General features: G+C 40.4%; 1 protein-coding gene across 1 annotated transcript; it reads left to right on the top strand.

The window, feature by feature from the left end:
- The first annotated feature begins 55838 nt into the window (after nucleotides 1–55838).
- Nucleotides 55839–68001, top strand: LOC147890345 (sodium-dependent phosphate transport protein 1, chloroplastic-like). The gene is made up of 6 exons (XM_087390265.1): nucleotides 55839–55979; nucleotides 56961–57116; nucleotides 57681–57866; nucleotides 63899–63983; nucleotides 67670–67772; nucleotides 67950–68001. The coding sequence occupies exons 1-5, from the start codon at nucleotides 55839–55841 to the stop codon at nucleotides 67765–67767; spliced, it is 666 nt and encodes a 221-aa protein (XP_087246391.1). The 3' UTR covers nucleotides 67768–67772; nucleotides 67950–68001.
- The last annotated feature ends 4088 nt before the right edge of the window (nucleotides 68002–72089 follow it).

The following is a 72089-nucleotide window of genomic DNA, read 5'->3' as shown; positions in this document are numbered from 1 at the left end:
CCTTTGTTTTTACTAGCCAACCTCTTAGCAAATCATACAGGCATTCTTCCTCTTCTATCTTGCAACCCTCCCTACTAACTCCATGTCCCTTACTTTTCCACCAACTCCATCTTAACTGCCACCTCATTGCCTACCATGTCACCTCTATGCCAATGCATGATTGGGTGCAACCATTTTTTGGTAAAGTTTAGGGAATATATTCATGCATATGATTAATTTGCTTGATTCGTAACTTGTGTGTTTCTCAAGGGAATTTGACAAACTTGGTATCTAAACTAATCTACACATTTTGAAATTGAATTTGAGATCAAAAAATTACACAATTGCATATTAAATGAAATCATTAAAGTGTTACAAATGCTATAATACCTATGAAGCATGCAAGAATAGGGTCATCCTCCAGTCATCTTAACTTTATCTTTTTGATACATGAAGATGCACGAAGACGCGTTGCCCTTTTTGGATTTTTCTATATGGCACATAAAGGCTTGCCTTACCAACCTTGTTTCTCTAGTACTTGAAGATGAGATGGCCTTTTTGGCACATGGTGTGGTTTCCTTCCTAACCTTTGGTATTTCCTCCTTAAAGACATGTTGGTATTCTCAATTTCTGGTGTCTTATAGTGCATGATCTTAAGCTTTTCTTCTTTACCTTTGTCATTTGGTGCTTGAAGACAAGACTTACAAGATCTCTAAAAATGGTGCTAGTACCAAACTTAGCTATTTATTCCGTGCTTTGGGTTCCATGTAGCCTTGTTATCATTCATTAATAAATCCCCTTCTCCCTCCTTTTCCCACTTCATTCCCTCTTGATGAAACCCTCTCCTTCCCCTATGATGATACCTCCCTTTTCCTTTGTTTTTACTAGCCACCCTTTTAGCAAATCATACAGGCATTCTTCCTCTTCTATCTTACAACCCTCCCTACTAACTCCATGTCCCTTACTTTTCCACCAACTCCATCTTAACTCCCACCTCATTGCCTACCATGTCACCTCTATGCCAATGCATGATTGGGTGCAACCATTTTTTGGTAAAGTTTAGGGAATATATTGCATATGATTAACTTGCTTGATTCGTAACTTGTGTGTTTCTCAATGAGGCTGCAGCTTGTTGGGAAGAGAGGGGGTTGCTTATCGGGGAGGGGAGAAATAGCAATGGTTGTAGCTACTATGTTGGTTCTTTGATGATATTATGCTAATTAACTTTCATTTGCATTTTATGAAATTTGGTAGGTGGAGATGGTTGATATTCATGCTGTGCCGATTGAGCACTTTTTAATCATGTTCAACAGTTTCACTTTTAAGCATAGCCACTTGTTTTTGTCACATTTCAAGCAATGTAATAGCGCTTCTTGAACACATATTAGCACTTTTTGAGCACATATTGGCACATTTTAAAGCCCTTGTCTTATGATATGTGTGTGGTGTGTGTGTGTGTGTGTTTGTGTGTGTGCATGCATGTGTGTGTGTGTGCGTGTGCGTGTGTGTGTGTGTGTGCACATGCACGAGAGAGAGAGAGAGAGAGAGAGAGAGAGAGAGAGAGAGAGAGAGAGAGAGAAAGAGAGAGAGAGGCAATATCTTTTAGAAAGTGAAAACCACCGTGCTAGTTGTATATATATATATATATATATATATATATATATATATATAGAGAGAGAGAGAGAGAGAGAGAGAGAGTACTATTTTAAAATAATAAAATCCACCATGTTGGTTGAAGCCAATATCATTCTAGTCGAAGATAGCATGTTGGTCGAAGCCAGCATGTTGGTTGAAGCTAGTGTGCTGGTTGAAGCCACAATGGTAGTCAAAACCATCGGTGTTGATTGCAACCTTCATCTGCATAGGCTTTTAGTCTACAGAGGCTTTATGAATATTCTATATAATTTGTTAGATGAGTAGACAGAACTATACGTGAGTTTTAAGGGTCAAAACCTTGACATAAGGATCGAGCAGAGGAGCTTCAAGCACTACAAGCCGTGGTATGTCAAGAGACTCAAAGATAGGAATGTGTGTTCCTACACAACACACATAGACTTTGACTAAGCACCACTACGTCTAATTCTGACGCTTACCTCTCGGCATTTTGTGAGCATTAGAACTTCTTTTGCACCATGGTTATGGGATCTGTCAGTAAGTTTTTGGGTTTGAAAACCATCGGTATTGCCATCATCAGGTGATACAAGATCCGCATCTTCTTCCCCAATGTCATAATCTCCAGCTTCCTCTATTATACGATGTCGTTATTTGCAACTTATTCTCGGTCCATATCGTGATCTTCATCTTCTTATGTGGATCCATTGGGATCAACTGGATCCATTGGCATCTCCATATCCACATCCCTATCTTCGAAAGTCGATTTATGTCGACGAGCAACTTGGACCGCAAACCACTATCTTGGATCTTACCGATCCAAATGAAAGACCATCTGTGTTCAAGATGAAAATGCCATTATTTATATTGATTTATGCTTAAGTATGAACATGTTTCAATTGTTTGAAAACAAAACATACCTATTTGAAGTTTTTGAGAAGAATAAAAACTTTCATTGATTTAGAGTTTGGTGGAGTCTATGGAAAAAGACCAATATTGTCTTTCCTAATTGTAGCATTGGGACTATTGTAGATAGTTCTAAACCATTTTAGATCAAGAATAAAAATACTAAATATTCTACGTCCAACTTCATAGATTTTGTGTACAGTCCCACAATAATCTAATTGTGAGCCATGACTCCACAATCAAACATGGATCTCTTCGAATCATAAAAAAATGTTGCCCATATGACCATAATGCACTATAACTTTTGTACTACCCAAAAAAATTTAGACAATGAGGTAGCGACCTTGTTCATGATTAACTAAGTAAATCAAGGACTACAAAACTTACACGTATATCACATCTTGTGGAAACTCTTACTCTCGCCTAGTTACTATCTCTCCATCAACTTCATCTTTACAAAGAGCTTAGTAGCCAATCACATGACATGTCTTTTGGAAGAAGAGCAAGGTCTTGTGGATATGGTTGTGTTTGCATGTGCAAGGCTTGAAATCTCATCCTCGCATTTTCTCTTTCTGTTTTGGCCTCTTCATATCTTTGAATCCACGTTTCCATGTCCTTGCTATTGAGGATACAAAACTTATTCAATTTCTCCCTCAGGTCTTCGCCCATCTTTCTTTGAATCCCATTGTCTAAAGTAATATTGTCAATGATACAATCATCATCCTTACTATGCCAAGCTTGTGGCATATTAGGATCCATGGATGCAAGAAACTCAGTGATATGTACCAATGACTCTTGCACAAGCCAACCCTCATCCATGCTTCCCTTGAGAAATTGCTTTTTCCTTACAAATCCCTTAAAGTTTTCATAAACCATTCGAGGAAAAACATCCAATGGCTATGAACTATTCCTGCTTATTGTCCTTTATAAATGCTCATTTCAAACAGCAATGCATCTATCTTATTGGTGTTTGAAAAGAGGAAACGCCCTTCTTGACCATTGCCTCCTCTCTCTTGGAAAATATCCATGGTGATTTTAGAAGAACTACTTTGCAACCACACCTTAGGGCCACAACTCGAGCACAATGAACCCCACTCCCTCTTTTTTTTTTCCTTCCTCACCTCCCCTCTCTTTGGCCCCCACCCCATGCATCTCTCTCTCTCTCTCTCTCTCTCTCTCTCTATGTCCCCCTCTCTCTCTCTCTCTCTCTCTCTCTCTCTTTCTCTCTCTCTCTCTCTCTCCAATAGTTGTCCCATCTCTTGCCTTCAAAGAAGGTGGTTTATGACCAAGTTGACCTTCACGCACAAGATGATCAAGTGGAAGGTATCGTATATGACCATTTTCCTTCAATATATGGAGTTTTGTGCATCCAAATGATCACCATAAATAGGGTGCACTTGTCTGAAGGCCTACATGCGTAAAAAGCTCATTATGCATGCTAGAAAGTCATGCATTATCCACATCAAAATTCCCCTAATCAAAATGCCATTGGTATACCTTGGAGATCTACAAATATCAAAGGCATGAATGCCTCTATGTAGGGTCTAGAGCTCCTCTATCAAAGGTATGGTCCATGTACATGTCCATCTTCTTTGCCTTGTACTTCCCTAGCATAAGGAGGAAAAGCATGAGGTGTCCCTCCTTTATTGTTAGCCATGGTGAGATGTTGTAATTCACCAAAACTATGGGCCATGTTAACGAGATGTTAACCAAGATGTTGGCGTAATCCAAAAGGACTCATGATGTCCATCACAAGCCCAAGATGTAAGTTACATGGCTCCACTACAAAATCTAGCCACATTTTACCTATGTGATTCCAACCAGCAGAGTCCCAAGGAATAAAAAAAGTATCTTCAGTGGATCGATGTGTAGCATGCCACATCATCAACTCTACTATGGACTTGCATTTGAACATATGTTGTATTCTCAAGACCTTTACTGGGATGATCTGACCTTGCAAGACCTACCTTATAATGTTGCGCCCTCACTCTGGACCATTAATTCAATATTCATGCTCATAATTAAAGAGAATAAAATCAGTAGAACAAGCATGGATAGTGTTATAATCCAACCCAACAACTTGTCAACGTCTTTTTCACCTCATTCCTTGATGCAAGCATGGTATTTGTTTTAGGCAACATATTTTGAAGCAACCTTTTGCAACTCACATATGCAAGGAACATTAAGGACATGATACCAATAATTATTAAAATAAGATCAAAACATTCGTGTGATATGAATGCACTAACCTTAAAAAGTCCAAGACACTCGTGTTTGACCAACCATTCGTTAATTGCACTATTGATAGGCAAGCTCGTAGTTTCGACATCTGAGCACCATCATCCAAGGGTGTTTATTGCAACTCTCCCATGATGCACTTGGACATCACGTGGGCATGTATTGTCATGCCTCTAAAAATTGCATTCATCATGTCGACCATACCCTCGTCATCATCATCTCGCACATCAGGGAGGGTGTCATCATCTCACACATATGGGAGACTATGCTCAGGCTCGAGCGTGCTCCATAATCTCTCCCACGCTCCTTGAAGATCTCCTAAATCTTATCAAGTGCATGGCCAAGTGGGGTACCACTAGGACATATAGGTGCCCCCTCTTAGCCTCCTCATCTTGTATAATGATTTCATATAAATAATGTTAGTATGTGCAATATACATGCAATCTTGACTTAAACGTCATAGACTCGACAATGATCTAGCATTATTAACATCTAGAATTTGAAAAGCCTCTCCTAGAAACTGCCCATATGCCTGCAAGTGGGTCATGGAAATCCTGTACTGATGTCGAATTTGTCACTTGCAACCCCAAGGGGTCACTCATAAACATGTAACATAGCACATTTGTGCATGGGGGGATGTTTTTTTAATAGGCATACTTACATGCCTCTTACATGCATAACGGAATTTATTAAATAGCAACTTAATGTAATTTATATATGCAGGTTTAAGGAGGGGTAACTATATTTAAAGCTTGAAAAATATATACATGTAAGAGGCGGTTAATCAATTATATGAGAAAATGTAAAAATGAAAGAATATGGGTATTTTTAATATACACTTGCTCTCACATGCTATATGGGATTGATGAAGAGTGAACAACCTAAGCTTGCAACATGTGCAATGACAAGGCAACCTCTAGTTAAGCCACTCTGGAGATCCTAGGGCATTGGCCCTTCATCTAAAGAGGTTCAACCCATCCTAACCGTCTACTCACATTCGAAATCAAAACCCAAAAAGAGAAAAAATTAGATCAAATATGGAATAACAATGTTTGCATTGGTATATCCATCAGTATCTCTATCAGTATTTACCGACAATAATACTGACGCCATGGATTTCACAATTTTCAACAAAAATATCGATGGTTTGGAAACCCAAAAATAACCCGAACCACGTTTCACCACCTCATTCCAAAAAAACTGGTTCTTTTTATAGTTCCTTTTCATCTTGCATTGCCTCCCCTATGCACCCTCCCTTGTCCTTGCTCCATCTACCCCAAGCTCGCCTCTCCATCTTGCTCCCTCTCCATCTAGTGTTTGCTCTACACCAAGCTTCTTCTCCAAGTTCTTTCAAGATAAGTGCTTCTTTCATCCTACTTTGTATTCTAACTGTTAGATTTTATTTTTTGTCTCTTTCTTATAACTATCCTCAGGCATGTTTGTCATTGAAGCCCCCTATATCTATCCTTAGGCATGAAAAGAGAGAGGAAAGAGAGAAGCGAAAAAGAGAAGGGAAAAGAGAGAGGCAAAAAAGAGAGAGGCAGAAAAGAGGGGGGAAAAGGGAGGGGGAGAGATAGACGGGATGAAGGAAAAAGAGAAAAAAAGGAGAAAAAGAGAAGGGAAAAGAGATCAAATGAGAGGACAAGAGTGAAACGAGAGAAAAAGAGAGAAAAGACAAGAAAGAGAGAAAGATGTAGGAAAGAGAGGGAGAGAGAGTGAAGGAGAGAAAATGAGGAAGGAAATCTAAAAAAGAGAGGGAAAGCCTACAAACAAGGAGAAAGCATAAGCCTACAAACAAGAGAAAGAGGAGGAAGAGAAATACCAAAAAGACTAGAAGAGGTGAGTCTTCTTTCTTTCACAAAATCTCGGTTTTTGTCTTTAACCCTTGAAAATCAAGCATGAAAACTAGCACATAGCCTTAGCAATACAAGGAGAAACATACTTCAACACTCACAAAATGAAATCTCATAAAAAACGAACCTACATTGCTTAAAGAGACTCGAGAGGGTTTGAAGGGGAAAAGAGGCAGAAAGAGAGCGAAAAAGACAAGGGATGAAGGAAAAAGAGAGGGGGTGAAGAGAAAAGAAAGAAAAAGAGAGGGGAAAAGAGAGCAAATGAGAGGGCAAGAGAGAAAACGAGAGAAAAGAGAGGGAAACATGCAGAAAGAAGGCAAAAAAGAGAGAAAATAGAGCGAGAGGAGAGGGGAATCCTATGTCCATCTCATTTGATAACACTTAAGGTATTGCAAATGGTCCAGATAAAATAGAGCTAGAGCTCAGATTGTGATGAAAAAGGAGAGATTAGAGTCCCGTGCAGGTGCCTATAAAGGGGGAAAAAACACACCATTTTTTGTAAGAACTAGTGAGAAGCAAAGGAGAAAGTAAAGGAGAAAAACAAAAGAGCAAGCAAACCAAGGAAAAGAAGCAAAGCAAAAGAGAAACAACAAAGGAGTAGGTATTCTTCTTGTTTCAAATTGCAAGAGGGGCATCATGTTTCTAAGAAATCTTGTTTTTCCTTTCACGATGCTAAAAACCAGAGGAAAACATGTTTAGAGGCTCCACACTTTAACGCTAGATCAAGAATGTTACTACTCGTATGAATATGAATACGAAGTCACAATCATACTTGTGATTACAATTGCGTTCTTGATATTCTCTATATTTTTTAATGCGAGTATGATTATATGCGGTGAGTGGTTTATTTTTTGCATTCTTGGTTCATTGAAGTGCCATGACTTGTTTATGTGCACATAAGAAAAACCCTTTCCAAAGTTTCAAGTTCATGATTGGCTCCCTTTAGAGTTTTGAAAACACTAAATTCTTTCTCATGTTAAATTAAAAGAGGTTTGTAATGTGTCGTATGTGCCCCCTACTTGCATGTTTTCCACCAAATTAATGGATCGCCCAAACCCTCGGTAGTCTTTACTGAACCCGACCTCTCTCCTCCATGTTGCCACCATATGGCATGGGCACCCCTTTGTCCCATTAAAATTAAACACGATGTTAAGTGCATTAAGTTTAATATGGAAGTGTGTGTGCATGGTTGGAATCGAGAGAACTTCCGCCTCCAAAACGGGCCCCGAAATGACCTCGAATCAGAAAAATAAAGTCACCTCGCATATAATGCCCTCTCGCCACACCGCAAAGGGCGTCTCAATCTGAGACAGTGCACTCTTGCACTTCCGGCTGTGCTACCTGCAGAGATTTGCTCCCAAACTAGGAAACTCCTTTGGCTTTCACAAAAAGAGAGTATTGCAGTGTTTCAATATGGAGGGGGGGAAGGCAGTGAGTACTCCATTGCCTCCATATGTGAAATTGAGTCATACAGATAGTCCCAAATCAGATGAGGAGAGGGCCATGATGGCCAAGGTTCCTTATGCATCAGCAGTTGGGAGCCTTATGTATGCTATGATAGCTACTAGACCAGACATTGCATTTGCAGTGGGAGTTGTTAGCCGGTATATGGCTAATCCAGGAAAGAGGCATTCAGAGTGTCTGGGGAGTACTAGCAAGAGACCGCGAATAGAAGTGTCCACAAGAAAGAAGCTTCATGAAGCAACACAAACACCTCGGAGTGTGTGGGGAATACTAGCAAGAGACCGCAAATAGAAGTGACCACAAGAAATGGGCAGCGCGAATGATCTCCATAATCCACAAACACCTCACAAATGATGCCCCTCACAACCCTAAAAATATGAACCCTAAACTAACCTAACCTTCAGGCTAACCTTATAGTCCCGCTAACCCGGTCAATATTGACAATCTCCACACACAACCACCTTTTCCTAACACAGGGCCAAAAATTCAAAACAATCCTAAGACCCTTGCAGGGCCAAAAAGGGAGAAGAAAACTCACCACTACTAACTCTCCCAAGATTGTAACCAATTAGTGCACTTTTCATCATAAACAAACTCTCAAAGCTTAACAAAACTCACATGAAACTCCAACCATGGCAATGGAGAATGATAGCTCCAACAAGTGAATATTCACCTCTAGATCCAAGGAGGATTCTGTCCACCTTTGCAAATATTGTGTAGAAGAATGTATGTGCAGTCGATGAGAGATAAAAGCTGTATGGAGTGTCTAAGTGACAAGCAATGCAATGCCTCGCCACCTTTCAATCATGGTTAAGTAATATCCAATTCTGGGATAGTAAATGCATTACATTATCAAGACCATGTACATAATAATGAACACAAGTACAAAATGTGGAATAAAGTATTAGATTGAGAAGAGAGAGAAACACCCAACTACAAACACAAATACAATTGTACTATATGTGCTCTCTCTCTCTCTCTCTCTCTCTCTCTCTCTCTCTCTCTCTCATTTTGGTAGTGGTCACAAGTCCCATAGATCCTGAATGTCTCCAAATAACTTTAATACTCTCTCACAAACACACACACACACAACAAATAGCACCCTCCATCTACAAACGATGGTGCGGTGTATCCTGGACCACTCTTCCAGTAATGCTCAGCATTATACAATATATGTTGAGCTATAACACTTCCTTTCAATGATACCTGGTACATGAGTTGTCAAGGCATACGATGCTTGACAAGTCTTCCTCCTTGGGCAAGATTACAAGCCACTTGGATTGCCTGACCTTTCATGGCATTTATAATTAAACCCGAATAATGCATTGAAGCTCGTACTTCAATGATTTAATCAAAGCAATCCAGCTCAAAATTTAGGTTACAGAGTATAGAAAAAGTTCAACACGAGGGGATAAGGAATTGCCTTCAAACGAGGTGGTCTACAGAAATCATGTGATAATGATATTGATTATCATTAATCACTGTTAGGCGTAAATTGCTCCAGGCCATATCATAATATTTTACAGCATGTAAAAATCATTGTAACAATGAGCAGTTCCTATGAACAAATTAAACACAAAACTAAAAGTACTGGCATTTTCTGTCACATTACCCTGTGCAGAATTTAGAATTAAAACCCTAATATAAGTTTGAAATATAAAGCACATTATTGCTTCGAACCTCATGCCCATATATGAGGTAGACTTTCTTTTTTGTAGCTGAGCGCTCCAACATATCCATGTGACCATTCACCCACCCGCCCACACCCACACATGCATATTGGAAAATAGAGTCCATTGTCCCACCTATATGCCCCCATATGAGGAGAGCACAGGGATATGGTACTCATGTACGATTGGGGGGTTTGAGACTACTGTGTGTGCATCGAGTTTGGATGCCACATGGCCAAATCTAGGTGGAGACAATAATCCACAAGGCAAAAGCATGTGGGCGGGCCAGATAATCCATGCAGCATCAGAATGATTACTAGGCCTTTTAAAGTATAGGTCACTTATTATAGGTCACTTATTATAGGCCCATTAAAGTATAGGTCACTTATTATAGGTCACTTTAAACAAAATTTTGAATAAGTATAGGTCACTTATTATAACGAGCAGGATCAAACAAGATCTCTTGCTGAGAATATTTTGTGCCGACATTGAACTCTTGTCTCTTTACAACAAGTAGATCAAAAGTGGAAACCTTTGCTGCCAAGTCTCGATTCTAGAGTCAACTATATGTGCATGCAGTCTTTTGCCGCTACGATCTTGCTGAGCGCGATGATAACACACAATGCAAGTCTATGGTGTATGAAGACCGTCCCGCATTAATTAGACATTCATTCAGCTCTTAAAGTTTAATGTTAATTTCAGTCAAACCATGAAAATTCTCCACCAGATAATCCATGCAGCATCAGAATGATTACTAGGCCCTTTAAAGTATAGGTCACTTATTATAAGTCACTTATTATAGGCCCTTTAAAGTATAGGTCACTTATTATAGGTCACTTTAAACAAAATTTTGAATAAGTATAGGTCACTTATTATAACGAGCAGGATCAAACAAGATCTCTTGCTGAGAATCATAGTCTTTTGCCACTATGATCTTGCTGAGCGCGATGATAACACACAATGCACGTCTATGGTGTATGAAGACCGTCCCGCATTAATTACACATTCATTCAGCTCTTGAAGTTTAATGTTAATTTCAGTCAAATCATGAAAATTCTCCACCAGATAATCCATGCAGCCTCAGAATGATTACTAGGCCCTTTAAAATATAGGTCACTTATTATAGGCCCTTTAAGGTATAGGTCACTTTAAACAAAATTTTGAATAAGTATAGGTCACTTATTATAACGAGCAGGATCAAACAAAATCTCTTGCTGAGAATCTCTTGTGCCGACATTGAACTCTTGTCTCTTTACAACAAGTAGGATCGAAAGTGGAAACCTTTGCTGCCGAGTCTCGATTCTAGAGTCAGCTATATGTGCATGCAGTCTTTTGCCGCTATGATCTTGCTGAGCGTGATGATAACACACAATGCAAGTCTATGGTGTATGAAGGCCGTCCCGCATTAATTACACATTCATTCAGCTCTTGAAGTTTAATGGTAGTTACAGTCAAACCATGAAAATTCTCCACCAGATAATCCATGAAGCATCGGAATGATTACTAGGCCCTTTAAAGTATAGGTCTCTTATTATAGGTCACTTATTATAGGCCCTTTAAAGTATAGGTCACTTATTATAGGTCACTTTAAACAAAATTTTTAATAAGTATAGGTCACTTATTATAACGAGCAGGATCAAACAAAATCTCTTGTTGAGAATCTTTTGTGCCGACATTGAACTCTTGTCTCTTTACAACAAGCAGGATCGAAAGTGGAAACCTTTGCTGCCGAGTCTCGATTCTAGAGTCAGCTATATGTGCACGCAGTCTTTTGCCGCTATGATCTTGCTGAGCGCGATGATAACACACAATGCAAGTCTATGGTGTATGAAGACCATCCCACATTAATTACACATTCATTCAGCTCTTGAAGTTTAATGTTAATTTCAGTCAAACCATGAAAATTCTCCACCAGATAATACATGCAGCATCGAAATGATTACTACCCCTTTAAAGTATAGGCCACTTATTATAACGAGCAGGATTAAACAAGATCTCTTGCTTATTATAAAGTATAGGTCACTTATTATATTGGAATGATTTGTTAGAGTTAGTTCAAATGTCCACCTCTCATGTAACCCACCAATATTCTGTGTACCCAATGTTGTAAGGCCCCCATATGAGGAGAACCATGATGGGTATCAGATATTGGGAGGGATCCCCAGTTTAGACACTGGAAGGGGTCTTAGAGTAGACCAGATGGTTATGAGACGGCTTAGGAGCCAAGAGTAGATACCCGTCTGTAAAAAGGGAGGGCTCGGGGGGGCGATAGCCCCCCCGATAGCAGGGGGTCCGGGGGGCGCAGGCCCCGGGTGGGGGTCTGGGGGCAAAGCCCCCAGCGGCAGGGTCCTTCATCTGCCCGCCGGCATGTTTTCTGAAGGGTCGACTGGTCTTCCAGGCCGACTGTCTATTAGGCCGACTGCCTATTACAAGGCCGACCGTCAACCACTTACACTATATAATAGTGGCCACCCCCTATCATCAGATCACCAGTTCTTCATGCTCATAGTCCTCCGTCCAGCATCTGTCTAGATCACCATCGAAGCTCTGTCTGTAGAGCGCACGGGTGGACAGCCAACCATCAGTTGTATCAGCAGTTTGGTATATCAGAATTTTTTGTATTCTCTCCACCTTTCCATTGTGCACTTGGGTTTTGTTGTTATCTTCCGCTGCGTACTATTTTCTTACATGATTACTACCCCTTTAAAGTATAGGTCACTTATTATAACGAGCAGGATCAAACAAGATCTTTTGCTTATTATAAAGTATAGGTCACTTATTATAGGCCCTTTAAAGTATAGGTCACTTATTATAGGTCACTTTAAACAAAATTTTGAATAAGTATAGGTCACTTATTATAACGAGCAGGATCAAACAAAATCTCTCGCTGAGAATCTTTTGTGCTGACATTAAACTCTTGTCTCTTTACAACAAGCAGGATCGAAAGTGGAAACCTTTGCTGCCGAGTCTCGATTCTAGAGTCAGCTATATGTGCACGGAGTCTTTTGCCGCTATGATCTTACTGAGCGCGATGATAACACACAATGCAAGTCTATGGTGTATGAAGGCCGTCCCGCATTAATTACACATTCATTCAGCTCTTGAAGTTTAATGTTAATTTCAGTCAAACCATGAAAATTCTCCACCAGATAATCCATGCAGCATCGGAATGATTACTAGGCCCTCTAAAGTATAGGTCACTTATTATAGGCCCATTAAAGTATAGGTCACTTTAAACAAAATTTTGAATAAGTATAGGTCACTTATTATAACGAGCAGGATCAAACAAGATCTCTTGCTGGGAGTGTTTTGTGCCGACATTGAACTCTTGTCTCTTTACGACAAGCAGGATCGAAAGTGGAAACCTTTGCTGCCGAGTCTCGATTCTAGAGTCAGCTATATGTGCATGCACTCTTTTGCTGCTACGATCTTGCTGAGCGCGATGATAACACCCAATGCAAGTCTATGGTGTATGAAGGCCGTCCCGCATTAATTACACATTCATTCAGCTCTTGAAGTTTAATGTTAATTTCAGTCAAACCATGAAAATTCTCCACCAGATAGTCCATGCAGCATCGGAATGATTACTAGGCCCTTTAAAGTATAGGTCACTTATTATAGGTCGCATATTATAGGCCCTCTAAAGTATAGGTCACTTATTATAGGTCACTTTAAGCAAAATTTTGAATAAGTATAGGTCACTTATTATAACGAGCAGGATCAAACAAGATCTCTTGCTGAGAATCTTTTGTGCCGACATTGAACTCTTGTCTCTTTACAACAAGCAGGATCGAAAGTGGAAACCTTTGCTGTCGAGTCTTGATTCTAGAGTCAGCTATATGTGCATGCAGTCTTTTGCCACTACGATCTTGCTGAGCGCGATGATAACACACAATGCAAGTCTATGGTGTATGAAGGCCGTCCCGCATTAATTGAACATTCATTCAGCTCTTGAAGTTTATTGTTAATTTCAGTCAAACCATGAAAATTCTCCACCAGATAATCTATGCAGCATCGGAATGATTACTAGGCCCTTTAAAGTATAGGTCACTTATTATAGGTCACTTATTATAGGCCCATTAAAGTATAGGTCAATTTTGAATAAGTATAGGTCACTTATTATAACGAGAAGGATCAAACAAGATCTCTTGCTGAGAATCTTTTGTGCCGACATTAGACTCTTGTCTCTTTACAACAAGCAAGATCGAAAGTGGAAACCTTTGCTACCGAGTCTCGATTCAAGAGTCAGCTATATGTGCATTCAGTCTTTTGCCGCTATGATCTTGCTCAGCGCGATGATAACACACAATGCAAGTCTATGGTGTATGAAGGCCGTCCCGCATTAATTATACATTCATTCATCTCTTGAAGTTTGATGTTAATTTCAGTCAAACCATGAAAATTCTCCACCAGATAATGCATGCAGCATCGGAATGATCACTAGGCCCTTTAAAGTATAGGCCACTTATTATAGGTCACTTTAAACAAATTTTTGAATAAGTATAGGTCACTTATTATAACGAGCACGATTAAACAAGATCTATTGCTGAGAATCTTTTGTGCCGACATTGAACTCTTGTCTCTTTACAATAAGCAGGATCGAAAGTGGAAACCTTTGCTGCCGAGTCTCGAATCTAGAGTCAGGTATATGTGCATGCAGTCTTTTGCCGCTATGATCTTGCTGAGCGTGATGATAACACACAATGCAAGTCTATGGTGTATGAAGGCCATCCCGCATTAATTACACATTCATTCAGCTCTTGAAGTTTAATGGTAATTTCAATCAAACCATGAATATTCTCCACCAGATAATCCATGCAGCATGGGAATGATTACTAGGCCCTTTAAAGTGTAGGTCACTTATTATAGGCCCTTTAAAGTATAGGTCACTTTAAACAAAATTTTGAATAAGTATAGGTCACTTATTATAGGCCCTTTAAAGTATAGGTCACTTATTATAGGCCCTTTAAAGTATAGGTCACTTATTATAGGCCCTTTAAAGTATAGGTCACTTATTATAGGTCACTTTAAACAAAATTTTGAATAAGTATAGGTCACTTATTATAACGAGCAGGATCAAACAAAATCTCTTGCTGCGAATCTTTTGTGCCGACATTGAACTCTTGTCTCTTTACAACAAGCAGGATCGAAAGTGGAAACCTTTGCTGTCGAGTCTCGATTCTAGAGTCAGCTATATGTGCATGCAGTCTTTTGCTGCTACGATCTTGCTGAGCGCGATGATAACACACAATCCAAGTCTATGGTAAGTATAGGTATAAAATTCTGAATGAGTATAGGTCACTTATTATAACGAGCAGGATCAAACAAAATCTCTTGCTGAGAATCTTTTGTGCCGACATTGAACTCTTGTCTCTTTACAACAAGCAGGATCGAAAGTGGAAACCTTTGCTGCCGAGTCTCGATTCTAGAGTCAGCTATATGTGCATGCAGTCTTTTGCTGCTACGATCTTGCTGAGTGCGATGATAACACACAATGCTAGTCTATGGTGTATGAAGGCCGTCCTGCATTAATTACACATTCATTCAGCTCTTGAAGTTTAATGTTAATTTCAGTCAAACCATGAAAATTCTCCACCAGATAATCCATGCAGCATCGGAATGATTACTAGGCCCTTTAAAGTATAGGTCACTTATTATAGGCCCTTTAAAGTATAGGTCACTTTAAACAAAATTTTGAATAAGTATAGGTCACTTATTATAACGAGCAGGATCAAACAAAATCTCTTGCTGAGAATCTTTTGTGCCGACATTGAACTCTTGCCTCTTTACAACAAGCAAGATCGAAAGTCGAAACCTGCTGCCGAATCTCAATTCTAGAGTCAGCTATATGTGCATGGAGTCTTTTGCCGCTATGATCTTGCTGAGCGCGATGATAACACACAATGCAAGTCTATGGTGTATGAAGGCCGTCCCGCATTAATTACACATTCATTCAGCTCTTGAAGTTTAATGTTAATTTCATTCAAACCATGAAAATTCTCCACCAGATAATCCATGCAGCATCGGAATGATTACTAGGCCTTTTAAAGTATAGGTCACTTATTATAGGTCACTTATTATAGGACCATTAAAGTATAGGTCACTTATTATAGGTCACTTTAAACAAAATTTTGAATAAGTATAGGTCACTTATTATAACGAGCAGGATCAAACAAGATCTCTTGCTGAGAATATTTTGTGCCAACATTGAGCTCTTGTCTCTTTACAACAAGTAGATCAAAAGTGGAAACCTTTGCTGCCAAGTCTCGATTCTAGAGTCAACTATATGTGCATGCAGTCTTTTGCCGCTACGATCTTGCTGAGCGCGATGATAACACACAATGCAAGTCTATGGTGTATGAAGACCGTCCCGCATTAATTAGACATTCATTCAACTCTTAAAGTTTAATGTTAATTTCAGTCAAACCATGAAAATTCTCCACCAGATAATCCATGCAGCATCAGAATGATTACTAGGCCCTTTAAAGTATAGGTCACTTATTATAAGTCACTTATTATAGGCCCTTTAAAGTATAGGTCACTTATTATAGGTCACTTTAAACAGAATTTTGAATAAGTATAGGTCACTTATTATAACGAGCAGGATCAAACAAGATCTCTTGCTGAGAATCATAGTCTTTTGCCACTATGATCTTACTGAGCGCGATGATAACACACAATGCACGTCTATGGTGTATGAAGACCGTCCCGCATTAATTACACATTCATTCAGCTCTTGAAGTTTAATGTTAATTTCAGTCAAATCATGAAAATTCTCCACCAGATAATCCATGCAGCCTCAGAATGATTACTAGGCCCTTTAAAATATAGGTCACTTATTATAGGCCCTTTAAGGTATAGGTCACTTTAAACAAAATTTTGAATAAGTATAGGTCACTTATTATAACGAGCAGGATCAAACAAAATCTCTTGCTGAGAATCTCTTGTGCCGACATTGAACTCTTGTCTCTTTACAACAAGTAGGATCGAAAGTGGAAACCTTTGCTGTCGAGTCTCGATTCTAGAGTCAGCTATATGTGCATGCAGTCTTTTGCCGCTATGATCTTGCTGAGCGTGATGATAACACACAATGCAAGTCTATGGTGTATGAAGGCCGTCCCGCATTAATTACACATTCATTCAGCTCTTGAAGTTTAATGGTAGTTACAGTCAAACCATGAAAATTCTCCACCAGATAATCCATGCAGCATCGGAATGATTACTAGGCCCTTTAAAGTATAGGTCTCTTATTATAGGTCACTTATTATAGGCCCTTTAAAGTATAGGTCACTTATTATAGGTCACTTTAAACAAAATTTTTAATAAGTATAGGTCACTTATTATAACGAGCAGGATCAAACAAAATCTCTTGTTGAGAATCTTTTGTGCCGACATTGAACTCTTGTCTCTTTACAACAAGCAGGATCGAAAGTGGAAACCTTTGCTGCCGAGTCTCGATTCTAGAGTCAGCTATATGTGCACGCAGTCTTTTGCCGCTATGATCTTGCTGAGCGCGATGATAACACACAATGCAAGTCTATGGTGTATGAAGACCATCCCACATTAATTACACATTCATTCAGCTCTTGAAGTTTAATGTTAATTTCAGTCAAACCATGAAAATTCTCCACCAGATAATACATGCAGCATCGAAATGATTACTACCCCTTTAAAGTATAGGCCACTTATTATAACGAGCAGGATCAAACAAGATCTCTTGCTTATTATAAAGTATAGGTCACTTATTATATTGGAATGATTTGTTAGAGTTAGTTCAAATGTCCACCTCTCATGTAACCCACCAATATTCTGTGTACCCAATGTTGTAAGGCCCCCATATGAGGAGAACCATGATGGGTATCAGATATTGGGAGGGATCCCCAGTTTAGACACTGGAAGGGGTCTTAGAGTAGACCAGATGGTTATGAGACGGCTTAGGAGCCAAGAGTAGATACCCGTCTGTAAAAAGGGAGGGCTCGGGGGGGCGATAGCCCCCCCGATAGCAGGGGGTCCGGGGGGCGCAGGCCCCCGGTGGGGGTCTGGGGGCAAAGCCCCCAGCGGCAGGGTCCTTCATCTGCCCGCCGGCATGTTTTCTGAAGGGTCGGCTGGTCTTCCAGGCCGACTGTCTATTAGGCCGACTGCCTATTACAAGGCCGACCGTCAACCACTTACACTATATAATAGTGGCCACCCCCTATCATCAGATCACCAGTTCTTCATGCTCATAGTCCTCCGTCCAGCATCTGTCTAGATCACCATCGAAGCTCTGTCTGTAGAGCACACGGGTGGACAGCCAACCATCAGTTGTATCAGCAGTTTGGTATATCAGAATTTTTTGTATTCTCTCCAGCTTTCCATTGTGCACTTGGGTTTTGTTGTTATCTTCCGCTGCGTACTATTTTCTTACATGATTACTACCCCTTTGAAGTATAGGTCACTTATTATAACGAGCAGGATCAAACAAGATCTTTTGCTTATTATAAAGTATAGGTCACTTATTATAGGCCCTTTAAAGTATAGGTCACTTATTATAGGTCACTTTAAATAAAATTTTGAATAAGTATAGGTCACTTATTATAACGAGCAGGATCAAACAAGATCTCTTGCTGAGAATCTTTTGTGCCGACATTGAACTCTTGTCTCTTTACAACAAGTAGGATCGAAACTGGAAACCTTTGCTGCCGAGTCTCGATTCTAGAGTCAGCTATATGTGCATGCAGTCTTTTGCCGCTACGATCTTGCTGAGCGTGATGATAACACACAATGCAAGTCTATGGTGTATGAAGACCGTCCCGCATTAATTACACATTCATTCAGCTCTTGAAGTTTAATGTTCATTTCAGTCAAACCATGAAAATTCTCCACCAGATAATCCATGCAGCATCAGAATGATTACTAGGCCCTTTAAAGTATAGCTCACTTATTATAGGCCCTTTAAAGTATAGGTCACTTTAAACAAAATTTTGAATAAGTATAGGTCACTTATTATAACGAGCAGGATCAAACAAGATCTCTTGCTGAGAATCTTTTGTGCCGACAATGAACTCTTGTCTCTTTACAACAAGTAGGATCGAAAGTGGAAACCTTTGCTGCCGAGTCTTGATTCTAGAATCAACTATATGTGCATGCAGTCTTTTCCCGCTATGATCTTGCTGAGCACGATGATAACACACAATGCAAGTCTATGGTGTATGAAGGCCGTCCTTCATTAATTACACATTTATTCAGCTCTTGAAGTTTGATGTTAATTTACGTCAAACCGTGAAAATTCTCCACCGAATAATCTATGCAGCATCGGAATGATTACTAGGCCCTTTAAAGTATAGGTCACTTATTATAGGCCCTTTAAAGTATAGGTCACTTATTATAGGTCACTTTAAACAAAATTTTGAATAAGTATAGGTCACTTATTATAACGAGCAGGATTGCAAGTCTATGGTGTATGAAGGTCGTCCCGCATTAATTACACATTACTTCAGCTCTTGAAGTTTAATGTTAATTTGAGTCAAACCATGAAAATTCTCCACCAGATAATCCATGCAGCATCAGAATCATTACTAGGCCCTTTAAAGTATAGCTAACTTATTATAGGTCACTTTCAACAAACTTTTGAATAAGTATAGGTCACTTATTATAACGAGCAGGATCAAACAAGATCTCTTGCTGAGAATCTTTTGTGCCGACATTGAACTCCGGTCTCTTTACAACTAGCAGGATCGAAAGTGGAAACCTTTGCTGCCGAGTCTCGATTCTAGAGTCAGCTATATGTGCATGCAGTCTTTTGCTGCTACGATCTTGCTGAGCAGGATGATAACACACAATGCAAGTCTATGGTGTATGAAGGTCGTCCCGCATTAATTACACATTAATTCAGCTGTTGAAGTTTGATGTTAATTTCAGTCAAACCATGAAAATTCTCCACCAGATAATCCATGTAGCATCGGAATGATTACTAGGCCCTTTAAAGTATAGGTAACTTATTATAGGTCACTTTAAACAAACTTTTGAATAAGTATAGGTCACTTATTATAACGAGCAGGATCAAACAAGATCTCTTGCTGAGAATCTTTTGTGCCGACATTGAACTCTTGTCTCTTTACAACAAGCAGGATCGAAAGTGGAAACCTTTGCTACCGAGTCTCGATTCTAGAGTCAGTTATATGTGCATGCAGTCTTTTGCCGCTACGATCTTGCTGAGCACGATGATAACACACAATGCAAGTCTATGGTGTATGAAGGTCGTCCCGCATTAATTACACATTACTTCAGCTCTTGAAGTTTAATGTTAATTTGAGTCAAACCATGAAAATTCTCCACCAGATAATCCATGCAGCATCAGAATGATTACTAGGCCCTTTAAAGTATAGGTCACTTATTATAGGCCCTTTAAAGTATAGGTCACTTTAAACAAACTTTTGAATAAGTATAGGTCACTTATTATAACGAGCAGGATCAAACAAGATCTCTTGCTGAGAATCTTTTGTGCCGACATTGAACTCTTGTCTCTTTACAACTAGCAGGATGGAAAGTGGAAACCTTTGCTGCCGAGTCTCGATTCTAGAGTCAGCTATATGTGCATGCAGTCTTTTGCTGCTACGATCTTGCTGAGCACGAGGATAACACACAATGCAAGTCTATGGTGTATGAAGGCCGTCCCGCATTAATTACACATTTATTCAGCTCTTGAAGTTTGATGTTAATTTAGGTCAAACCATGAAAATTCTCCAACAAATAATCTATGCAGCATCGGAATGATTACTAGGCCCTTTAAAGTATAGGTCACTTATTATAGGCCCTTTAAAGTATAGGTCACTTTAAACAAAATTTTGAATAAGTATAGGTCACTTATTATAACGAGCAAGATTGCAAGTCTAGGGTGTATGAAGGTCGTCCCGTATTAATTACACATTACTTTAGCTCTTGAAGTTTAATGTTAATTTCAGTCAAACCATGAAAATTCTCCACCAGATAATCCATGCAGCATCAGAATCATTACTAGGCCCTTTAAAGTATAGGTAACTTATGATAGATCACTTTAAACAAACTTTTGAATAAGTATAGGTCACTTATTATAACGAGCAGGATCAAACAAGATCTCTTGCTGAGAATCTTTTGTGCCGACATTGAACTCTGGTCTCTTTACAACTAGGAGGATCGAAAGTGGAAACCTTTACTGCTGAGTCTCGATTCTAGAGTCAGCTATATGTGCATGCAGTCTTTTGCTGCTATGATCTTGCTGAGCAGGATGATAACACACAATGCAAGTCTATGGTGTATGAAGGTCGTCCCGCATAAATTACACATTAATTCAGCTCTTGAAGTTTGATGTTAATTTCAGTCAAACCATGAAAATTCTCCACCAGATAATCCATGTAGCATCGGAATGATTACTAGGCCATTTAAAGTATAGGTAACTTATTATAGGTCACTTTAAACAAACTTTTGAATAAGTATAGGTCACTTATTATAACGAGCAGGATCAAACAAGATCTCTTGCTGAGAATCTTTTGTGCCGACATTGAACTCTTGTCTCTTTACAACAAGCAGGATCGAAAGTGGAAACCTTTGCTGCCGAGTCTCGATTCTAGAGTCAGTTATATGTGCATGCAGTCTTTTGCTGCTACGATCTTGCTGAGCACGATGATAACACACAATGCAAGTCTATGGTGTATGAAGGTCGTCCCGCATTAATTACACATTACTTCAGCTCTTGAAGTTTAATGTTAATTTGAGTCAAACCATGAAAATTCTCCACCAGATAATCCATGCAGCATCGGAATGATTACTAGGCCCTTTAAAGTATAGATCACTTATTATAGGCCCTTTAAAGTATAGGTCACTTATTATAGGTCACTTTAAACAAACTTTTGAATAAGTATAGGTCACTTATTATAACGAGCAGGATCAAACAAGATCTCTTGCTGAGAATCTTTTGTGCCGACATTGAACTCTTGTCTCTTTACAACTAGCATGATGGAAAGTGGAAACCTTTGCTGCCGAGTCTCGATTCTAGAGTGAGCTGTATGTGCATGTAGTCTTTTGCCACTATGATCTTGCTGAGTGCATTAATTACACATTCATTCAGCTCTTGAAGTTTAATATTAATTTCAATCAAACCATGAAAATTCTCCACCAGGTAATCCATGCAGCATCGGAATGATTACTAGGCCCTTTAAAGTATAGGTCACTTATTATAGGCCCTTTAAAGTATAGGTCACTTTAAACAAACTTTTGAATAAGTATAGGTCACTTATTATAACGAGCAGGATCAAACAAGATCTCTTGCTGAGAATCTTTTGTGCCGACATTGAACTCTTGTCTCTTTACAACAAGCAGGATCGAAAGTGGAAACCTTTGCTGCCGAGTCTCGATTCTAGAGTCAGCTATATGTGCATGCAGTCTTTTGCTGCTACGATCTTGCTGAGCGCGATGATAACACACAATGTAAGTCTATGGTGTATGAAGGCCATCCCGCATTAATTACACATTCATTCAGCTCTTGAAGTTTGTTGTTAATTTAGGTCAAACCATGAAAATTCTCCACCACATAATCCATGCAGCATCGAAATGATTACTAGGCCCTTTAAAGTATAGGTCACTTATTATAGGCCCATTAAAGTATAGGTCACTTTAACCAAAATTTTGAATAAGTATAGGTCACTTATTATAACGACTAGGATCAAGCAAGATCTCTTGCTGAGAATATTTTGTGCCAACATTGAACTCTTGTCTCTTTACAACAAGCAGGATCGAAAGTGGAAACCTTTGCTGCCGAGTCTCGATTCTAGAGTCAACTATATGTTCATGCAGTCTTTTGCCGCTACGATCTTGCTGAGCGCGACGATAACACACAATGCATGTCTATGGTGTATGACGACCGTCCCGCATTAATTACACATTCATTCAGCTCTTGAACTGTAATGTTAATTTCAGTCAAACCATGAAAATTCTCCACCAGATAATCCATGCAGCATCGGAATGATTACTAGGCCCTTTAGAGTATAGGTCACTTATTATAGGTCACTTATTATAGGCCCTTTAAAGTATAGGTCACTTATTATAGGTCACTTTAAACAAACTTTTGAATAAGTATAGTTCACTTATTATAACGAGCAAGATCAAACAAGATCTTTTGCTAAGAATCTTTTGTGCCAACATTGAACTCGTGTCTCTTTACAACAAGCAGGATCGAAAGTGGATACCTTTGCTGCCGAGTCTCGATTCTAGAGTCAGCTATATGTGCATGCAGTCTTTTGCTGCTACGATCTTGCTGAGCACGATGATAACACAGAATGCAAGTCTATGGTGTATGAAGGCCATCCCGCATTAATTACACATTCATTCAGCTCTTGAAGTTTAATGTTAATTTCAGTCATACCATGAAAATTCTCCACTAGATAATCGATGCAGCATCGAAGTGATTACTAGGCCCTTTAAAGTATAGGTCACTTATTATAGGTCGCTTATTATAGGCCCTTTAAAGTATAGGTCACTTATTATAGGCCCTTTAAAGTATAGGTCACTTATTATAGGTCACTTTAAACAAAATTTTGAATAAGTATAGGTCACTTATTATAACGAGCAGGATCAAAAAAGATCTCTTGCTGAGAATCTTTTGTGCTGACATTAAACTCTTGTCTCTTTACAACAAGCAGGATCGAAAGTGGAAACCTTTGCTCCCGAGTATCGGTTCTAGAGTCAGCTATATGTGCACGGAGTCTTTTGCCACTATGATTTTACTGAGCACGATGATAACACACAATGCAAGTCTATGGTGTATGAAGGCCGTCCCGCATAAATTACACATTCATTCAGCTCTTGAAGTTTAATGTTAATTTCAGTCAAACCATGAAAATTCTCCACCAGATAATCCATGCAGCATCGGAATGATTACTAGGCCCTTTAAAGTATAGGTCACTTATTACAGGTCACTTATTATAGGCCCTTTAAAGTTTAGGTCACTTATTAAAGATCACTTTAAACAAACTTTTGAATAAGTATAGATCACTTATTATAACGAGTAGGATCAAACAAGATCTCTTGCTGAGAATCTTTTGTGCCGACATTGAACTCTTGTCTCTTTACAACAAGCAGGATCGAAAGTGGAAACCTTTGCTACCGACTCTCGATTCTAGAGTCAGCTATATGTGCATGCAGTCTTTTGCAGCTACGATCTTGCTAAGTGCGATGATAACACACAATGCAAGTCTATGGTGTATGAAGGCCGTCCCGCATTAATTACACATTCATTCAGCTCTTGAAGTTTAATGTTAATTTCAGTCAAACCATGAATATTCTCCACCAGATAATCCATGCAGCATCGGAATGATTACTAGGCCTTTTAGAGTATAGGTAACTTATTATAGGCCCATTAAAGTATAGGTCACTTTAAGCAAAATTTTGAATAAGTATAGGTCACTTATTATAACGAGCAGGATCAAACAAGATCTCTTGCTGAGAATCTTTTGTACCGACATTGAACTCTTGTCTCTTTCCAACAAGCAGGATCGAAAGTGGAAACCTTTGCTGCCGAGTCTCGATTCTAGAGTCAGCTATATGTTCATGCAGTCTTTTGCCGCTACGATCTTGCTGAGCACGATGATAACACACAATGCATGTCTATGGTGTATGACGGCCGTCCCGCATTAATTACACATTCATTCAGCTCTTGAAGTTTAATGTTAATTTCAGTCAAACCATGAAAATTCTCCACCAGATAATCCATGCAGCATCGGAATGATTACTAGGCCCTTTAAAGTATAGGCCCTTTAAAGTATAGGTCTTTTTAAACAAAATTTTGAATAAGTATAGGTCACTTATTATAATGACCAGTATCAAACAAGATCTCTTGTTGAGAATCTTTTGTGCCGACATTGAACTCTTGTCTCTTTACAACAAGTAGGATCGAAAGTGGAAACCTTTGCTGCCAAGTCTCGATTCTAGATTCAGTTATATGTGCATGTAGTCTTCTGCCGCTACGATCTTGCTGAGCACTATGATAACACACAATGCAAGTCTATGGTGTATGAAGGTCGTCCCGCATTAGTTACACATAAATTCAGCTCTTGAAGTTTAATGTTAATTTGAGTCAAACCATGAAAATTCTCCACCAGATAATCCATGCAGCATCGGAATGATTACTAGGCCCTTTAAAGTATAGGTCACTTATTATAGGCCCTTTAAAGTATAGGTCAATTATTATAGGTCACTTTAAACAAACTTTTGAATAAGTATAGGTCACTTATTATAACGAGCAGGATCGAACAAAATCTCTTGCTGAGAATCTTTTGTGCTGACATTAAACTCTTGTCTCTTTACAACAAGCAGGATCGAAAGTGGAAACCTTTGCTGCCGACTCTCGATTCTAGAGTCAGCTTAATGTCCACGGAGTCCTTTGCCGCTATGATCTTACTGAGCGCGATGATAACACACAATGCAAGTCTATGGTGTATGAAGGCCGTCCCGCATTAATTACACATTCATTCAGCTCTTGAAGTTTAATGTTAATTTCAGTCAAACCATGAAAATTCTCCACCAGATAATCCATGCAGCATCGGAATGATTACTAGGCCCTCTAAAGTATAGGTCACTTATTATAGGCCCATTAAAGTATAGGTCACTTTTAAAAAAAATTTGAATAAGTATAGGTCACTTATTATAACGAGCAGGATCAAACAAGATCTCTTGCTGAGAATCTTTTGTGCCCACATTGAACTCTTGTCTCTCTACAACAAGCAGGATCAAAAGTGGAAACCTTTACTGCCGTTCTCGATTCTAGAGTCAGCTATATGTGCATGCAGTCTTTTGCTGCTACGATCTTGCTGAGCGCGATGATAACACACAATGCAAGTCTATGGTGTATGACGGCCGTCCCGCATTAATTACACATTCATTCAGCTCTTGAAGTTTAATGTTAATTTCAATCAAACCATGAAAATTCTCCACCAGATAATCCATGCAGCATCGGAATGATTACTAGGCCCTTTAAAGTATAGGTCACTTATTATTGGCCCTTTAAAGTATAGGTAACTTTAAACAAAATTTTGAATAAGTATAGGTCACTTATTATAACGAGCAGGATCAAACAAGATCTCTTGCTGAGAATCTTTTGTGCCGACATTGAGCTCTTGTCTCTTTACAACAAGCAGGATTGAAAGTGGAAACCTTTGCTGCCGAGTCTCGATTCTAGAGTCAGCTATATGTGGATGCAGTCTTTTGTCGCTACGATCTTGCTGAGCACGATGATAACACACAATGCAAGTCTATGGTGTGTGAAGGCCGTGCTGCATTAATTCAACATTCATTCATCTCTTGAAGTTTAATATTAATTTCAGTCAAACCATGAAAATTCTCCACCAGATAATCCATGTAGCATCGGAATGATTACTAGGCCCTTTAAAGTATAGGTCACTTATTATAGGCCCTTTAAAGTATAGGTCACGTATTATAGGTCACTTTAAACAAAATTTTGAATAAGTATAGGTCACTTATTATAAGGAGCAGGATCAAACAAGATCTCTTGCTGAGAATCTTTTGTGCCGACATTGAACTCTTGTCTCTTTACAACAAGTAGGATCGAAAGTGGAAACCTTTGCTGCCGAGTCTGGATTCTAGAATCAACACACAATGCAAGTCTATGGTGTATGAAGGCCGTCCCGCATTAATTACACATTTATTCAGCTCTTGAAGTTTAAAGTTAATTTTAATCAAACCATGAAAATTCTCCACCAAATAATCCATGCAGCATCGGAATGATTACTAGGCCCTTTAAAGTATAGGTCACTTATTATAGGCCCCTTAAAGTATAGGTCACTTATTATAGGTCACTTTAAATAAAATTTTGAATAAGTATAGGTCACTTATTATAACGAGCAGGATCAAACAAGATCTCTTGCTGAGTATCTTTTGTGCCGACATTGAACTCTTGTCTCTTTAAACCAACCAGGATCGAAAGTGGAAACATTTGCTGCCGAGTCTCGATTCTAGAGTCAGCTATATGTGCATGCAGTCTTTTGCCGCTACGATCTTGCTAAGTGCAATGATAACACACAATGCAAGTCTATGGTGTATGAAGGCCATCCTGCCTTAATTACACATTCATTCAGCTTTTGAAGTTTGATGTTAACTTCAGTCAAACCATGAAAATTCTCCATCAGATAATCCATGCAGCATCGGAATGATTACTAGGCCCTTTAAAGTATAGGTCACTTATTATAGGTCACTTTAAACAAACTTTTGAATAAGTATAGGTCACTTATTATAACGAGCAGGATCAAACAAGATCTCTTGCTGAGAATCTTTTGTGCCAACATTGAACTCTTGTCTCTTTACAACAAGCAGGATCGAAAGTGGAAAACTTTGCTGCCGAGTCTCGATTCTAGAGTCAGCTATATGTGGATGCAGTCTTTTGCCGCTAGGATCTTGCTGAGCATTGCTGAGCACGATGATAACACACAATGAAAGTATACGGTGTGTGAAGGCCGTCCTGCATTAATTCAACATTCATTCAGCTCTTGAAGTTTAATGTTAATTTCAGTCAAACCATAAAAATTCTCCACCAGATAATCCATGCAGCATCGGATTGATTACTAGGCCCTCTAAAGTATAGGTCACTTATTATAGGCCCTTTAAAGTATAGGTCACTTTAAAAAAAAATTTGAATAAGTATAGGTCACTTATTATAAGGAGCAGGATCAAAAAAGATCTCTTGCTGAGAATCTTTTGTGCCGACATTGAACTCTTGTCTCTTTACAACAAGTAGGATCGAAAGTGGAAACCTTTGCTGCCGAGTCTTGATTCTAGAATCAACTATATGTGCATGCAGTCTTTTGCCGCTACGATCTTGCTGAGCGCGATGATAACACACAATGCAAGTCTATGGTGTATGACGGCCGTCCTGCATTAATTACACATTCATTCAGCTCTTGAAGTTTAATGTTAATTTCAATCAAACCATGAAAATTCTCCACCAGATAATCCATGCAGCATCGGAATGATTACTAGGCCCTGTAAAGTATAGGTCACTTATTATAGGCCCTTTAAAGTATAGGTAGTGAAACAAAATTTTGAATAAGTAAAGGTCACTTATTATAACGAGCAGGATCAAACAAGATCTCGTGCTGACAATCTTTTGTGCCGACATTGAACTCTTGTCTCTTTACAACAAGCAGGATCGAAAGTGGAAACCTTTGCTACCGAGTCTCGATTCTAGAGTCAGCTATATGTGGATGCAGTCTTTTGCTGCTACGATCTTGCTGAGCACAATGATAACACACAATGCAAGTCGATGGTGTGTGAAGGGCGTCCTGCATTAATTCAACATTCATTCAGCCCTTGAAGTTTAATGTTAATTTCAGTCAAACCATGAAAATTCTCCACCAGATAATCCATGCAGCATCGGAATGATTACTAGGCCCTTTAAAGTATAGGTCACTTATTATAGGCCCTTTAAAGTATAGGTCACTTTAAACAATATTTTGAATAAGTATAGGTCACTTATTATAACGAGCAGGATCAAACGAGATCTCTTGCTGAGAATCTTTTGTGCCGACATGGAACTCTTGTCTCTTTACAACAAGTAGGATCGAAAGTGGAAACCTTTGCTGCCGAGTCTTGATTCTAGAATCAACTATATGTGCATGCAGTCTTTTGCCGCTACGATCTTGCTGAGCACGATGATAACACACAATGCAAGTCTATGGTGTATGAAGGCCGTCCCGCATTAATTACACATTTATTCAGCTCTTGAAGTTTAATGTTAATTTTAATCAAACCATTAAAATTCCCCACCAAATAATCCATGCAGCATCGGAATGATTACTAGGCCCTTTAAAGTATAGGTCACTTATTATAGGCCCCTTAAAGTATAGGTCACTTATTATAGGTCACTTTAAACAAAATTTTGAATAAGTATAGGTCACCTATTATAACGAGCAGGATCAAACAAGATCTCTTGCTTAGAATCTTTTGTGCCGACATTGAACTCTTGTCTCTTTACAACAAGCAGGATCGAAAGTGGAAACCTTTGCTGCCGAGTCTCGATTCTAGAGTTAGCTTTATGTGCATGCAGTCTTTTGCCGCTACGATCTTGCTAAGTGCAATGATAACACACAATGCAAGTCTATGGTGTATGAAGGCCATGCCGCATTAATTACATAGTCATTTAGCTATTGAAGTTTGATGTTAACTTCAGTCAAACCATGAAAATTCTCCACCAGATAATCCATGCAGCATCGGAATGATTACTAGGCCCTTTAAAGTATAGGTCACTTTAAACAAACTTTTGAATAATTATAGGTCACTTATTATAAGGAGCAGGATCAAACAAGATCTCTTGCTGAGAATCTTTTGTGCCAACATTGAACTCTTGTCTCTTTACAACAAGCAGGATAGAAAGTGGAAACCTTTGCTGCCGAGTCTCGATTCTAGAGTCAGCTATATGTGGATGCAGTCTTTTGCCGCTACGATCTTGCTGAGCACGATGATAACACACAATGAAAGTATATGGTGTGTGAAGGCCGTCCTGCATTAATTCAACATTCATTCACCTCTTGAAGTTTAATGTTAATTTCAGTCAAACCATGAAAATTCTCCACCAGATAATCCATGCAGCATCGGAATGATTACTAGGCCCTTTAAAGTATAGGTCACTTATTATAGGCCCTTTAAAGTATAGGTCACTTATTATAGGTCACTTTAAACAGACTTTTGAATAACTATAGGTCACTTATTATAACGAGCAGGATCAAACAAGATCTCTTGCTGAGAATCTTTTGTGCCAACATTGAACTCTTGTCTCTTTACAACTAGCAGGATGGAAAGTGGAAACCTTTGCTACCGAGTCTCGATTCTAGAGTAAGCTATATGTGCATGTAGTCTTTTGCCGCTATGATCTTGCTGAGCACGATGGTAACACACAATGCAAGTCTATGGTGTATGAAGGCCGTCTTGCATTAATTACACATTCATTCAGCTCTTGAAGTTTAATATTAATTTCAATCAAACCATGAAAATTCTCCACCAGATAATCCATGCAGCATCGGAATGATTACTAGGCCCTTTAAAGTATAGGTCACTTATTATAGGCCCTTTAAAGTATAGGTCACTTTAAACAAAATTTTGAATAAGTATAGGTCACTTATTATAACGAGCAGGATCAAACAAGATCTCTTGCTGAGATTCTTTTGTGCCGACATTGAACTCTTGTCTCTTTACAACAAGCAGGATGGAAAGTGGAAACTTTTGCTGCCGAGTCTCGATTCTAGAGTCAGCTATATGTGCATGCAGTCTTTTGCTGCTACGATCTTGCTGAGCGCGATGATAACACACAATGCAAGTCTATGGTGTATGAAGGCCATCCCGCATTAATTACACATTCATTCAGCTCTTGAAGTTTGATGTTAATTTAGGTCAAACCATGAAAATTCTCCACCACATAATCCATGCAGCATCGGAATGATTTTACTAGGCCCTTTCAAGTATAGGTCACTTATTATAGGCCCATTAAAGTATAGGTCACTTTAACCAAAATTTTGAATAAGTATAGGTCACTTATTATAATGAGTAGGATCAAGCAAGATCTCTTGCTGAGAATCTTTTGTGCCGACATTGAACTCTTGTCTCTTTACAACAAGCAGGATTGAAAGTGGAAACCTTTGCTGCCGAGTCTCGATTCTAGAGTCAACTATATGTTCATGCAGTCTTTTGCCGCTACGATCTTGCTGAGCGTGATGATAACACACAATGCATGTCTATGGTGTATGACGGCCGTCCCGCATTAATTACACATTCATTCGGCTCTTGAAGTGTAATGTTAATTTCAGTCAAACCATGAAAATTCTCCACCAGATAATCCATGCAGCATCGGAATGATTACTAGGCCCTTTAGAGTATAGGTCACTTATTAAAGGTCACTTATTATAGGCCCTTTAAAGTATAGGTCACTTATTATAGGTCACTTTAAACAAAATTTTGAATAAGTATAGGTCACTTATTATAACGAGCAGGATCAAACAAAATCTCTTGATGAGAATCTTTTGTGCCAACATTGAACTCTTGTCTCTTTACAACAAGCAGGATCGAAAGTGGAAACCTTTGCTGCCAAGTCTCGATTCTAGAGTTCGCTATATGTGCATGTAGTCTTTTGCCGCTATGATCTTGCTGAGCACGATGATAACACATAATGCAAGTCTATGGTGTATGAAGGCCGTCCCGCATTAATTACACATTCATTCAGCTCTTGAAGTGTAATGTTAATTTCAATCAAACCATGAAAATTCTCCACCAGATAATCCATGCAGCATCGGAATGATTTACTAGGCCCTTTAAAGTATAGGTCACTTATTATAGGCCCTTCAAAGTATAGGTCACTTATTATAGGTCACTTTAAACAAACTTTTGAATAAGTATAGGTCACTTATTATAACGAGCAAGATCAAACAAGATCTCTTGCTGAGAATCTTTTGTGCCGACATTGAACTCTTGTCTCTTTACAACAAGCAGGATCGAAAGTGGAAACCTTTGCTGCCGAGTCTCGATTCTAGAGTCAGCTATATGTGCATGCAGTCTTTTTCCGCTACGATCTTGCTCAGCACGATGATAACACAGAATGCAAGTCTATGGTGTATGAAGGCCGTCCCACATTAATTACACATTCATTGAGCTCTTGAAGTTTAATGTTAATTTCAGTCAAACCATGAATATTCTCCACCAGATAATCCATGCAGCATCGGAATGATTACTAGGCCCTTTAAAGTATAGGTCACTTATTATAGGCCCATTAAAGTATAGGTCACTTTAAACAAAATTTTTAATAAGTAGCATTAATTACACATTCATTCAGCTCTTGAAGTTTAATGTTAATTTCAGTCAAACCATGAAAATTCTCCACCAGATAATCCATGCAGCATCGGAATGATTACTAGGCCCTTTAAAGTATAGGTCACTTATTATAGGTCATTTAAGCAAAATTTTGAATAAGTATAGGTCACTTATTATAACGAGCAGGATCAAACAAGATCTCTTGTTGAGAATCTTTTGTGCCGACATTGAACTCTTGTCTCTTTACAACAAGCAGGATCGAAAGTGGAAACCTTTGCTACCGAGTCTAGAGTCAGCTATATGTGCATGCAGTCTTTTGCCGCTACGATCTTGCTGAGCGCGATGATAACACACAATGCAAGTCTATGGTGTATGAAGGCCGTCCCGCATTAATTACACATTCATTCAGCTCTTGAAGTTTAATGTTAATTTCAGTCAAACCATGAAAATTCTCCACTAGATAATCGATGCAGCATCTAAGTGATTACTAGGCCCTGTAAAGTATAGGTCACTTATTATAGGTCGCTTATTATAGGCCCTTTAGAGTATAGGTCACTTATTATAGGTCACTTTAAGCAAAATTTTGAATAAGTATACGTTACTTATTATAACGAGCAGGATCAAACAAGATCTCTTGCTGAGAATCTTTTGTGCTGACATTAAACTCTTGTCTCTTTACAACAAGCAGGATCGAAAGTGGAAACCTTTGCTGTCGAGTCTCGATTCTAGAGTCAGCTATATGTGCACGGAGTCTTTTGCTGCTATGATCTTACTGAGCACGATGATAACACACAATGCAAGTCTATGGTGTATGAAGGCCGTCCTGCATTAATTACACATTCATTCAGCTCTTGAAGTCTAATGTTAATTTGAGTCAAACCATGAAAATTCTCAACCAGATAATCCATGCAGCATCGGAATGATTACTAGGCCCTTTAAAGTATAGGTCACTTATTATAGGTCACTTATTATAGGCCCTTTAAAGTATAGGTCACTTATTATAGGTCACTTTAAACAAACTTTTGAATAAGTATAGGTCACTTATTATAACGAGCCGGATCATACAAGATCTCTTGCTGAGAATCTTCTGTGCCGACATTGAACTCTTGTCTCTTTACAACAAGCAGGATCGAAAGTGGAAACCTTTTCTACCGAGTCTCGATTCATGAGAGTGTAGATCTCTGTATTTGCTTCCTTTTTGGCAACCATTGTTTTGGCAATCTTCAATAAGGAAGTCAGGTTGGCATTTTCATCCTTTATAGCATAACAAGACATTGCTTTATGTTTTGGCTTTTCACATATTTGGCATAAGCAAGCCATGAGAGGCTCTAACCCAAGTATTGGGTAGTGTCTTCTCTCTTACAAGGCAAAAAGAACTGAAATACTTTCAAAGTATAGCCACTTGATGTAGCAAATAGTAGTGACTAGTTTTCAAACAATGATGCTACTTTTTATATGCTTCATAGAAGTGGATGAAATAACCACTTTCCAATCACAACCAGGTCTAGCAAGTCAAAACAAAACTGAAGCAACACTTGTAGTGAAGTTATTAAAAACTTCAAAAGACCAGAAATGCTAGAGTAGCATTTTATGTAGCATCATTTTCAAAAGCATGTAAAAACTGTCAAAACTAGAGAGCTGAACTTGGAGGGCTCATAGCACACTCTTCAAAGCAAAAGAAAGGGGGCTTTCTGAGGCAAAAGAGAGCTGGTATACCACAGTAGATCCTCTGGGAAGAAGAGGCGAAAATATGCGTCAGGTTGCCTTCACCTTCATGAACAAAGTCGACTGGTTTTTCTCTGTTTTCTCCTTCAATATGCAGCCATTGCTGCTCAGATTTCAGCACAAGCTAGCTCTAGGTATGGACTAACTCCCCCTGAAAGGAATTAGAGAAAGTCGAAGCAGGCGCAGAGAACTTGCAGCAGAGAACTTCGACGACTTTCGTACAATGGCGACTAGCAGCGCAGGTATTTTGTCAATTCCTTCCAGCCCGAAGTTCACCCTAACAAGAGGGATCTACAGCAGAAAGGGTGTGGGAAATGGTTGAGGATTGAAGGAGAACAAGCTCAAGCAAAATTTTTGGAGAAGAGGGAGAGATGGTGAAGAAGAAGAAGAAGAAGAAGATGATGATGTGGCAGAAATGGGCTCAAGGGGGATGAAATGGCTCTGATACCATGTTGAAATACTGAAAGGAAAGAGTAGAGTTGACACAAAATCAGAATACTTGCATATAGAATGAAGAAGAAAGAGGTCCTTAAGTAGGCACCTCATACAAGGTCACTGACATCACTGATGACCTCAAAGCTCCTCAATCATCTCCTCAATCTGCTCCTAGATTCACTCAATCATCCTATGTGGCTTTTCCACCACCTAACTGTGCTTGTGGGCACCTAACTGTGCCTCTAGCACTCACACATAGAAACATAAGGTGTGCCTGAGGCATACACCTTGAGATATCCCAACAGTATGAAGGCCCTCCCGCATTAATTACACATTCATTCAGCTCTTGAAGTTGAATGTTAATTTCAGTCAAACCACGAAAATTTTCCACCAGATAATCCATGCATCATCGGAATGATTACTAGGCCCTTTAAAGTATAGGTCACTTATTATAGGCCCATTGAAGTATAGGTCACTTATTATATCGAGCAGGATCAAACAAGATCTGTCGCTAAGAATCTTTTGTGCCGAGATTGAACTCTTGTCTCTTTACAACAAGCAGGATCGAAAGTGGAAACCTTTGCTGCCGAGTCTCGATTCTAGAGTCAGCTATATGTTCATGCAGTCTTTTGCCGCTACGATCTTGCTGAGCACGATGATAACACACAATGCATGTCTATGGTGTATGACGGCCGTCCCACATTAATTACACATTCATTCAGCTCTTGAAGTTTAATGTTAATTTCAGTCAAACCATGAAAATTCTCCACCAGATAATCCATGCAGCATCGGAATGATTATTAGGCCCTTTAAAGTATAGGTCACTTATTATAGGCCCTTTAAAGTATAGGTCACTTTAAGCAAAATTTTGAATAAGTATAGGTCACTTATTATAACGACCAGGATCAAACAAGATCTCTTGCTGAGAATCTTTTGTGCCGACATTGAACTCTTGTCTCTTTACAACAAGCAGGATCGAAAGTGGAAACCTTTGCTGCCGAGTCTCGATTGTAGAGTCAGTTATATGTGCATGCAGTCTTTTGCCGCTACGATCTTGCTGAGTGCGATGATAACACACAATGCAAGTCTATGGTGTATGAAGGTCGTCCCGCATTAATTACACATTAATTCAGCTCTTGAAGTTTAATGTTAATTTGAGTCAAACCATGAAAATTCTCCTTGCTGAGCGCGATGATAACACACAATGCAAGTCTATGGTGTATGAAGGCCGTCCCGCATTAATTACACATTCATTCAGCTCTTGAAGTTTAATGTTAATTTCAGTCAAACCATGAAAATTCTCCACCAGATAATCCATGCAGCATCGGAATGATTACTAGGCCCTTTAAAGTATAGGTCACTTATTATAGGTCGCATATTATAGGCCCTCTAAAGTATAGGTCACTTATTATAGGTCACTTTAAGCAAAATTTTGAATAAGTATAGGTCACTTATTATAACGAGCAGGATCGAACAAGATCTCTTGCTGAGAATCTTTTGTGCCGACATTGAACTCTTGTCTCTTTACAACAAGCAGGATCAAAAGTGGAAACCTTTGCTGTCGAGTCTTGATTCTAGAGTCAGCTATATGTGCATGCAGTCTTTTGCCGCTACGATCTTGCTGAGCACGATGATAACACACAATGCAAGTCTATGGTGTATGAAGGCCATCCCGCATTAATTGAACATTCATTCAGCTCTTGAAGTTTATTGTTAATTTCAGTCAAACCATGAAAATTCTCCACCAGATAATCTATGCAGCATCGGAATGATTACTAGGCCCTTTAAAGTATAGGTCACTTATTATAGGTCACTTATTATAGGCCCATTAAAGTATAGGTCAATTTTGAATAAGTATAGGTCACTTATTATAACGAGAAGGATCAAACAAGATCTCTTGCTGAGAATCTTTTGTGCCGACATTAGACTCTTTTCTCTTTACAACAAGCAAGATCGAAAGTGGAAACCTTTGCTACCGAGTCTCGATTCAAGAGTCAGCTATATGTGCATTCAGTCTTTTGCCGCTATGATCTTGCTCAGCGCGATGATAACACACAATGCAAGTCTATGGTGTATGAAGGCCGTCCCGCATTAATTATACATTCATTCATCTCTTGAAGTTTGATGTTAATTTCAGTCAAACCATGAAAATTCTCCACCAGATAATGGATGCAGCATCGGAATGATTACTAGGCCCTTTAAAGTATAGGCCACTTATTATAGGTCACTTTAAACAAATTTTTGAATAAGTATAGGCCACTTATTATAACGAGCAGGATCGAACAAGATCTCTTGCTAAGAATCTTTTGTGCCGACATTGAACTCTTGTCTCTTTACAACAAGCAGGATCGAAAGTGGAAACCTTTGCTGCCGAGTCTCGATTCTAGAGTCAGCTATATGTGCATGCAGTTTTTTGCTGCTATGATCTTGCTGAGCGTGATGATAACACACAATGCAAGTCTATGGTGTATGAAGGCCATCCCGCATTAGTTACACATTCATTCAGCTCTTGAAGTTTAATGGTAATTTCAATCAAACCATGAATATTCTCCACCAGATAATCCATGCAGCATCGGAATGATTACTAGGCCCTTTAAAGTATAGGTCACTTATTATAGGTCACTTATTATAGGCCCTTTAAAGTATAGGTCACTTATTATAGGTCACTTTAAACAAAATTTTGAATAAGTATAGGTCACTTATTATAACGAGCAGGATCAAACAAAATCTCTTGCTGCGAATCTTTTGTGCCGACATTGAACTCTTGTCTCTTTACAACAAGCAGGATCGAAAGTGGAAACCTTTGCTGTCGAGTCTCGATTCTAGAGTCAGCTATATGTGCATGCAGTCTTTTGCCGCTACGATCTTGCTGAGCGCGATGATAACACACAATCCAAGTCTATGGTAAGTATAGGTATAAAATTTTGAATAAGTATAGGTCACTTATTATAACGAGCAGGATCAAACAAAATCTCTTGCTGAGAATCTTTTGTGCCGACATTGAACTCTTGTCTCTTTACAACAAGCAGGATCGAAAGTGGAAACCTTTGCTGCCGAGTCTCGATTCTAGAGTCAGCTATATGTGCATGCAGTCTTTTGCTGCTACGATCTTGCTGAGCGCGATGATAACACACAATGCAAGTCTATGGTGTATGAAGGCCGTCCCGCATTAATTAAACATTCATTCAGCTCTTGAAGTTTAATGTTAATTTCAGTCAAACCATGAAAATTCTCCACCAGATAATCCATGCAGCATCGGAATGATTACTAGGCCCTTTAAAGTATAGGTCACTTATTATAGGTCATTTAAGCAAAATTTTGAATAAGTATAGGTCACTTATTATAACGAGCAGGATCAAACAAGATCTCTTGTTGAGAATCTTTTGTGCCGACATTGAACTCTTGTCTCTTTACAACAAGCAGGATCGAAAGTGGAAACCTTTGCTACCGAGTCTCGATTCTAGAGTCAGCTATATGTGCATGCAGTCTTTTGCCGCTACGATCTTGCTGAGCGCGATGATAACACACAATGCAAGTCTATGGTGTATGAAGGCCGTCCCGCATTAATTACACATTCATTCAGCTCTTGAAGTTTAATGTTAATTTCAGTCAAACCATGAAAATTCTCCACTAGATAATCGATGCAGCATCTAAGTGATTACTAGGCCCTGTAAAGTATAGGTCACTTATTATAGGTCGCTTATTATAGGCCCTTTAGAGTATAGGTCACTTATTATAGGTCACTTTAAGCAAAATTTTGAATAAGTATACGTTACTTATTATAACGAGCAGGATCAAACAAGATCTCTTGCTGAGAATCTTTTGTGCTGACATTAAACTCTTGTCTCTTTACAACAAGCAGGATCGAAAGTGGAAACCTTTGCTGTCGAGTCTCGATTCTAGAGTCAGCTATATGTGCACGGAGTCTTTTGCTGCTATGATCTTACTGAGCACGATGATAACACACAATGCAAGTCTATGGTGTATGAAGGCCGTCCTGCATTAATTACACATTCATTCAGCTCTTGAAGTCTAATGTTAATTTGAGTCAAACCATGAAAATTCTCAACCAGATAATCCATGCAGCATCGGAATGATTACTAGGCCCTTTAAAGTATAGGTCACTTATTATAGGTCACTTATTATAGGCCCTTTAAAGTATAGGTCACTTATTATAGGTCACTTTAAACAAACTTTTGAATAAGTATAGGTCACTTATTATAACGAGCCGGATCATACAAGATCTCTTGCTGAGAATCTTCTGTGCCGACATTGAACTCTTGTCTCTTTACAACAAGCAGGATCGAAAGTGGAAACCTTTTCTACCGAGTCTCGATTCATGAGAGTGTAGATCTCTGTATTTGCTTCCTTTTTGGCAACCATTGTTTTGGCAATCTTCAATAAGGAAGTCAGGTTGGCATTTTCATCCTTTATAGCATAACAAGACATTGCTTTATGTTTTGGCTTTTCACATATTTGGCATAAGCAAGCCATGAGAGGCTCTAACCCAAGTATTGGGTAGTGTCTTCTCTCTTACAAGGCAAAAAGAACTGAAATACTTTCAAAGTATAGCCACTTGATGTAGCAAATAGTAGTGACTAGTTTTCAAACAATGATGCTACTTTTTATATGCTTCATAGAAGTGGATGAAATAACCACTTTCCAATCACAACCAGGTCTAGCAAGTCAAAACAAAACTGAAGCAACACTTGTAGTGAAGTTATTAAAAACTTCAAAAGACCAGAAATGCTAGAGTAGCATTTTATGTAGCATCATTTTCAAAAGCATGTAAAAACTGTCAAAACTAGAGAGCTGAACTTGGAGGGCTCATAGCACACTCTTCAAAGCAAAATAAAGGGGGCTTTCTGAGGCAAAAGAGAGCTGGTATACCACAGTAGATCCTCTGGGAAGAAGAGGCGAAAATATGCGTCAGGTTGCCTTCACCTTCATGAACAAAGTCGACTGGTTTTTCTCTGTTTTCTCCTTCAATATGCAGCCATTGCTGCTCAGATTTCAGCACAAGCTAGCTCTAGGTATGGACTAACTCCCCCTGAAAGGAATTAGAGAAAGTCGAAGCAGGCGCAGAGAACTTGCAGCAGAGAACTTCGACGACTTTCGTACAATGGCGACTAGCAGCGCAGGTATTTTGTCAATTCCTTCCAGCCCGAAGTTCACCCCAACAAGAGGGATCTACAGCAGAAAGGGTGTGGGAAATGGTTGAGGATTGAAGGAGAACAAGCTCAAGCAAAATTTTTGGAGAAGAGGGAGAGATGGTGAAGAAGAAGAAGAAGAAGAAGATGATGATGTGGCAGAAATGGGCTCAAGGGGGATGAAATGGCTCTGATACCATGTTGAAATACTGAAAGGAAAGAGTAGAGTTGACACAAAATCAGAATACTTGCATATAGAATGAAGAAGAAAGAGGTCCTTAAGTAGGCACCTCATACAAGGTCACTGACATCACTGATGACCTCAAAGCTCCTCAATCATCTCCTCAATCTGCTCCTAGATTCACTCAATCATCCTATGTGGCTTTTCCACCACCTAACTGTGCTTGTGGGCACCTAACTGTGCCTCTAGCACTCACACATAGAAACATAAGGTGTGCCTGAGGCATACACCTTGAGATATCCCAACAGTATGAAGGCCCTCCCGCATTAATTACACATTCATTCAGCTCTTGAAGTTGAATGTTAATTTCAGTCAAACCACGAAAATTTTCCACCAGATAATCCATGCATCATCGGAATGATTACTAGGCCCTTTAAAGTATAGGTCACTTATTATAGGCCCATTGAAGTATAGGTCACTTATTATATCGAGCAGGATCAAACAAGATCTGTCGCTAAGAATCTTTTGTGCCGAGATTGAACTCTTGTCTCTTTACAACAAGCAGGATCGAAAGTGGAAACCTTTGCTGCCGAGTCTCGATTCTAGAGTCAGCTATATGTTCATGCAGTCTTTTGCCGCTACGATCTTGCTGAGCACGATGATAACACACAATGCATGTCTATGGTGTATGACGGCCGTCCCACATTAATTACACATTCATTCAGCTCTTGAAGTTTAATGTTAATTTCAGTCAAACCATGAAAATTCTCCACCAGATAATCCATGCAGCATCGGAATGATTATTAGGCCCTTTAAAGTATAGGTCACTTATTATAGGCCCTTTAAAGTATAGGTCACTTTAAGCAAAATTTTGAATAAGTATAGGTCACTTATTATAACGACCAGGATCAAACAAGATCTCTTGCTGAGAATCTTTTGTGCCGACATTGAACTCTTGTCTCTTTACAACAAGCAGGATCGAAAGTGGAAACCTTTGCTGCCGAGTCTCGATTGTAGAGTCAGTTATATGTGCATGCAGTCTTTTGCCGCTACGATCTTGCTGAGTGCGATGATAACACACAATGCAAGTCTATGGTGTATGAAGGTCGTCCCGCATTAATTACACATTAATTCAGCTCTTGAAGTTTAATGTTAATTTGAGTCAAACCATGAAAATTCTCCTTGCTGAGCGCGATGATAACACACAATGCAAGTCTATGGTGTATGAAGGCCGTCCCGCATTAATTACACATTCATTCAGCTCTTGAAGTTTAATGTTAATTTCAGTCAAACCATGAAAATTCTCCACCAGATAATCCATGCAGCATCGGAATGATTACTAGGCCCTTTAAAGTATAGGTCACTTATTATAGGTCGCATATTATAGGCCCTCTAAAGTATAGGTCACTTATTATAGGTCACTTTAAGCAAAATTTTGAATAAGTATAGGTCACTTATTATAACGAGCAGGATCGAACAAGATCTCTTGCTGAGAATCTTTTGTGCCGACATTGAACTCTTGTCTCTTTACAACAAGCAGGATCAAAAGTGGAAACCTTTGCTGTCGAGTCTTGATTCTAGAGTCAGCTATATGTGCATGCAGTCTTTTGCCGCTACGATCTTGCTGAGCACGATGATAACACACAATGCAAGTCTATGGTGTATGAAGGCCATCCCGCATTAATTGAACATTCATTCAGCTCTTGAAGTTTATTGTTAATTTCAGTCAAACCATGAAAATTCTCCACCAGATAATCTATGCAGCATCGGAATGATTACTAGGCCCTTTAAAGTATAGGTCACTTATTATAGGTCACTTATTATAGGCCCATTAAAGTATAGGTCAATTTTGAATAAGTATAGGTCACTTATTATAACGAGAAGGATCAAACAAGATCTCTTGCTGAGAATCTTTTGTGCCGACATTAGACTCTTTTCTCTTTACAACAAGCAAGATCGAAAGTGGAAACCTTTGCTACCGAGTCTCGATTCAAGAGTCAGCTATATGTGCATTCAGTCTTTTGCCGCTATGATCTTGCTCAGCGCGATGATAACACACAATGCAAGTCTATGGTGTATGAAGGCCGTCCCGCATTAATTATACATTCATTCATCTCTTGAAGTTTGATGTTAATTTCAGTCAAACCATGAAAATTCTCCACCAGATAATGGATGCAGCATCGGAATGATTACTAGGCCCTTTAAAGTATAGGCCACTTATTATAGGTCACTTTAAACAAATTTTTGAATAAGTATAGGCCACTTATTATAACGAGCAGGATCGAACAAGATCTCTTGCTAAGAATCTTTTGTGCCGACATTGAACTCTTGTCTCTTTACAACAAGCAGGATCGAAAGTGGAAACCTTTGCTGCCGAGTCTCGATTCTAGAGTCAGCTATATGTGCATGCAGTTTTTTGCTGCTATGATCTTGCTGAGCGTGATGATAACACACAATGCAAGTCTATGGTGTATGAAGGCCATCCCGCATTAGTTACACATTCATTCAGCTCTTGAAGTTTAATGGTAATTTCAATCAAACCATGAATATTCTCCACCAGATAATCCATGCAGCATCGGAATGATTACTAGGCCCTTTAAAGTATAGGTCACTTATTATAGGTCACTTATTATAGGCCCTTTAAAGTATAGGTCACTTATTATAGGTCACTTTAAACAAAATTTTGAATAAGTATAGGTCACTTATTATAACGAGCAGGATCAAACAAAATCTCTTGCTGCGAATCTTTTGTGCCGACATTGAACTCTTGTCTCTTTACAACAAGCAGGATCGAAAGTGGAAACCTTTGCTGTCGAGTCTCGATTCTAGAGTCAGCTATATGTGCATGCAGTCTTTTGCCGCTACGATCTTGCTGAGCGCGATGATAACACACAATCCAAGTCTATGGTAAGTATAGGTATAAAATTTTGAATAAGTATAGGTCACTTATTATAACGAGCAGGATCAAACAAAATCTCTTGCTGAGAATCTTTTGTGCCGACATTGAACTCTTGTCTCTTTACAACAAGCAGGATCGAAAGTGGAAACCTTTGCTGCCGAGTCTCGATTCTAGAGTCAGCTATATGTGCATGCAGTCTTTTGCTGCTACGATCTTGCTGAGCGCGATGATAACACACAATGCAAGTCTATGGTGTATGAAGGCCGTCCCGCATTAATTAAACATTCATTCAGCTCTTGAAGTTTAATGTTAATTTCAGTCAAACCATGAAAATTCTCCACCAGATAATCCATGCAGCATCGGAATGATTACTAGGCCCTTTAAAGTATAGGTCACTTATTATAGGCCCTTTAAAGTATAGGTCACTTTAAACAAAATTTTGAATAAGTATAGGTCACTTATTATAACGAGCAGGATCAAACAAAATCTCTTGCTGAGAATCTTTTGTGCCGACATTGAACTCTTGTCTCTTTACAACAAGCAAGATCGAAAGTCGAAACCTGCTGCCGAATCTCAATTCTAGAGTCAGCTATATGTGCATGGAGTCTTTTGCCGCTATGATCTTGCTGAGCGCGATGATAACACACAATGCAAGTCTATGGTGTATGAAGGCCCCCCGCATTAATTACACATTCATTCAGCTCTTGAAGTTTAATGTTAATTTCAGTCAAACCATGAAAATTCTCCACCAGATAATCCATGCAGCATCGGAATGATTACTAGGCCCTTTAAAGTATAGGTCACTTATTATAGGTCACTTATTATAGGCCCATTAAAGTATAGGTCACTTATTATAGGTCACTTTAAACAAAATTTTGAATAAGTATAGGTCACTTATTATAATGAGCAGGATCAAACAAGATCTCTTGCTGAGAATATTTTGTGCCGACATTGAACTCTTGTCTCTTTACAACAAGTAGTTCAAAAGTGGAAACCTTTGCTGCCAAGTCTCGATTCTAGAGTCAGGTATATGTGCATGCAGTCTTTTGCCGCTACGATCTTGCTGAGCGCGATGATAACACACAATGCAAGTCTATGGTGTATGAAGACCGTCCCGCATTAATTACACATTCATTCAGCTCTTGAAGTTTAATGTTAATTTCAGTCAAACCATGAAAATTCTCCACCAGATAATCCATGCAGCATCAGAATGATTACGAGGCCCTTTAAAGTATAGGTCACTTATTATAGGTCACTTATTATAGGCCCTTTAAAGTATAGATCACTTATTATAGGTCACTTTAAACAGAATTCTGAATAAGTATAGGTCACTTATTATAACGAGCAAGATCAAACAAGATCTCTTGCTGAGAATCATAGTCTTTTGCCACTATGATCTTGCTGAGCGCGATGATAACACACAATGCACGTCTATGGTGTATGAAGACCGTCCCGCATTAATTACACATTCATTCAGCTCTTGAAGTTTAATGTTAATTTCAGTCAAATCATGAAAATTCTCCACCAGATAATCCATGCAGCCTCAGAATGATTACTAGGCCCTTTAAAATATAGGTCACTTATTATAGGCCCTTTAAGGTATAGGTCACTTTAAATCAAATTTTGAATAAGTATAGGTCACTTATTATAACGAGCAGGATCAAACAAAATCTCTTGCTGAGAATCTCTTGTGCCGACATTGAACTCTTGTCTCTTTACAACAAGCAGGATCGAAAGTGGAAACCTTTGCTGCCGAGTCTCGATTCTAGAGTCAGCTATATGTGCATGCAGTCTTTTGCCGCTATGATCTTGCTGAGCGTGATGATAACACACAATGCAAGTCTATGGTGTATGAAGGCCGTCCCGCATTAATTACACATTCATTCAGCTCTTGAAGTTTAATGGTAGTTTCAGTCAAACCATGAAAATTCTCCACCAGATAATCCATGCAGCATCGGAATGATTACTAGGCCCTTTAAAGTATAGGTCTCTTATTATAGGTCACTTATTATAGGCCCTTTAAAGTATAGATCACTTATTATAGGTCACTTTAAACAAAATTTTGAATAAGTATAGGTCACTTATTATAACGAGCAGGATCAAACAAAATCTCTTGTTGAGAATCTTTTGTGCCGACATTGAACTCTTGTCTCTTTACAACAAGCAAGATCGAAAGTGGAAACCTTTGCTGCCGAGTCTCGATTCTAGAGTCAGCTATATGTGCACGCAGTCTTTTGCCGCTATGATCTTGCTGAGCGCGATGATAACACACAATGCAAGTCTATGGTGTATGAAGACCATCCCACATTAATTACACATTCATTCAGCTCTTGAAGTTTAATGTTAATTTCAGTCAAACCATGAAAATTCTCCACCAGATAATCCATGCAGCATCGAAATGATTACTACCCCTTTAAAGTATAGGCCACTTATTATAACGAGCAGGATCAAACAAGATCTCTTGCTTATTATAAAGTATAGGTCACTTATTATAGCCCCTTTAAAGTATAGGTCACTTATTATAGGTCACTTTAAACAAAATTTTCAATAAGTATAGGTCACTTATTATAACGAGCAGGATCAAACAAAATCTCTTGCTGAGAATCTTTTGTGTCGACATTGAACTCTTGTCTCTTTACAACAAGCAGGATCGAAAGTGGAAACCTTTGCTGCCGAGTCTAGATTCTAGAGTCAGCTATATGTGCACGTAGTCTTTTGCCACTATGATCTTGCTGAGCACTATGATAACACACAATGCAAGTCTATTTGTGTATGAAGACCATCCCGCATTAATTACACATTCATTCAGCTCTTGAAGTTTAATGTTAATTTCAGTCAAACCATGAAAATTCTCCACCAGATAATCCATGCAGCATTGGAATGATTTGTTAGAGTTAGTTCAAATGTCCACCTCTCATGTAACCCACCAATATTCTGTGTACCCAATGTTGTAAGGCCCCCATATGAGGAGAAGCCATGATGGGTATCAGATATTGGGAGGGATCCCCAGTTTAGACACTGGAAGGGGTCTTAGAGTAGACCAGATGGTTATGAGACGGCTTAGGAGCCAAGAGTAGATACCCGTCTGTAAAAAGGGAGGGCTCGGGGGGGCGATAGCCCCCCCGATAGCAGGGGGTCCAGGGGGCGCAGGCCCCCGGTAGGGGTCTGGGGGCAAAGCCCCCAGCGGCAGGGTCCTTCATCTGCCCGCCGGCATGTTTTCTGAAGGGTCGGCTGGTCTTCCAGGCCGACTGTCTATTAGGCCGACTGCCTATTACAAGGCCGACCGTCAACCACTTACACTATATAATAGTGGCCACCCCCTATCATCAGATCACCAATTCTTCATGCTCATAGTCCTCCGTCCAGCATCTGTCTAGATCACCATCGAAGCTCTGTCTGTAGAGCGCATGGGTGGATAGCCAACCATCAGTTGTATCAGCAGTTTGGTATATCAGAATTTTTTGTATTCTCTCCAGCTTTCCATTGTGCACTTGGGTTTTGTTGTTGTCTTCCGCTGCATACTATTTTCTTACATGATTACTACCTCTTTAAAGTATAGGTCACTTATTATAATGAGCAGGATCAAACAAGATCTTTTGCTTATTATAAAGTATAGGTCACTTATTATAGGCCCTTTAAAGTATAGGTCACTTATTATAGGTCACTTTAAACAAAATTTTGAATAAGTATAGGTCACTTATTATAACGAGCAGGATCAAACAAGATCTCTTGCTGAGAATCTTTTGTGCCGACATTGAACTCTTGTCTCTTTACAACAAGTAGGATCGAAACTGGAAACCTTTGCTGTCGAGTCTCGATTCTAGAGTCAGCTATATGTGCATGCAGTCTTTTGCCGCTACGATCTTGCTGAGCGTGATGATAACACACAATGCAAGTCTATGGTGTATGAAGGCCATCCCGCATTAATTACACATTCATTCAGCTTGTTTCACGGACTCCAATGGATGTCCGAAATTGTGCATAATCTTTCCCAAGACCATTCAAGGTCACGGACACTAAGTCCTCATCATCAACAGGTGCTCCAATGGAGGCAAGAGAATCTGCAAGGCCTTTCACCTTCAAGGAATACTCATTTATATTCAGATTTTTCCTTTGCACATTGTGCAACTCCTGCTTTAGCTGCATCTTTCGTGCTTTGGTATTTGTGCTATACAGCTTCACCAATGTATCCCATGCCTCCTTAGGCGTCTCTAGATCCTGTATATGCACAATCATAGAATCTGAAATGCTAACAGATAGCCAATACAAGCATTTTCTGGCTTTTTCATGCCATTCCTTAAAGGCCTTCAATTCAGCAGGAGTGGGAGCAGTACCCAAAACTGGTTCTGCAGTTTCACCACTGATGTAATCCCAAACTCCCTTTCCCATAAGGAAGTTTGTCATCCTGAACTTCCATGCTTGGAAGTTGTTCTTGTCAAGCTTCTCACTGACAATGGTAGACAGATTCTCAGACATTTTACAAATCACGAATTGCAACAGCAACCTGTAAACACAGCAAATGCCACACAAGGGCAAATAGCAAAACTTCTGCGAAAAGCCTCACAGGGGCAGATCTGCAACACTGACGAAAGTGGTATTTCACCACACAGTCACTTCCTCGTGACGATTTTGCATCAACAGGCAACAGGCATGAATCTGCAACTCCCAATATCTCTGCACATAGGCATACGATGCAATTTTTGTGGCACCTTTCCACCGACTAGCCGTGCGGTGGTCGCACAGCAAAAACAGAGCCTTTTTCTGAGTGCCTGCGAAGAACTTCCGCCTTGAAAACAGGCCCCAAAACGGCCTCAAATCAGAAAAATAAAGTCACCAAGGGCTTCGGCCTCTCCCGCAGCATATACTGCGCTCTCGCCGCACCGCGAAGGGCCTCTCAATCTGAAGCAGTGCACTCCTGCACTTTTGGCTGTGCTACCTGCAGAGATTTGCTCCCAAACTCGAAATAGGAAAGCTACACTAGTCCTCTTACCAGGACACCAGAAACTTGGCTAGCTTTCTTGAGCTCCTTACCACGAACAAGGCTCTGATACCATGTAAAGAAAGAGGGAGAGAGATAGGAGACTCAAGTTCAGCTTTCTTCTCAACACACAAAAGAGAGAGAGGACACAAGGTTGGAGGGTGAAGCCTTTCTTCACTTTTGCACACAACAACAATACAATAGAAGAGGGAAATACCCTATATGTCAAAACCTAGAATACGTGGTTCATATGTGAACCCAAACCAAAAACATACGTGGTAGTCTAACTACACCACGAGTACAACTAACATAGGCGGTGACATAAATGATAGTCATCCAGGAGATATGTCGGGGATAGAGCTTGATATCTCAACAACTTATTATAGGCCCTTTAAAGTATAGGTCACTTTAAACAAAATTTTGCATAAGTATAGGTCACTTATTATAACGAGCAGCATCAAACAAGATCTCTTGCTAAGAATCTTCTGTGCCGACATTGAACTCTTGTCTCTTCACAACAAGTAGGATCGAAACTGGAAACCTTTGCTCCCGAGTCTCGATTCCAGAGTCAGCTATATGTACATGCAGTCTTTTGCCGCTACGATCTTGCTGAGCGTGATGATAACACACAATGCAAGTCTATGGTGTATGAAGGCCATCCCGCATTAATTACACATTCATTCAGCTCTTGAAGTTTAATGTTCATTTCAGTCAAACCATGAAAATTCTCCACCAGATAATCCATGCAGCATCGGAATGATTACTAGGCCCTTTAAAGTATAGGTCACTTATTATAGGCCCTTTACAGTATAGGTCACTTATTATAGGTCACTTTAAACAAAATTCTGAAAAAGTATAGGTCACTTATTATAACGAGCAGGATCAAACAAAATCTCTTGCTGAGAATCTTTTGTGCCGACATTGAACTCTTGTCTCTTTACAACAAGCAGGATGGAAAGTGGAAACCTTTGCTGCTGAGTCTCGATTCTAGAGTCAACTATATGTGCATGCAGTCTTTTGCCACTACGATCTTGCTGAGCGCAATGATAACACACAATGCAAGTCTATGGTGTATGAAGGCCGTCCCACATTAATTACACATTCATTCAGCTCTTGAAGTTTAATGTTAGTTTCAGTCAAACCATGCAAATTCTCCACCAGATAATCATGCAGCATCGGAATGATTACTACCCCTTTAAAGTATAGGTCACTTATTATAGGTCACTTATTATAGGCCCTTTAAAGTATAGGTCACTTTAAACAAAATTTTGAATAAGTATAAGTCACTTATTATAACGAGTAGGATCAAACAAAATCTCTTGCTCAGAATCTTTTGTGCCGACATTGAACTCTTGTCTCTTTACAACAAGTAGGATCGAAAGTGGAAACCTTTGCTGCCGAGTCTCGATTCTAGAGTCAACTATATGTGCATGCAGTCTTTTGCTGCTACGATCTTGCTCAGCGCGATGATAACACACAATGCAAGTCTATGGTTTATGAAGGCCGTCCCGCATAAATTACACATTCATTGAGCTCTTGAAGTTTAATGTTAATTTCAGTCAAACCATGAAAATTCTCCACCAGATAATCCATGTAGCATCAGAATGATTACTAGGCCCTTTAGGTATAGCTCACTTATTATAGGTCAGTTATTATAGGCCCTTTAAAGTATAGGTCACTTATTATAGGTCACTTTAAACAAAATTTTGAATAAGTATAGGTCACTTATTATAACGAGCAGGATCAAACAAGATCTCTTGTTGAGAATCTTTTGTGCCGACATTGAACTCTTGTCTCTTTACAACAAGTAGGATCGAAACTGGAAACCTTTGCTGCTGAGTCTCGATTCTAGAGTCAGCTATATGTGCATGCAGTCTTTTGCCGCTACGATCTTGCTGAGCGCGATGATAACACACAATGCAAGTCTATGGTGTATGAAGGCCATCCCGCATTAATTACACATTCATTCAGCTCTTGAAGTTTAATGTTAATTTCAGCCAAACCATGAAAATTCTCCACCAGATAATCCATGCAGCATCGAAATCATTACTAAGCCCTTTAAAGTATAGGTCACTTATTATAGGCCCTTTAAAGTATAGGTCACTTATTATAGGTCACTTTAAACAAAATTTTGAATAAGTATAGGTCACTTATTATAACGAGCAGGATCAAACAAGATCTCTTGCTGAGAATCTTTTGTGCCGACATTGAACTCTCGTCTCTTTACAACAAGCAAGATCGAAAGTGAAAACCTTTGCTGCCGAGTCTCGATTTTAGAGTCAGCTATATGTGCATGCAGACTTTTGCACTATGATCTTGCTGAGCGCGATGATAACACATAATGCAAGTCTATGGTGTATGAAGGCCGTCCCGCATTAATTACACATTCATTCAGCTCTTGAAGTTTGATGTTAATTTCAGTCAAACCATCAAAATTCTCCACCAGATAATCCATGCAGCATCGGAATGATTACTAGGCCCTTTAAAGTAATGGTCACTAATTATAGGTCACTTATTATAGGCCCTTTAAAGTATAGGCCACTTATTATAGGTCACTTTAAACAAAATTTTGAATAAGTATAGGTCATTTATTATAACGAGCAGGATCAAACAAAATCTTTTGCTGAGAATCTTTTGTGCCGACATTGAACTCGTCTCTTTACAACAAGCAGGATCGAAAGTGGAAACCTTTGCTGTCGAGTCTCGATTCTAGAGTTAGCTATATGTGCATGCAGTCTTTCGCCGCTATGATCTTGCTGAGCGCGATAATAACACACAATGCAAGTCTATGGTGTATGAAGTCCATCCCGCATTAATTACACATTCATTCAGCTCTTGAAGTTTGATGTTAATTTAAGTCAAACCATGAAAATTCTCCACCTGATAATCCATGCAACATCGGAATGATTACTAGGCGCTTTAAAGTATAGGTCACTTATTATAGGCCCTTTAAAGTATAGGTCACTTATTATAGGCCACTTTTAAAAAATTTTTGAATAAGTATAGGTCACTTATTATAACGAGCAGGATCAAACAAGATCTCTTGCTGAGAATCTTTTGTGCCGACATTGAACTCTTGTCTCTTTACAACAAGCAGGATCGAAAGTGGAAACCTTTGCTGCCCAGTCTCGATTCTAGAGTCAGCTATATGTGCATGCAGTCTTTTGCCGCTACGATCTTGATGAGCGTGATGATAACACACAATGCAAGTCTATGGTGTATGAAGGCCGTCCCGCATTAATTACACATTCATTCAGCTCTTGAACTTTGATGTTAATTTCAGTCAAACCATGAAAATTCTCCACCAGATAATCCATGTAGCATCGGAATGATTACTAGGCATTTTAAAGTATAGGTCACTTATTATAGGCCCTTTAAAGTATAGGTCACTTATGATAGGTCACTTTAAACAAAATTTTGCATAAGTATAGGTCACTTATTATAACGAGCAGCATCAAACAAGATCTCTTGCTAAGAATCTTCTGTGCCGACATTGAACTCTTGTCTCTTCACAACAAGTAGGATCGAAACTGGAAACCTTTGCTCCCGAGTCTCGATTCCAGAGTCAGCTATATGTGCATGCAGTCTTTTGCCGCTACGATCTTGCTGAGCGTGATGATAACACACAATGCAAGTCTATGGTGTATGAAGGCCATCCCGCATTAATTACACATTCATTCAGCTCTTGAAGTTTAATGTTCATTTCAGTCAAACCATGAAAATTCTCCACCAGATAATCCATGCAGCATCGGAATGATTACTAGGCCCTTTAAAGTATAGGTCACTTATTATAGGCCCTTTACAGTATAGGTCACTTATTATAGGTCACTTTAAACAAAATTTTGAAAAAGTATAGGTCACTTATTATAACGAGCAGGATCAAACAAAATCTCTTGCTGAGAATCTTTTGTGCCGACATTGAACTCTTGTCTCTTTACAACAAGCAGGATGGAAAGTGGAAACCTTTGCTGCTGAGTCTTGATTCTAGAGTCAACTATATGTGCATGCAGTCTTTTGCCACTACGATCTTGCTGAGCGCAATGATAACACACAATGCAAGTCTATGGTGTATGAAGGCCGTCCCACATTAATTACACATTCATTCAGCTCTTGAAGTTTAATGTTAGTTTCAGTCAAACCATGCAAATTCTCCACCAGATAATCATGCAGCATTGGAATGATTACTACCCCTTTAAAGTATAGGTCACTTATTATAGCTCACTTATTATAGGCCCTTTAAAGTATAGGTCACTTTAAACAAAATTTTGAATAAGTATAAGTCACTTATTATAACGAGTAGGATCAAACAAAATCTCTTGCTGAGAATCTTTTGTGCCGACATTGAACTCTTGTCTCTTTACAACAAGCAGGATCGAAAGTGGAAACCTTTGCTGCCGAGTCTCGATTCTAGAGTCAACTATATGTGCATGCAGTCTTTTGCTGCTACGATCTTGCTCAGCGCGATGATAACACACAATGCAAGTCTATGGTTTATGAAGGCCGTCCCGCATAAATTACACATTCATTGAGCTCTTGAAGTTTAATGTTAATTTCAGTCAAACCATGAAAATTCTCCACCAGATAATCCATGTAGCATCAGAATGATTACTAGGCCCTTTAGGTATAGCTCACTTATTATAGGTCAGTTATTATAGGCCCTTTAAAGTATAGGTCACTTATTATAGGTCACTTTAAACAAAATTTTGAATAAGTATAGGTCACTTATTATAACGAGCAGGATCAAACAAGATCTCTTGTTGAGAATCTTTTGTGCCGACATTGAACTCTTGTCTCTTTACAACAAGTAGGATCGAAACTGGAAACCTTTGCTGCTGAGTCTCGATTCTAGAGTCAGCTATATGTGCATGCAGTCTTTTGCCGCTACGATCTTGCTGAGCGCGATGATAACACACAATGCAAGTCTATGGTGTATGAAGGCCATCCCGCATTAATTACACATTCATTCAGCTCTTGAAGTTTAATGTTAATTTCAGCCAAACCATGAAAATTCTCCACCAGATAATCCATGCAGCATCGAAATCATTACTAAGCCCTTTAAAGTATAGGTCACTTATTATAGGCCCTTTAAAGTATAGGTCACTTATTATAGGTCACTTTAAACAAAATTTTGAATAAGTATAGGTCACTTATTATAACGAGCAGGATCAAACAAGATCTCTTGCTGAGAATCTTTTGTGCCGACATTGAACTCTCGTCTCTTTACAACAAGCAAGATCGAAAGTGAAAACCTTTGCTGCCGAGTCTCGATTTTAGAGTCAGCTATATGTGCATGCAGACTTTTGCACTATGATCTTGCTGAGCGCGATGATAACACATAATGCAAGTCTATGGTGTATGAAGGCCGTCCCGCATTAATTACACATTCATTCAGCTCTTGAAGTTTGATGTTAATTTCAGTCAAACCATCAAAATTCTCCACCAGATAATCCATGCAGCATCGGAATGATTACTAGGCCCTTTAAAGTAATGGTCACTAATTATAGGTCACTTATTATAGGCCCTTTAAAGTATAGGCCACTTATTATAGGTCACTTTAAACAAAATTTTGAATAAGTATAGGTCATTTATTATAACGAGCAGGATCAAACAAAATCTTTTGCTGAGAATCTTTTGTGCCGACATTGAACTCGTCTCTTTACAACAAGCAGGATCGAAAGTGGAAACCTTTGCTGTCGAGTCTCGATTCTAGAGTTAGCTATATGTGCATGCAGTCTTTCGCCGCTATGATCTTGCTGAGCGCGATAATAACACACAATGCAAGTCTATGGTGTATGAAGTCCATCCCGCATTAATTACACATTCATTCAGCTCTTGAAGTTTGATGTTAATTTAAGTCAAACCATGAAAATTCTCCACCTGATAATCCATGCAACATCGGAATGATTACTAGGCGCTTTAAAGTATAGGTCACTTATTATAGGCCCTTTAAAGTATAGGTCACTTATTATAGGCCACTTTTAAAAAATTTTTGAATAAGTATAGGTCACTTATTATAACGAGCAGGATCAAACAAGATCTCTTGCTGAGAATCTTTTGTGCCGACATTGAACTCTTGTCTCTTTACAACAAGCAGGATCGAAAGTGGAAACCTTTGCTGCCCAGTCTCGATTCTAGAGTCAGCTATATGTGCATGCAGTCTTTTGCCGCTACGATCTTGATGAGCGTGATGATAACACACAATGCAAGTCTATGGTGTATGAAGGCCGTCCCGCATTAATTACACATTCATTCAGCTCTTGAACTTTGATGTTAATTTCAGTCAAACCATGAAAATTCTCCACCAGATAATCCATGTAGCATCGGAATGATTACTAGGCATTTTAAAGTATAGGTCACTTATTATAGGTCACTTATTATAGGCCCTTTAAAGTATAGGTCACTTATGATAGGTCACTTTAAACAAAATTTTGAATAAGTATAGGTCACTTATTATAACGAGCAGGATCAAACAAAATCTCTTGCTGAGAATCGTTTGTGCCGACATTGAACTCTTGTCTCTATACAACAAGGAGGATCGAAAGTGGAAACCTTTGCTGCCGAGTCTCGATTCTAGAGTCAGCTATATGTGCATGCAGTCTTTTGCCGCTACGATCTTGCTGAGCGCGATGATAACACACAATGCAAGTCTATGGTGTATGAAGGCCTTCCCGCATTAATTACACATTCATTCAGCTCTTGAAGTTTCATGTTAATTTCAGTCAAACCATGAAAATTCTCCACCAGATAATCCATGCAGCATCGGAATGATTACTAGGTTCTTTAAAGTATAGGTCACTTATTATAGGCCCTCTAAAGTATAGGTCACTTATTATAGGTCACTTTAAACAAAATTTTGAATAAGTATAGGTCACTTATTATAACGAGCAGGATCAAACAAAATCTCTTGCTGAGAATCTTTTGTGCCGACATTGAACTCTTGTCTCTTTACAACAAACAGGATCGAAAGTGGAAACCTTTGCTGCCGAGTCTCGATTCTAGAGTCAACTATATGTGCATGCAGTCTTTTGCTGCTATGATCTTGCTGAGCGCGATGATAACACACAATGCAAGTCTATGGTGTATGAAGGCCGTCCCGCATTAATTACACATTCATTCAGCTCTTGAATTCAATGTTAATTTCAGTCAAATCATGAAAATTCTCCACCAGATAATCCATGCAGCATCAGAATGATTACGAGGCCCTTTAAGTATAGGTCACTTATTATAGGCCCTTTAAAGTATAGGTCAGTTATTAGAGGTCACTTTAAACAAAATTTTGAATAAGTATAGGTCACTTATTATAACGAGTAGGGTCAAACAAAATCTCTTGCTGAGAATCTTTTGTGCCGACATTGAACTCTTATCTCTTTAAACATAATCCATGCAGCATCGTAATGATTACTAGGCCCTTTAAAGTATAGGTCACTTATTATAGGCCCTTTAAAGTATAGGTCGCTTTAAACAAAATTTTGAATATGTCACTCCGTACACCGAAATTGAGATCAAAACACTCATATATTGATAGTGAACTTAACATACAAATGTACAAAATATCAATATAAAAATGAGAGGGCCAAACATAGGAAGTCAAATGCACACCTATGACCTAGACCCAAGGTGCCTTTCCTTCCACTTTTCTATCTGTGAGAAGAAAATGGACTACTCTAGCCACATGCAAATGCATGATTGGTACAAAGATATAGTTGGACGTCCTCTTCCTATGAACCTAAGATTATATTCACTTGTACTAAGAGGATGTAGAAAGACGCTTCAGTCCTTGTGAGAAGGGAGTGCACGTCCTCTATGACGAGGCATACAATGAGTACCCAATCATCCACCATAAGCATAGAAGCTAGCATTGTGGGATCTCTACAGCAATAATATAGATGAAATGTAGAATGTATTCGGCACTTTGAGGAACCTGAATGTGAATGGAGACCATGGCACATGTTGCTTGGTCTCCTTGTCAGTCATTGTGAAACCATGGTCGAGTGAGGAAGAAGGGAATAAAGGAACAGAGGAAAGACTGCTCTAGAGAAATGCAAAAAGACCAAAAGTACAAGTGAAGGGGAAGGAGCTCTGGGAGTGAATATGAAGGGCTTGCAGGATAAGTGGGGGGTGCAGTGAACTGCGCTAGAGATGGATGAAACAAAGGGTCAAACAGAAAGAAAAGGGGGAGGAGGATGTACACTGGTTGGAGTTTTGGGACCTATGCATCACACATGCGTCCTTGCCAAGCCAAAGAATGGCTTAGCAGCCTGAGGGCTGTTCAAATCCTGACCAAGGAGGATTAGGGGAGTGCAAGAGCAGAAAAGTGCGGCTGCAAGGCCCAAAGGAAAGCAAAAAGAACCATCTGCTGCCTAATTGGCAGCTTGACAGCCTGTAGCCCGAGGGAAAGAAGGTGCAAAAACAATGGGGCGGGCTGGGGCAAACAGATACACAGGGAAAGCAGAGGCCCTTGTGGGCTGACTCTGGTGCTCACAGGTAAGGAAGAAGGAGAAATTAAGCAGGGAGAGGGGAAAAGGGTAAGAGGGCTTGGGAGGGAGGGGGGTAGTGATGGTTGTAGATCCCAAAGTCATAGAGGGGGCATACAACTTTTGAAACACATGCAAGGGCTCCCATTCTTTGGTACTATGCAATCCTGTGATGTGACAATCGGAGTTGTGTATGCCCTGGCAGCTACTTTATTGAATTCGCTTGTTCTAGAAAAAAATATAATTTGTAAGATTGGATATATTCTAGTCTTATGAAGGTAGGGGTGTGTGTGTGTGTGTGTGTTGAGCACCATCAGTCTCCTCCTCCTCACGATATGGACGTGCCCCTTGCAGAGGGGATTTTACAGGATGATTCGCATGCTCTCTCTTAGGTTGCTATCCCGACTGAAGCTGACATGATGAGTTCTGATTTATCTAATGCAACTCTTTCGTTAGATGCTCCTTCTTCAAAGAGTACAGATATTGATCCAGTTCCTGTCTGTGAAGACTGTGCCAGAGTCTCTTTCTGTTCAGGATGTAGATGTTTCTTTTTCTCTGGAGTCTTTTCATCCTTTGTTTCAAGAGGTTTTTGACCCTGTGATTCAAAAATTCCGGCTTCGAGCTTATATTAAGAAGAATCACAAGGGCAAAAAACAGGTGGTTTTTATTGATGGTGTAGTTTCTTCACTGCATCAATTTTTACAAAGCAACAATCTGAAACTGGAGGATGTTGTTTTTTATCCTCCTCCAGTTTGATCTTAAAACTTTTTACTTGGCTGCCTCATGACTTTTGCTCTGAGGCTTTACTTGTAAATTTTTTCTTTGTACTTATTGGTGGGTTTTTACCTCTTTTTGGGATTTCCCACACAGAAATAAAAGATTTCACTTTTTTTATTTTACTCTGTGTGTGTGTGTGTGTGTGTGTGTATTATAGAGTGAAGAAGTCAAAAGTTCAGATGTGACTAGAATGTCACGTTCCGGCCATCGAATGGCTGTTTGGCTTCAAGTCAACCACAAGGCGACCTCTGGTTGGCCTAAGGCTGCCCCCAGGTTGGCAATTGCTAGAAGAGAGAAGAATGTAAATATTGTCTTTTTGACTGTATCAAGCTAGAATGTGCTGTGCCTACAATTACATGAGGTCAAATTTTAACATGAAAGCTTCTGCGTTTTAATCAGTTCTAAGCAAATTATAACATGGAAGCTTCTGCGGAATATTTATAGTATCTCTATACCTTCCTGAACAATTGTGGAAATTTGAAGCTCAACAATGAGGTTTTGCTAGCTACATTGGTTCATGTGGTCTGGTTTGTTCTAGAGATATTGTGGATTTAATATGGGTGTTATTAGATAATTTCATTTGTAATTTCCAAGTGCCACCCACCCTTGACGTCGCCTCAAACTGATCCCATGTATGGTGTGATCTTGTGGTGCTTTCACACCTTTTGTTGTGTCCATGTCAGCATCTCCTTTCATATGTACGCTGCAGAATTGTGCGAGTTTTATGGAATTAGGTCGTAGAGCCTTAACCCCTTGTGAGAGGTTTCTACAATACTTAATTATTTGGAATTTCATTAACAGATTGCAGGAGGAATTTGGGCAGATAGCATTGGTGGAAAGCTAGTCTTGGGATTTGGTGTAATTTGGTGGTCATTGGCTACCATCGCCACCCCTGTAGCAGCCAAGCTTGGGTTGCCATTTTTACTCCTTGTTCGTGCATGTATGGGCATTGGTGAGGTAATCTTATGTCGCATGTTATTATTGCAAGTTTGTACAAGCAAAAATCATAATGCCTATACATATGCAATCATGCCTTGAGTTGGGTGCTGTATGCATGTGTGCATGAGAATCATCTGGAAGCTTTAAAGTTAAAGCAAGTTTGGAGGATTGGAAGTTTACATGAGTTACTTTGTATCATACCTTAATGAACAATGATTTCTGGCCTTCTTGGACCTGGTTGAGGCTTTGGCCCAACAGCAGATTTGTAAGTTTCATGTCTTTGTCTGACTGAAGCATGATTGTTTGCCTATATGACTTTGTTTCCAAGATTCTAATGCCCCTTGGGTGAATTCTGAAATGAGTATTAATGTGCCTGAAAAACTGGGTCAGTGGGAAGGATTTTCACATAACTCTTAGCAAGGAGGAATCTGTTTTAGATGAGACTCGGGAGCTCATTTGCATGTGCAATTATGCTCCTATGATAATCATAGACTACTTGGCTTCTGCACAAGATGTGCAAATGACTTGTTTTAAAATGTCTAGATTTAGCTGGGCTTATGTTTCTGTTGTGGGAAACTGCAGGGAGTTGCAATGCCTGCCATGAACAATCTGCTTTCGAAATGGGTTCCAGTCAGTGAAAGGAGCAGATCTCTAGCACTTGTTTACAGTGGAATGTATCTGGGGACTGTGACCGGGCTTGCATTCTCTCCTTCACTTATTCACAAGTACAGCTGGCCCTCAGTTTTTTTCTCTTTTGGGAGCTATTTGGTTTGTAGCTTGGCGTCGTTTTGTAAGTTCTGATCTGTCAATCCTTTTGTTGAGCTCTCCAAGAAATCTAATCTCTCTTTCAGCTTTTCTGACAGGAAAAGCTATTAAAATGTGGAATTTATGAATACATCATCCCAGTGTACTTAAAATGTAGAATTTATGAATACATCATCCCAGTCTACTCAGCTTGTCAACTTTTAAAAAGAAATGAAGATGATTTTTCTGGTACACAAGTATATCTCACCTTTTATGGACTGGCTTCCAAGATGTCTAGAGGATTTTAGTTTTTTGTTTGAAGCTGAAGTAGTCACACTGTAAATTACTAAGTTTCCAATACATAAACTGATATGAATAATTGTTGCAGAGAACACGAGTCTTATGAAGTGAATAATTGTTAGAGAATTATGATATGAGAGCTTCAGCTGAAGTAGAATTAACAGCTTGATGTTAAGGATTCAAAGGTGAAGGCAAAAATGCATTTAAGACCTTCAATATCTGGACGCATGCCATGCAGCGCGCGCCTCGCGCAGAGAGAGAGAGAGAGAGAGGATGCTGTTTGGGGATTTATGGGCACTTTTAATGAGCCTGTTCAAACTACCCTTTAATCCCAATGCTTTTTGGCGACTTTTGATGCTAATAATAGAAAATGTGGTTACGGATGTGTCTTTATTTATTTATGTGTCTCAATGTGGAACCTTGTTTCATTTATTCCTACTCTGTGTGTGTGTGTGTCTATACGCCGATCGTAGATCCCTCAGGATCACCCTCGAGCTAGAGGCCAGGCAATCCCTGACCATAGTTCATCCCCAGTATGAGTATGCATCCCATACCATGCAGTCCCATCTGTGAACAGATGTCATTAGGGAGACACAGGCTTTGGATGGGCTCTCAGCCTAGCTGGCTATTCTTTGAAGGCCCCACTCCCAAGAATGACCCACCACCCACCGGCTGCTGCTCCTCCCCGTACACCCCTTGCTGCCCTCTCTCAGCCCCTCCCTGCCTCCCCTCCCCTCCCCTCCCTTCTCCCTCCCCTCAGCCCCCTCCCTCCCTCCCTCCCTGCCTCCCCTCTCCCGCCTCCCTCAGCTCCCTGCCCGCCTCCCTACCCCCGCCTTCCCTCAGCCCCTACCTCCGTCTACCCCCGCCTCCCTCAGCCCCTCTCCGCTTCCCTGCCGTCGCCCCTACCCCCGCCTCCTTCAGCCCCTCTCCCCGCCTCCCTACCCCCGCCACTTGCCTCACCCCTCCTCCCTCAGCCCCCCCCCCCACCTCGTAGCCTTTCTTCTCCTCCTCTCTCTACTCCTACTCCCTTTCCTAGCCTCTCCTCGCCTCCGCCTCTCTACTCTTACCCCTAGTCCTAGCCTCTCTCCCCCTCCTTCAGCCTTCTTCATCCCCCTCTCTTACCTCATCCTTCACCCTCTCCTCCCCTTTCTCTCTCTTAGCAGCATTCTTACAGACAGAGCTCAATAGTGTTCGAGTTGGCCTTCCCACCTCGATTGACAATGGCTCAGCCTTTGGCCAATCCTCGCCCGCTTCCACCGGCCGCGAAAACCATCACATTTTTAAAAGACGAGTTGTAGTAGCTCAAAAAAGATACAGAGCAGGAGAGTTCAACATCACTCTTTGCTTGCATCCATGGGTCCCACCCCTCGAGGTTACAGGCCAGGGACTGGATGCTCTCCGCTTTACCTGGAGAACTTGAAGGGCACCTCATAGATGTTCATCTGCTTGGTCGAGGTTTTTCCAAGGTTTTTTTGGACTCCTCGGATGCAGTAGTTATAGTGCTTCAAGCTAGTCCCTTAGCATTGAGCTCCATGAGGATTTTCTTGACGCCCTTCTTGTTGGACTTCGACCCTGTGGAGGAGGATATCTGGACGATCTCACTCTTCCTCAGATTCCCCGGCCTCCCTCATGTGTACCATTGACTCTTATCTTCCATTAATCATAATGGTCTTGTAGTTTTTTTTTCAGGCTCATGGGATATCCTACCTTGTGTATGGGAATGATGGTGTTAAGGATCCAAGTGTGTGGGAAGCCTATGCAGACTGCTTCGTTGAAAAGATTGTAAGATCGGGGTCCCATATGCAACGAATTCAATATGAGAGAGAGAGAGACGTGTTCGCGAGGTCTCGCGTGCCTATGAGACAAGGAACTCATACAAGCCACCACGGGCTGAAGTAAAGGGCCCACTAAGACCCTTGCTGAGTGCTAGCCTAATAACCTCAAAAAGCTCAAAAGAAAAAACTAGTGCTTAGAACACATATACAGGTGCCATTGTGATTCTTGGTGAGTAGTGAAGATATCTTGTATCTGTGTCTGTCGAACGCCTCTTGTTATGATGGGGGTGGTTATCTCCATGATCTTTGTATCTGATGGGCCATATCAAGAGTGACCCCTTGGCTCAGACATGGTCCCCTTTGAGTAGAGATGAGATAGGCTGAACCTCCATCGTACGCACTCTGGTAACCCTTTTTGTCGTCCATGATCTTTGCCTCTCTAGCTCAGTAGCTCTACGTCGTCTCTTCCCACTGATCTACTCTGTCCGCATGTTGGCTACCTCTCCCTCCTCCACTCCACTGTATTCTAGGGCTACCTCCCCCTCCTCCATCGTTTGCATGTTGGCTACCTCCCCCTCCTCTACTCCAGTGTATCCTAGGGCTGTTCAAAAGCATAGAAATCCATGACATGTTGATGTGCTGTCTATCCAGTCTCTGGTGGTGCCATCATATCTTGCTGCATAATTTGTCTCTATAGGGTTACTCTATGCCTTCACATATCGATCGGGTAGAGGCCAGCACAGACCCGATCATGTAAGTGGATCAATCGAGAGAGTGGTTCAACCTCCTAAAAGAGGCAGTGATAAATGCTTCTCTGTCTTACCTCCTTCAGCATGCATAAGCCACAGATCCGCGACTCTCTGGGTGTGCCTGCAACTCTCCGTGCCTTGATACTCAACTGATGGGACGAGACCTGCATCTGTTTGATGGCAATTCTCAATGCATGTGAAACTCCTTTGTCCTCAAGTTACTGGGTTTGATGATCACTCCATCCTCTGATACTCTCAAAATTTTTGGTCATGCTAGAACTGGATTTTGGTAGAGTTGGAGTAGATCCAACTGTATGGTACGGTTAATCAATTCGGATCAAGGGGTCCGATGCATCCAAGTTGTACTTAAAGGGATAGAGTCAGTCCATTTGAAGACCTTGAATGCATCCAAGCTGTAGTGAAAGGAACAGAGTCAATCATCAAGGGGTCCAATGCATCCAAGCTGCACGGAAAGGAATGGAGTCAGTCCATCTGAATACCTTGACGAGCAAACCACTTGGACACCCATGCATATCATGCCATTCTAACCCCCATATCTACTAGTCTTCTAGATGACTCTAGTGCCAACGTTGGTAGTCTTCAGCTAGGCAAAGTCTAGACTGTGTGAAGAAATGTCCCCGTTTGGAAGATAGCATCAATTTGAAGTACGGTCCTTGCGAAGTCTGCTTGTACTATTTGATGAGGAATTGAAGGCTTACTAAAAATCATCCGAGATCCCATAGTCACCTTTAGTCTCTCAAATCTCCTTCAGTCAGTTGCTCAGAGATCACTCCCCAAGAAGGGTGCTGCATGCATGGCTGTCAGCCTCAATAGCATATCGAATAGCCATCCCCTTATTAGAGGGTCCTAAAAGTGTGCCTGAAAGCATTGTCACCCTAGTCGGGCCAAGGTTTCCTGGCTTAGCTTAAGCCGTGCCCTTGCCGCGCAAATCATCATGAAAATCGGTCTCGTGATAGCTACTTGTAGTAAGTGTAGGACTGCATGATCTCCATCGGCTCGACTCAGTAAGCGAAACTATGACGATGAAGTATTGCTTGTGAGGTGTTGAAAATCATGACCTTGGTCTTGCCAACGTTGACTCTCAAGTGTTGAAAATCATGACCTTGGTCTTGCCAAGGTCGACTCTCAAGTCTCTTCCTTTAGAAAACCTCTAAAGCATCTAGGTGTTCCTGTAGGCCTTTTGCTGAGGAGGATATGAGGACTATATCATCAGCATAGAGCAGTATCTGTAGCATCAAATCAGCTAGCAGTGATGTGGCACCTATCAGTGTTTCTAGCCCCATTTTCAAGATTTCAGAACCAAGTCTCTCCTCTTTCACTCTCTTGTTCGTGTAGCCGCAATGTTTGACTCTCCACACGTACACGACTTGGCTAGCACCCAAGAGCTTTCAGTGAAAGTTAGCTTCTACAAAGATCAATGCTTGCATATCTCGGAGGAGGGTTTTATCGATCTCATTGGCTATACTAGGATTCATCTCACATATGACTTGAGGATCTCAATTGGGCAGTTTCAAGTGTCCTCTCATGGACAATGTGTTGAGACAAGACGAGACCACCCCGGGTGTCTCGACGACTGACCCCTGAATCGAGTATGGAGGCTGCTGAACAGGACCTACTGGAAACTCGACCTGGCGAGGTTATTTTTGCTGGGGGTAAGATACCTTTTCAAGCTGATTGTCCTCCACTTCCTCAAAATGATATGTTGGATACCTACTTCGCATCCTCCTCAGGAGATCTATTCACCCATGAGGCCCAGATAGAGGAACAGAGCCAGGAACACAAACGGCTGCTGTATGCATTAAAGCGGAAGCAGTCTCCTGTTTGCATGGAGGAGGAGGACCTGGACCAAATTTTCACACTTCCCTTGCAAGAGACAATCGCTTCCAACAAGAAAGTATCCCAAGCTCCAAGCTGTTACCTAGACATCGACACACTGGCTCCAGTGGCAGCTCTCGAGGACCTAGAGCAAGAGGGGATGAAAGCAGCCTTCGAGGAATATGGCGAACTCATTGACATGGCTGACCGAATGACCTATCGGGACAGGTATGCATGGGCTAAAAGATCCCTTCATATGGCTCAGCGCATTATAGATGACAGCTTCGTTCAGATGGGTGCCTCCCTCTTTAATACTACGGGCCAGGTTTGCAAGCTTCTGTCACAGAAGCAACACCTCCGCTTGGAACATGAGAAGCAGGTAGCCAGCATGCATAAAGAATGGGATACGACATTGCAGGTGAAAGAAGCGGAGTGGGGAGCAACTCTACAGGCAAGGGAGGCTGCGTGGAAAACTCAGCAGGACGAGTTTCAACAATGTCTTGCAGCGAAGGAGGCAGAGTGGACAGCCAGCAATAAAGTTTTGGAGGACAATCATTCAGCCCAACAGGCTCAGATCCAGAGGAAGCTTGCAGCCCTACAGGACAGATACACCTCACTGGCAGAGGATAAGCATACGGTGGATCAACAGGTGGAGGTGGTGCGGCGTCAGATGAAGCAGATTCTCGAGGAGGAGGACCATCTCCAAGTTTCACATTCCAAGTTGCAGGACGACGACTTCCATGGGCTGCAAGCTGAAAATGCTGCTCTCAAATCTAGATGTGATCATTACAGGTCTGGCTACCACAGATATAAATCCAAATACGAGGACATCCGCAACCTCATGGACACAGTCGAGGAAGAGGCAAGGACCAGCCCCGGAACATCAGCACACCCACCACACCCACCCCCTCTCCCTCCCTGACCTTCATCCAGCAAGCAGTAGCTCATGCTTGTCTCCCTCAAGCTTGAGGACCAGCATCAAAGTCATTAAAGAGGCTCTGCTCAATTCAATTCATGCGAGTGCATTTACTTCAATGTCAAAAAGATTAAGTTTTCCGTGGTTTCCCTTCATATGGCTCAAATGCATTCCCAGAGGCCTCTAAAAGAAAAGAAGTATTTGGGCTACATTAGTGCAAAGATGGAATTATATACTGATATTGAATTCACATGTTACTTTTCTTGCATCCTTTATTACGCCTCTACAAGGGCCTTTGTCTCGACAGAAGAGGTGTTTGTGATTTCCCATTAGTTTGGTTTTTACCTATCATGCAATTTCGAAGTGATTTCATCATGAAATCTAGTAAGCGCCAGAATTTTGATGGTTGTACATGAGTATCTAAGTGTCGCTTTTCTGCACTTTGATAATGTATTGACCAAATTACTGCCATTTATGCAGGGAGTCTTACTTGGCTTATCCAACACAGCAGGTGTGCTTGCTGGTGTAATAGGCACAGCTGCGACAGGTTACATTCTCCAACATGGTATATCCTAGTGACACGATCTGTTTCACCCCTCCCAATTTGAATATGCAAGAATGTGATTGTTAGGCATGAGCGGGTTTTAACGAACAATCTTTTGCACTTGGTTTACTTCATTAATCAGACAGGCATATCAATAGTTAATGTCCCCTTCAAAACTCTTCTTGTGAACAATTTTCAGGGCAAGCGTGTGTGTTGTATGTCCTGGGTGGTTTTTTGTCTTTGTCTGTGCGCAAGCGTGTGTGTTAGTGTGGCTGTGTTGTTGTTGAGGTGGGTGGGTGTGGGTGGAAATGCGGTGTTAGAAAACCCTAGACCCTTGGCTAGTCTCTCCATGCAGGGGAAATAGAAATTGGTAAGGAATGTGCAACGGAAGAATCCTTAGAAGAATAGAAGCTAATGTTTTAATTAGAAAAACTTCAACTTTCTGTGTCCACGAGAGAAATCACAAGCACTGAATTTAGGAGGTAGACAGCAGTAGAACAGTCCAAAAGTATATTGCACAAAATCTGAGCCAATAACTCTTTAGAGAAGGTTCACCAGAGATCCCAAACACACAGCAATCAGCTGCCTTGGATGCTCCATAGTGAGCACAAGCAATGCTGCTACTTTTCCTTGCACTCCTCAGGTTAGGTGCTCCTCAATGAGCTTCAGTGACCATCCGTAGTGCAAGCTCCTTGGACAGCACCCTCCTGCATAGACGTGCTCTCCTACTGGATATAGGTACTTTGTAGGTGCCTCTGGTTCTCCTTAAGAAGTCTTCATCGTCAGTATCACCTATAAGTAACAACTCCGTAGAGCTATACATACCAACTAGGTCCACCAACCAATAGAAAGCTCCAAGTGCCTGTGTCAAGAAAGCTCCTCCTGCAATTGTCTGGAAGGTTTTCACACTCCAACTTAAAAAGCATTGAGTGCCAAATATGCTTTTATGATCATCATATATACACAAGAAGATTACATACCCTTGGTCTTTAGTTTGTTGCTTGCTGTCAAAACAAGTTAAGTACCTGAATGAAGTGCTCACGTGAGCACATCTGTTGAGTTCTGGAGCCAATATTCCAGTCAGTGCAAGCTACCAACGCGTTCCAACGTAGATTGGTCTTCATCTTCGTCGTCTCCTATGACAAATAGTCTTGTCCTGAGCAACACATACTGTCCTCCTCATCTATTGGGGAACCTGGATTTTCTAACCATTATTCTATATGAACATTGTCACACTTGGATCTGCGCACACCGTCCAAAGGTACTACAGGGTGTAGTTACCAAGAACAACTCACTTTGTATTACCTGAGCTGACTCTTTTGCAGGCTCTTCTCCCTTGGACTTTTCTTTCTGCTTCCTCTTTTGATCAGCCTTTTTCTTCCAGCAATCTCTTTTCATATGTCCAAGCATATCACAATAGCAGCACTTTCTTTTCTTCTTCTTGTCTCTATCAGAAGAGTCTCTGTCCTTGGAAATGTTATTTTTCTTATTCGGCTTGAACTTCGCTTTACCTTTGGTAGTGACATTGAACACTTTCTCGGTGCCATCATCCTCATGTAGCCTCTGCCTTGTTTCCTCTTGCATCAACAAGCAACCAAGCTCCTCGAACATCAACGTTTCGATCTCTCTCTAGCTGTCAGGGTTGTTACTCACCCAGCATCTTGGCAGTTTACTCAGCACGAGAGTGTCCAACTGATGGCTGTCCACCTTTTGACCTACAACGGCCAGCTGATCCTTTAAGACTCTGAACTTGACCTGATGGTCACTCACCTGGTCATATTCTTTCATGTTCAGCATAAATGAACGATTTTGGAGCATTACAATGCGACCGGTATTCATTGTCTTGTACAAGTCTCTCAAGATCATCCATGCCTCAGGTGCAGTCTCTGCTAGTGGAATGTGCGGGAGCACAAAATATGCAAATCATCTCAATGATCATTGCTAATGCATCCGCATCTTTTTGCATCCATTCTTTGATGTCATATGGTGGAATCATGTGACTCCAAATCTTGATTTTCCAGATTGAGTAGTTTGTCCCATCCAGCATCTCCATCGAAGCAAAGTTTGGAATTCGCATCGGACCTATGAGATTTTGCTCCAAAGGGAATTCTTAATGACCTTCTTGTCACACCTGCACATATCAGAAGTCGCCTTCCTCTTTCAATTGTCGAAGTCAATCCCTTACTGGATGGCTTGATCACCAGGGCATACACCTCCTGGCTTGAAATGTCCACCTCCAATGAAACCCTAGTCTCTCAAATCTCACTTCCAAGCACACCACCATCATTCAACTCTCTAGACAGGCAGCCATGGCTTTGATACCATGTTATAAAAACCTAGACCCTTGTCTAGTTTCTCCATGCAGCGGAAATAGAAATGGACAAGGCGTGTGCAACAGAAGAATCTTTAGGAGATGAGCAGGGAATTAATTTTAAAAACTTAAACTTACTGTGTCTACAGGAGAGCACTCACAAGCACCAAATTCAGGAGATAGACAACAGCATAACAGTCCTAAAGTATCTCAGAGTATATTACACAAAATCTGAGCCACACTCTTTACAGAAAGCTTCACCAGAGATCCCAAAACACGCAGCAATCGGCTGCCCTGGATGCTCTATGGCAACCACAAACACTGCTCCTACACTTGTTGCTCTCCTCCTCAGTGAGCTTCAGTGATCATCCGTAGTCCTTGGACAGCACCCTCCTGCATACATGTGCTCTCCTACTGGCTGTAGCTAGGCGCCAAGTTCTGCTCTAGAATGTGAGGGCTGCTTCCAGTCTGAACTACCAACGGGCCTTTTATAGAGGGCACTAAGCCCCATAGACTGGCTCACTGGGTCTGTAGATCCAGCCAACGAGCCAGACTTAGCCAACCCAGTCTGTGCTGAGCCTACTGGACCAGGCTTATATAAGGACACTCTCCCTACTGCTGACCTGTCAAGGACTGTTGTGTTGCAGTCTGTAATACTGCCAACCTGTTTCAGTCTTCTCTGGCTCATATGACTATGCGCAGCCTGGTGTAGCCATTGCTCCTGCCCTGATCATCTTCCGACCTATGTAATCTCTTCTAGGTCCTGCAAACTCAGTACAGGCTGTTGTACCTGCTGCTGCAGCCCTGCAGTACTAGTACAATGATTGCGCAGCCTGCAGGCTTCCTGATCCACCTTCCGTACCTGTTGCTGCAACATCCGTACAGGTATGTCCTCTTCCATTGCCAGCCCTATGTCTTGGACTGTGTGGCAGTCCGTGTGACAGCCTACCTTGCTGCCCGCCCACATGCTTTTGCCTTGTGGATTATTGTCTCCACCTAGATCTGGCATGTGGCATCCAAACTCGATGCACACACAGCAGTCTCAAACCCCCCAATCGTACATGAGTACCATGTCCCTGTGCTCTCCTCATATGGGGGCATATAGGTGGGACAATGGACTCTATTTTCCAAACTGCATGTGTGGGTGTGGGCGGGTGGGTGAATGGTCACATGGATATGCTGGAGTGCTCAGCTACAAAAAAGAAAGTCTACCTCATATATGGGCATGAGGTTCGAAGCAATAATGTGCTTTATATTTCAAACTTATGTTAGGGTTTTAATTCTAAATTCTGCACAGGGTAATGTGACAGAAAATGCCAGTACTTTTAGTTTTGTGTCTAATTTGTTCATAGGAACTGACTACGAATGTGTATGTAATACATTGTAATTGTTACAGGGACTTGGGATGATGTGTTCAAAGTAGCAGTTGGCCTCTATCTCTTTGGAACTGTTATGTGGAATTTGTTTTCTACTGGAGAACGAATTTTCGACTAGAGCAAGTATGTACGACCTCTCTTTGTTCTGTTATTTAAAATTTTGGTCGAGAACTAGGTTCAAGCACAAAATCTGTCCATAGTTCCTTCATACACCTGGAGTGGTAAAAAACAGGGTTAGATTAATCAAGAATACTAATAGAAACTGATTGGGAAAGTCGTGTTTTATCTTTGAAATTGCAGCACATTGGCAGAATCTCTCACAATGTGGCGGCTGAATTGCAGACCCCATTGGCACGAATAATGCTTTCTTTTACAATCACTTAACTTGTACATCGGAAATCTTACAGTGGAAAGGGCATAGAGATACAAGAGGTCATCAAGACAAATTTGCCAGATATCCAAGCTGGGCGTAAATTCTGTACCAGAAAAAAGGAAAAATTGTAACCTTGTTGAGACGGGTTGGGAACATGTTAAAGCTCCTGATGATGATGCTGGTCAATCACGACTCCAAAATGCTGCAGTACCTTGGCTCATTGTTACAATGATATTCACATGCTGTAAAATATTATGATATGGCCTGGAGAAATTTACGCCTAGAAGTGATTAATGATAATCAATATCATTATCACATGATTTCTGTAGACCACCTCGTCTGAAGGCAATTCCTTATCCCCTCGTGTTGAACTTTTTCTATACTCTGTAACACAAATTTTGAGCTGGATTGCTTTGATTAAATCATTGAAGTACGAGCTTCAATGCATTATTCAGGTTTAATTATAAATGCCATGAAAGGTCAGGCGAGCCAAGTGGCTTGTAACCGTGCCCAAGGAGGAAGACTTGTCAAGCATCGTATGCCTTGACAACTCATGTACCAGGTATCATTGAAAGGAAGTGTTATAGCTCAACATATATTGTATAATGCTGAGCATTACTGGAAGAGTGGTCCAGGATATGCCGCACCATCGTTCGTAGATGGAGGGTGCCATCTGTTGTGTGTGTGTGTTTGTGAGAGAGTATTAAAGTTATTTGGAGCCATTCAGGATCTATGGGACTTGTGACCACTACCAAAATGAGAGAGAGAGAGAGAGAGAGAGAGAGAGAGAGAGAGAGAGCACATATAGTACAATTGTATTTGTGTTTGTAGTTGGGTGTTTCTCTCTCTTCTCAATCTAATACTTTATTCCACATTTTGTACTTTCGTTCATTATTATGTACATGGTCTTGATAATGCAATGCATTTACTATCCCAGAATTGGATATTACTTAACCGTCATTGAAAGGTGGCGAGGCATTGCATTGCTTGTCACTCATTCCTTTTACTATGAAATTTTATTCGCTCTTGAAATTTTGAACAAGTGCCATACCATCACTTAGACACTCCATACAGCTTTTATCTCTCATCGACTGCACATACATTCTTCTACACAATATTTGCGAAGGTGGACAGAATCCTCCTTGGATCTAGAGGTGAATATTCACTTGTTGGAGCTATCATTCTCCATTGCCATGGTTGGAGTTTCATGTGAGTTTAGTTAAGCTTTGAGAGTTTGTTTATGATGAAAAGTGCACTAATTGGTTGCAATCTTGGGAGAGTTAGTAGTGGTGAGTTTTCTTCTCCCTTTTTGGCGCTGCAAGGGTCTTAGGATTGTTTTGAATTTTTGGCCCTGTGTTAGGAAAAGGTGGTTGTGTGTGGAGATTGTCAATATTGACCGGGTTAGCGGGACTGTAAGGTTAGCCTGAAGGTTAGGTTAGTTTAGGGTTCATATTTTTAGGGTTGTGAGGGGCATCATTTGTGAGGTGTTTGTGGATTGTGGAGATCATTGGCGCTGCCCATTTCTTGTGGTCACTTCTATTTGCGGTCTTTTGCTAGTATTCCCCACACACTCCGAGGTGTTTGTGTTGCTTCATGAAGCTTCTCTCTTGTGGACACTTCTATTCGCGGTCTCTTGCTAGTACTCCCCAGACACTCCGACATGCGAGTTGCTAATCTTGCATGTCGGTGTGGAGGGGAAGAGAAAAAGGGCCTTCCAGAGGATTTGGTGTATTTGTGTGTTCTCTTGTGAATTGTGTCACGAATTCGGTTCTTGGCTTCAGTATGTGCTATTTTTTTATTTCGTTAATCTTCCAGCAACTCGCTAGTGGAAGAGAAAAAGGGCCTTCCAAAGGGTTTGGGTTTCTGTGTTTGTGTGGTCTCCTGTGAATCATGTCACGAATTGAATTCTTGGGTTCAGCATGTGCTATTGTCGTATTTCATTGATCTTCGTTTGTGTATAAAAGATCGCATGCGTGCACTAGATTCGTAGCTGTGTCCTGCAATCGCAGTAGTGTGAAATTGTGTGTAACCCTCATCCATGCTTCCCTTGAAAAATTGCTTTTTCCTTACAAATTCGTTAAAGTTTTCATAAACCATTCAAAGAAAAACATCCAATGACTATGAACGATTCCTGCTTATTGTCCTTTATAAATGCTCCTTTCAAGCAGCAATGCATCTATCTTATTGGTGTTTGAAAAGAGGAAACATCCTTCTTGACCATTGCCTCCTCTCTTGGAAAATATCCATGGTGATTTCAGAAGAACTACTTTGCAACCACACCTTGGGGCCACGACTCGAGCACAATGAACCCCACTCCCTCTATTTTTTTCCCTTCCTCACCTCCCCTCTCTTTGGCCCCCACCCCATGCATCTCTCTCTTTCTCTCTCCCTCTCTCTCTCTCTGGCATATTAGGATCCATGGATGCAAGAAACTCAGTGATATGTACCAATGACTCTTGCACAAGCCAACCCTCATCCATGCTTCCCTTGAGAAATTGCTTTTTCCTTACAAATCCCTTAAAGTTTTCATAAACCATTCAAGGAAAAACATCCAATGACTATGAACGATTCCTGCTTATTGTCCTTTATAAATGCTCCTTTCAAGCAGCAATGCATCTATCTTATTGGTGTTTGAAAAGAGGAAAGGTCCTTCTTGACCATTGCCTCCTCTCTCTTGGAAAATATCCATGGTGATTTAAGAAGAACTACTTTGCAACCACACCTTAGGGCCACAACTCGAGCACAATGAACCCCACTTCCTCTATTTTTTTCCCTTCCTCACCTCCCCTCTCTTTGGCCCCCACCCCATGCATCTCTCTCTCTCTCTCTCTCTCTCTCTCTCTCTCTCTCTCCAATAATTGTGCCAATCTCTTGCCTTCAAAGAAGGTGGTTTATGACCAAGTTGACCTTCACGCACAAGATGATCAAGTGGAAGGTATCGTATATGATCACTTTCCTTCGATATATGGAGTTTTGTGCATCCAAACGATCACCATAAATAGGGCGCACTTGTTTGAAGACCTACATGCGTGAAAAGATCATTACGCATGCTAGAAAGTCATGCATTATCCACATCAAAATTCCCCTAATCAAAATGCCATTGGTATACCTCGGAGATCTACAAATATCAAAGGCATGAATGCCTCTATGTAGGGTCTAGAGCTCCTCTATCAAAGGTATGGTCCATGTACATGTCCATCTTCTTTGCCTTGTACTTCCCTAGCATAAGGAGGAAAAGCATGAGGTGTCCCTCCTTTATTGTTAGCCATGGTGAGATGTTGTAATTCACCAAAACTATGGGCCATGTTAACGAGATGTTAACCAAGATGTTGGCGTAATCCAAAAGGACTCATGCCGTCCATCACAAGCCCAAGATGTAGGTTACATGGCTCCACTACAAAATCTAGCCACATGTTACCTATGTGATTCCAAGCAGCAAAGTCTCGAGGAATCAAAAAAGTATCTTTAGTGGATCGATGTGTAGCATGCCACATCATCAACTCTACTATGGACTTGCATTTGAACATATGTTGTATTCTCAAGACCTTTACTGGGATGATCTGACCTTGCAAGACCTACCTTATAATGTTGCGCCCTCACTCTGAACCATTAATTCAATATTCATGCTCATAATTAAAGAGAATAAAATCAGTAGAACAAGCATGGATAGTGTTATAATCCAACCCAACAACTTGTCAACGTCTTTTTCACCTCATTCCTTGATGCAAGCATGGTATTTGTTTTAGGCAACATATTTTGAAGCAACCTTTTGCAACTCACATATGCAAGGAACATTACGGACATGATACCAATAATTATTAAAATAAGATCAAAACATTCGTGTAATATGAATGCACTAACCTTAAAAAGTCCAAGACACTCGTGTTTGACCAACCATTCGTTGCTTGCACTATTGATAGGCAAGCTCGTAGTTTCGACATCTGAGCACCATCATCCAAGGGTGTTTATTGCAACTCTCGCATGATGCATTTGGACATCACGTGGGCATGTGTTGTCATGCCTTGCATTCATCATGTCGACCATATCCTCGTCATCATCATCTCGCA

The sequence above is a fragment of the Dipteris shenzhenensis genome, chromosome 19 (assembly GCF_047967505.1).
Source record: "Dipteris shenzhenensis isolate YYH24624 ecotype China chromosome 19, Dip_SZ_1.0, whole genome shotgun sequence".
In the NCBI taxonomy this organism is placed as follows: Eukaryota; Viridiplantae; Streptophyta; class Polypodiopsida; order Gleicheniales; family Dipteridaceae; genus Dipteris; species Dipteris shenzhenensis.
The sequence above is the reverse complement of the archived record's forward strand: the minus strand, read 5'-3'. Positions and strand labels throughout refer to the sequence as shown.

Coding starts and splice junctions, on each gene's coding strand:
- LOC147890345 (XM_087390265.1), top strand. CDS start 55,839: ATGCTCCTTCTTCAAAGAGTACAGATATTGATCCAGTTCCTGTCTGTG. Junction 57,117..57,680: donor CATGTATGGGCATTGGTGAG/GTAATCTTATGT, acceptor GGGAAACTGCAG/GGAGTTGCAATGCCTGCCAT. Junction 57,867..63,898: donor TCTCTTTTGGGAGCTATTTG/GTTTGTAGCTTG, acceptor CCATTTATGCAG/GGAGTCTTACTTGGCTTATC.